The sequence below is a fragment of the Mytilus galloprovincialis genome, chromosome 4, assembly GCF_965363235.1.
Source record: "Mytilus galloprovincialis chromosome 4, xbMytGall1.hap1.1, whole genome shotgun sequence".
Lineage (NCBI taxonomy): Eukaryota > Metazoa > Mollusca > Bivalvia > Mytilida > Mytilidae > Mytilus > Mytilus galloprovincialis.
Window position 1 is genome coordinate 54,215,005 of NC_134841.1, and position 51,915 is coordinate 54,266,919.

The 51,915-nt window shown below is 30.1% G+C and overlaps 2 protein-coding genes across 2 annotated transcripts; one reads left to right on the top strand and one right to left on the bottom strand.

Moving 5' to 3' along the window:
- Nucleotides 1–4,666: 4,666 nt before the first annotated feature.
- Nucleotides 4,667–35,738, top strand: LOC143072445 (uncharacterized). Its single transcript, XM_076247370.1, has 10 exons — nt 4,667–5,017; nt 6,698–6,751; nt 8,259–8,352; nt 11,031–11,127; nt 12,431–12,562; nt 13,345–13,483; nt 14,719–14,811; nt 16,483–16,535; nt 30,566–30,649; nt 33,318–35,738. The coding sequence occupies exons 2-10, from the start codon at nt 6,745–6,747 to the stop codon at nt 33,327–33,329; spliced, it is 711 nt and encodes a 236-aa protein (XP_076103485.1). The 5' UTR covers nt 4,667–5,017; nt 6,698–6,744; the 3' UTR covers nt 33,330–35,738.
- A 7,389-nt stretch (nt 35,739–43,127) lies between these two features.
- Nucleotides 43,128–51,083, bottom strand: LOC143071047 (uncharacterized). The gene is made up of 12 exons (XM_076245128.1): nt 50,965–51,083; nt 50,505–50,549; nt 49,124–49,248; nt 48,219–48,357; nt 47,862–47,979; nt 47,258–47,437; nt 46,359–46,425; nt 45,904–45,933; nt 45,166–45,264; nt 44,281–44,385; nt 43,858–43,959; nt 43,128–43,236 (listed from the first exon to the last, which is right to left on the bottom strand). The coding sequence occupies exons 3-12, from the start codon at nt 49,168–49,170 to the stop codon at nt 43,128–43,130; spliced, it is 996 nt and encodes a 331-aa protein (XP_076101243.1). The 5' UTR covers nt 49,171–49,248; nt 50,505–50,549; nt 50,965–51,083.
- Between the last annotated feature and the right edge of the window lie 832 nt (nt 51,084–51,915).

Genomic DNA, 51,915 nt, shown 5'->3' on the forward strand with positions numbered 1-51,915 from the left:
TATAAGATATCTTATAAAGTATATAAGATATCTTATAAAGAAAATTATATGAGATATCTTATAAATTATATGAGATATCTTATAAATTATATGAGATATCTTATAAATTATATGAGATATCTTATAAAATATAAAAGATATCTTATAAAGTATATAAGATATCTTATAAAGTATATAAGATATTTTATAAAGTTTATAAGATATCTTACATAATTTATAAGATATCTCATATAATTTTCTTTATAAGATATCTTATATACTTTATAAGATATCTTCTAAAGTTTATAAGATATCTTATTAAGTATATAAGATATCTTATAAAGTTTATAAGATATCTTATAAAGTATATAAGATATCTTATAAAGTATATAAGATATCTTCTAAAGTTGATAAGATATCTTATATGAATATTTTATGAGATATCTTGAAGTTAAATCATAGTAAAACGGCTTGCCAAAGAGTTCGCTTCTCAGTCTTAGAATAATAAACTTTTGATTTCAAAACACTAGTTTATATTGATAGGGGATTAATAAAGGAATCCAAAGAGTTAAAAAAAAATATATAGGTCACCGTGCTTGTTTTTGAGATAATAGCCATTGAAATTTTGGCGGGAAAATATTCTCTCTTGACTTTTCATAGCTTTATTATTGACAAAAACAGAAAGTTGAAGTTCTCAAAACTCTTTAAAAATATTTTTTTTATTTTTTAAGACCTTATACATGTAAAAGATTTACAAAAAGAAATATAGGATATAGGGATAACCGGGCAATTTTTTTCACGGCATTCAAATAGATAAAACCAGAGGATTCGAAATTCTGACAAAAAATCCAAAACACATGTGACAAGCCAGCTTCTTTTAATACATGTATGATACTATACATCCTTAACGGGAGGGATTGTGCTTTCATATGATAAAGACATAATCTTTCAATCAGTTTAATTAAGGTCTGGAGCTGGCATGTCATTAACTGCTGTAGTAGTCCTTTGTAATGTGTGTAGGATTGTCATTTTACTTAGTTGTTTCTGTTACCTATTCTGACATGGGACTCAGACTTCTTTTAAACTGAGTTTTACTGTGTGTATTACTATGTGTGTGTTTATTCTATATTGGCTAGAGGTACAATGAAAGGGTTGATATCTCAGAAACATGTTTAACCCTGCCACACTTTTGCGCCTGTCCCAAATCAAGTGCCTCTGGTCTTTGTTAGTCTTATTATTACTATACTATATATAAAAATATTAATTTTCGCGAACCATTTAGGTCATGGAAATTCCAAAATATGGCATCAGTAAGGAGAGTTGTACAAACAATGTAAATACACAGAACCCCATCCAAACTTGCTTTAACTAATAGTATTCATCTTTTTCTATTTTATATGTACTAACAACATTCCATTTTTCTATAATTTCGATTAAAAAATTCCAAAATCTGATTTAAAATAGGTCGAATGCCCCAAATAAACGTTGTCTGATTGGTTGAAGTACTGTGGCGTCGATGATAAGCATAGAAAGCCTCGATGTAAAGCACACGCTTCACAGGAATAAGGAGAGTTTTACAAATAATGTGAATACACAGATCCTCCATCCTATTTATGTTTTGCTGAAAATGTTGCAGTGTTCATCATTTCTGTTTTGATTCTGCTAACAACATTCCATTTTTTCTATAATTCCGATTTAAAGATGTGGAAACCCGTAATAAAAATAGATGGCCTCAACCTCGAGTTCAACCGGGGTTATATAAACCGATTCACAAATAAAGATTCTTGCGCTCAAATGTAATTCTTAGTGAAGTATACGGGTAAATTCGTTTACGGAAATTTATACACACTTTATCATTAATATATTACCAGGCTTTTGCATATTCACGTTTTTTTATGCTCAACTTTAGTCAAATTCAATTCTATACATTTTTTTTACGTAAAGCAACAGGAGTAAGAATATTATTACGCGCCAATTTAACCAGCATCATCACCATCATCAAAATTATTTACCGTTATCTTTGTGAAATTTCAGTTATATAGTTTATTAATTATAGAAATTTTGGTAAGTTTTACTAATTAATGTTAAGGTTCTACTGATTATATGATGTGCTTCTCTAGACCTTTTTGACGGTCAGTTTTATCCAATTTATCTCAATATTATCCCCAATGACAGAAATGTCAACCCGACCTATTCGTGTCAAAAGTGAAAATCGCATCTATTTGATGAACTAATTTCTTCATAAACTGTACATGCATTATTTCTGTATTATTTGATAACCAATCACATTCACGTTGCATGTTTGCATGATAATGGGTTATGTATTAGTGGATTGTAAGGGCAATGCTACATGTGAGGTCTGCGCGATCACGTGACATAATAAAAGGGTTAGGGTGCAAATAAGAAGTACGCTTTAGAAGCGAAGCTCCTGCTAGAGGAGGGAGATAAAAGACTAGGTAACAGGTAACAGGTATAAAAAGAGGAGCCCTCAGGGCCTAAAACACGGAAGTGGAAAACGCGGAAAAAATTGGTATATCTCTGGAATATAAGATAAATTAATAATTAAAACGGATTTTGAAAGCTTATACAATAGACTATGAAGCGCTTCATTCTAAAAATGTACGCACGGTCAAGGCTTTTACAACCCTATAAAGTTACAAAAAGAAGCATAATACTTATAATTACATTTTTTAGCTAGGATCATGAAAACACGATTTTTATCAAGTTTTATTTCACCTGTGCACTTTATTGTGGGACCTCGTGTCATCATGAATGATAAATTTTATTGTCTAATACAATTGCTTACGGAATAACACGTGATGTGCAGTTAGCCAATCAGAATAACGTATTATAATGAAACATACATCTAATGTAATTATAAAAGCATATAACCTGATCAAAATCTGGAAAATGATTCTTAAAGATAATTTTATGTAAAATAATATGATATAAAGAAATATACAATGTATAATATGTATTTACATTACGTAAAAAGGGTTAAAAATTGACCGGGGGGAAATTGACTGGAAGTCTTCCTTGTTTAATATAAAGATGAAGTCAAATTTTCAACTTTGAATTAAAATTTACCAAAAAAAATAAAAAGCCCGGTAAAAATCGTGAACATGTTTTTTTTTAAAATAATTTAATTAAAAAATATAATCCGACATGAATGACATGAATAATCGATCTGATGCTTCTTAGTCGAGAATTAAAACTAACGACCATATATTGCATTCAGTTGAAATTTGATAAATGATACCAGGAACATATTTATATGATAGATATACAATGTATGGTTCCCAGATGTTACGTACACATATAAAATAAACAATACTTTAGATATTATTTGTATCCAATTTTTTTTTGAAATTTCTTCTCACCGAGTCAGTTGGTACAATCACAAGTGCTTTCATAGCAACGTCCAGAAACGATTTTATTTTTTCGATATATTCTCCTCAATAAAAAGAAACATCTGATTTTTAACACAAATTTAAAATTTTAAATATTTCTGTTCAAACATATGATGTGTTAATAACTAAATATTGCTTACAAATGGACTGTTTCATACCACCCGACTATTAAATGAAACAAATACAGTTAGGACGCATGTTGTGCACCCAGTGTGATGTGTTTTGCGCACTGTGTGATGCGTTTGATGATAAGACTAGCTTAGGGTCAATTAACATATTAGTTCTGTTAATATGTAACAAAAAAGGGCATGCATTTCCCATCGTTATTAAAATAATTATTAAGTAATAATTATGTCCTCATCTCCTTGTCAAAAACTTCAAACTTGACAAATCTGACAAATCAAATCCTTATCATCGAAGTAAAACTGTCCATACGGCATAACCAAACTTATGAATTTCATTTATACACATTACGTTGATGTTTTCCGTTGAATAAACGAATCAAAATCTGACTGGCTATATGACAGTAAAAGAGATATGAAATTTCTTTAATTGGTATAAAGAAACTTGAAGATGCAAGTCAAACATGCTCGTATAAGTGTCATGCATGCACGGATTAACCGACCGTGCAAGGGCTGTTTAGCCAGTCAAGGTCATTTAAAACTTCCATTTGTTTGCATGCACGATGGATGTATTATAAACAACACATTCTGGATCTTTTGTCTATATATATTCAAAAATAATTAATTTACTCACAAGTAATTAATGGTTTGGCCACAAGTAAATCATATTCATGAGTTTGTTACGATCATCTATTTCATAAAAAGACATATCTATAAATTATAGATAAGGTCACAACAATTTAAGTTATATTTAAGTTTGAGAGAGGGAGGAGATCTGTGAGAGAATGTGATTTCATAGTAAGGGTAGGATGTACTGGTCTAATGAAAGTGCAGTTTCTGTTTTCTTCATCAATCTAATAAGTCTAAATATTGAAATTGCTGCCGTCTAAAAGTTCACAGGTTAGCAGCCTTTCTTGTAACTGTCTATGTGGTGCTTATATATAAACATTGTATCACTTCTCAGTAGCTAGATAGAGTTGTAGCTTTTCATCAAATTGAGCAGCAGCTTCTCTACTTAAAACAAAAGAGGTGTGCCTGCTTGAAACGGAGGAATTTAACATAGAAAGCAATGGGACCATGAATTAGTCGTGTCCTTCCTATTGGCGAAAGACGCTCATTTTTTATTTTATCATTTAGCCAGGTATTAGAGCAAGGTGTATATCTTAGCGATCAGCCTTCGTTTGTTTCCATTACAAAACATTCAGAATGGTTGGGAAACTATTTTATTTTTATATTAATTAAACTGAAATACTATTTAAAATTAATTTAGTGTTATTTTTTTACTTTGAAATGAAAAAAATGACATTATTCTGTAAATCGGAATAAAAAAAATTGAGGGAGAAATTATTTCGAATAAGTTTTCAGTCAAACGCATGTGTGATCAAGACAATCTAATATTTTTGGGAAGCACGACTGCCTTCATACTGACACTGACACTTGAACATAGAAAACACTTTTAAGGATGAGACAACGACCATGCTTGTAGTGATTGGGTTTTTAGATTAAGTAATATATTATTGTGTTATTTTTTCAATACAGCAAATGAGTAAACTGACCACTGTACTATAAATTAACAAATTTAGACAAGACAGGTTGGAAATATTGTCTCCCAATTTCCAGGACTACATTGTATATTATGCAGTAAATGGTTGTGCTATACTTGTGTCACCTTTGGCAAGAGTACCTAAATACATGAAATAGGATTCAGATATACATGTACATTTCAACAAATATTTACCGTAATTTCAATTGTTCGTTTGTTCATTTCATCCATCTCGTAATAATAACAATTTGTAAATAAAGGCAACAGTAGTATACCGCTGTTCAAAACTCATAAATCCATGGACAAAAAACAAAACCGAGGGAAAAGCAATAAATATAAGAGGAGAACAACAACACAACATCAAAATGCAACACACACAGTAACGGACCAAGCACCAGACAAAATCCCACGAGAACAACGTCAACAAACATAACATCAAAACCAACCACATGAATTTGGGATAGACAAGTACTGTGACACGTCTTGCGTTAATGTGAACCCACACTCAATAATAAGAGGAAATGTAACACACATAGAAATGAACTGATACATAAACTCCCCATTTCCATTCTCAATTTTATAATATAACAATGGCCGTATTCCTGACTTGGTACAGGACATTTTTATGATATTTTAAATAAAACTTAAAATAAAGAATGTGATAAATGTTTTTTAAATTTAACCCATATGATCCAATAGACCTTATCGCTATTTGAACGCCTTTTAACATTTTAATGAATGGCTATTATTTATTTTGAATTTATTGAACCATAAAACTAATTTTTGACTTCTTCCACGAAGCGGATTATGTAAAATGTGAAGAGTCAAAAATTAGTTTTATAGTTCAATAAAATCAAAATAAATTATTGCCATTCATTATAAATAAATATCTATCAAAAATAAGGCTCAAAGAACTTTTTATATTTTTTATATTAAAAATAACAACCTACACACATGTTGGCGTATGAATACACAACATCAGAGTGGGCGTGTCGTCATAAAAATTGACAACATTGAAAATAAAACTAATAGTTTTAACCAATCAGAAGACAGTTAAAACACCAAATTTATTTATTACTGGATATCACACAATTTCCCGTAAAATTTTGACGTCATAAAACAAAACATTTGACTCTACAATGGAAAAGCGATTGTTCTATACGTCAAAAGTTCAAGCGGCCGGGTCAGCGGGATTAGCGACAAGGTATATAACATGTATGGTCTGGAACATATCTATAGACTATACTTAGCACCGGCCAGTGATCCTGAATTTTTTTCACCTAATTTCATTTTAGCTTCTTGGGACACTTAATTTTCCAACAAATCTGGAGGCCTGCGAGACGAATTTATTCGATTAAAATCGATATGGGCGATACTGTTACATGTAATGCAGTACCAGCTGATGTTGTTTTGTCACATACACACATGTCTCAGTGGCATATTTGTCCAATTTCTGTACTGTACCTTCTATTCTTTCACTTAGATACATGAAATTAACTGAAAGTCATAAATCATGACATTTTCTAAAAAATTCCATATTTATAGCTGTTCACACAATTTTTGTTTCTCATATGATTATGGCTAGATTCTTTTTGTTCATTTGCAACTTTATAAATTACATGATCTGTAATTTTCCATTTCAGATGAAACATTTACACGATTGACCTCTCTCTACATTTTATGCAATACAATGGCAGGTGAGTTTGAAGTTAAATGAGGTTATCAGGTGAGGATGCCATTTTATGTAGGCTGCCATCTTAGTTTTGTGAGTTGGTTTTTTTTTTTTTTTCTTTTACTATTTTGATGTTTCTTTTCCATATGGACTCCAAAACAGCTGCTTTTAGGGCCAGGTTGATCAGCTGGGCAGTTGGCTAACCAGAACAATGTGTTGATGTTAGATGAATCATTGAATCTGTAGTAGATGACTGCATGCTGCACTAAAGCTAAATACACATAGCCCTCAGACATCTGGGCAGCATATGACACTCACCCCTCCACAATGGGTTTCAGAGTGTTGCTAACATGGGTCTACTTGTAAGGGAGCCTCATAAACTAGTTTGTCGTTGAACCATCTCAGAATGTGTATTGCAGTCACATTCCAGTGATGTATTGTTTGACCTTATGAGAATTAATAATTACTTTGATAGGTTCTGTTTGTTTTCGAACGTTTCTTTAACGCTGCAAGAATTGCACAAATTTTCTGATAACATACACACATGAACAGCAGTCGTTTCTACGATGACAATTGCCGATTCAAAACTTGAATGTGTATGATTGTGTAACCAAATCACCATGTCAATTTCACCATGCATGTTTAGTGAATGTCAAGTCTGAAGGGTAGTACATTGTAGGACAACTCGTACATTTTTGTTTCAAATTGAACAATGTTTTGATATTTGTTTTTACTGTTGAATTTATAAATTGTTATGTAAAAATAGATATTTATTCACCTTGAGCAATGTATTATTGTTGACCATTCTATAATCCTTTTTTTTGGCAAAATCGTCTCCAGATGAATATGTGATTTTAATATTACTTCGCAGGCCTCAATGTATTTCAAATTGAAATTAAATGCAGAAAATGTTAGTTCTTTTGTCTTTCAAAACACAACCAATATACAGAATTAATTGCAGGATAAAGACAATAACTGTTTAGTGTCTTTTAATATTAGCTGTATTTTTTTACTTGCTCGAAACAGGAATAATAGCTTGCTAAAGCTTGCATTACACCTGTTTACTAGCTTCATACAAATACAGCTGATATTTAAAGACACTAAGCAGTTATTGTTTATGAATATGTTATCACAAAGATATAATGGTTGATCCCTTAACAAACCCTAAATTGTAATTAAAATAACATGATATTGTGATATGAAATCAACAGAGCATGAAATATCTCTTTGTAAATATATTTGGTAGCTAAGACAACATGAAGGGTTCTACATGTTCTAGCTGCAGTAGAAAAAGTGAAAAGAATATGAAATCAATGAGCTAAATACCAATCTTTGTTATTTGTCTCTTTTTGGAAGCACAAAATCACCAAGAACTAATTTTATTAATCTAAGTATTACAAAATTATATGCATTTGCTTAAACTAACAACATTATTTTGTCAAGTGCAGAGTTGGCAACATTTTAGCCCATTTGAATGTTAAAAACAGTATTTGGACACAAACTGAAGTGAAGGTTTTTTTACTTTTGTACAGATATTAGAAAGGTGAAATGTGTGCTCAATGGTGGATTGGAAAAAGAGGTTGTAGCTGACAAATCAAAAGGAAAAAGAAGATTGAAACGTGAAGGGTTTTTGTAAATTATTTATATGAAATGCCAAAAAACTATTTAAAGTAGATTTGGTGTCTTTTTCTCAGCATCCCATTTGGACATGTTCCAAAGGAAATTTCAATGATTAAAAAAAAACACACAACCAGTGTTTGTTTTATCAAATGATCAAGGCTGTTATGGTTTGAATTTATCCATTATTAACCCCACTACTGTTGTTTGTTCTATCAAGGCTGTTATGGTTGAAAATTATCCATTATCAACCTCACTATTATTGTTTGTTCTATCAAGGCTGTTATGGTTTGAAATTATCTATTATCAGCCTCACTATTATTGTTTGTTCTATCAAGGCTGTTATGGTTTAAAATTATCCATTATCAGCCCCACTATTATTGTTTGTTCTATCAAGGCTGTTATGGTTTAAAATTATCCATTATCAGCCTCACTATTATTGTTTGTTCTATCTAGGCTGTTATGGTTTAAAATTATCAATTATCAGCCTCACTACTGTTGTTTGTTCTATCAAGGCTGTTATGGTTTAAAATGATCCATTATCAGCCTCACTATTGTTGTTTGTTTTATCAAGGCTGTTATGGTTTGAAATTATCCATTATCAGCCTCACTACTGTTGTTTGTTCTATCAAGGCTGTTATGGTTTAAAATTATCCATTATCAGCCTCACTATTATTGTTTGTTCTATCAAGGCTGTTATGGTTTGAAATTATTCATTATCAGCCTCACTAATGTTGTTCTATCAAGGCTGTTATGGTTTGAAATTATTCATTATCAGCCTCACTAATGTTGTTTGTTCTATCAAGGCTGTTATGGTTTAAAATTATCCATTATCAGCCTCACTATTATTGTTTGTTCTATTAAGGCTGTTATGGTTTGAAATTATTCATTATCATATACTTAGACTAAATAACATATGATTTTTACTGTATGATAATAGCATTAAATTTACGTAAATTCCATATTTTTCGAATTGGTGCTTAGCGGGCTGATATGAAAAGTTTATCACACGCTTTGAGTGTTATCACATGCCTTTCCGTAACGTTATCGCATGGCATTCCGGTGATACTCGGCAAATTCCGGAAAATACACATCAATGCTACGTTTTCAGTAAAAAACATAACAAAATAGTGTACAAAACAATTATTTAGATACTGAAAAGTATATTGTGTAAAATAATAATAAAAAACAAAAAAGAAACAAATTATTAAATAAATGCATTTTTTATAAGTTTCAAACATTGTTATTTATTATTTAAAAGTTAATTTGAAAAGGTTGACTTTTCCTAACAGTCTTCATAATGTATATTGTTGATTTTTTTTTGTCGATTCGTCCATATTAAAAAGAAAATTCTCTGTTGGTAGAAAGATTTCATATCGAATGTAGTTAAATTTGGGGTCCGACGTCCGTGAACTTTTCACTCTTTGAACTTCTATTTGGGAACCACGTAAAAGGATCAATATATGAATCTGTTATTTGTCTCCATTGTTGAAGCATATGATAAAAAGATCATAACATGTCATTTTTCATATCGCATGTATTATCAGCCCTCTGTCAATATCAGCCCTCGAGCCATGCGGCTCTTGGGCTGATATTGAACCTAGGGCTGATAATACATGCGATATGAAAAATACCATGTAATAATCTGATATTATCAGCCTCACTAATGTTGTTTGTTCTATCAAGGCTGTTATGGTTTGAAATTATTCATTATCAACCTCATTATTTTTGTTTGTTGTATGAAGGCCAATAAAGGGCCAAAACAAGCATATATCTAGTTTCCAGATAATAACTTGTGTTTAAGTGTTCGGATCTCTCTGAAATTGTTCTACAAGTTTCCATACTACAAAGGAAAGACAGGGATCGAGTGTGGGGGTTATTGCTCCTAGGGGGGATTCAAAAAGTGTTGGGTAATTCTAATTTTTTTAAGGGGTTTCAAGAAGAAAGTATTGCACAATAGGTTTGTAAGATCTTGACATTTTTTTATTTTGGGTCAGAAACCTATATTATGTCAAAAATTTGATAACAATCAAAATTCAAACAGTATCAAGCTTAAATATTGTGTTCAAATTTGTCCCAACTGTTCAGGTTCTAACCTGTGTGGTTGTATCAGGCTGTACTCATTGAAGCATTTTATCTATAGTTTATTCCATCTTCCTGTTTGGATAGGCAATTGGAAACTTCCACATCTAGATTTACATAATAAAATTGATTACTGGTATATTATGACAATCATATAAGAGCTTTCCAATTTAATATTGATGGTTTTTAACATAAGCACTATGGAGTAGTATTAATTTCATTTAGGCAACTCTGCAAAAACTTGTCCGTCAGTTTCAACACAATACTTAAAATTACCCATTTAACCAGATATTTGGCATTTCATAGGTATGAAAAACAATTTTGAAATATACCATGTATTGCTTTCGCATCTTGTTCACAGATGTATTTTTAGGGCTTAAGAAATAAACCATTTCTAGCAAAAAATATACCAAGGTATTTATACTCAGTTACAAGTTCTAATTCTCTATTCTGTACAAAAAATCTTATATTTTTTGGATTGTTTCCCTTTAGAGAATATAAGAACTTTTGTCTTATGAATATTTATTTACAGTTGCTATTTTACACAACAGAAGTCTGACCTTATCATTCCTTTAAATCCATGCTTTCCTTTCAATTTCATCCAGAAAATCAGAGCAAGCAAGTTCGTGTAGTTATAAGCAGCCAAAAGACTCACAGCATGTTATACCTGAAGAATGTACTCCAAAAGTTTATGAGAAAACTGTATGTTTATTATTTGTAAATAACCCATAAGTATCGTTTTGATAAAAAATGTTGGTTGCTAAATTCACTCATTAAAATTATATGTCAGCATTGAAATCCTTGAAGAGAAAGGCCATAATATGACCAAAATTATATTTTTAAGGAGTAGGTGCAGTAATACACTGTTTTGGCCCAAAATATAAGTTTATCAAAATTGTTCAAATGTAAGTCATGCTAAATTACTGAAATCTTCGAAATGTTTGCATTTTGGTTAATTTGTGTTTATTCATAATATTTAATTGAAAGTCGTATTTGTAATTGATGATGATGACACATAATGTATAAAAGGTTAAGAATTGAACACCAATGCATCCACTTTTATTTTTGTAAAAAAATGAAAAGTTACATATTATGGCATATTTGATAGATTTTTCATCTATAAGATTGAAATTGAGTGCCTTCAAATGAATAAATAATTTCAAATCTTTCACATACTATGGAATCATTATTATTCATTGGACACCAATTTTTCGTGGGTTTCGTGGTTATAGTTGAACTATGAAATTAAGTGTTCAACAAATGACAAATTTTCTAAGGCTTGTATTGAGGCTTAAGCAAAACCAGGAAATTGAGGTCCATGAAAACATGCAACACGAAAACTGGTGCCCACAAAAAAATAAATGAATTCACAGTAAACTAATTGCATCTACTGAAAGTGTCCAAAATTTTCATCAGATGAACTTTGTAGGCTAAAATCAGCCTTTACTGGATCTGAACCTTTAAAGGATAAACTACAACAAAGATGATATATATATATAGTTAAATGTAGTGCAACAGACAAATTGGTTCTAAATTGCGCAGTTGAATTGTTGTCATAGAATCCTAAGATGTCTTATTAAAATCTGCATTACTACTGTGACACTTAAAGTAGTAAAAATATTTGTCGGATTTTTAAATAATCTAAGTTGACTGAAAATAACAGTGTAACTTCATTTATAAGAAAGTGATTACTAAAAACTCCAAATTCTAATGTCAATTCTATGAAGGGGAAAATCCTTTAAAATATGCCAAATTAAATGTTACACCATAGTTACAACAAACAATATATCATATTTCTTACTTAGTAAATGGTTTTTATGCTAACTCAACCTCCCCCTTATATGATAGTTATTTATAGTAAAAACTGTGGTAACCTACATCCCAAATATACAACACAATTGATTGAATTTTAATTTCAAGCTGCATTTTAAGTTTTCTTTAAATATCATTGTAAAATGAATTATAGCATTGAAAGAATAGTATTTATATTCCTTTGTTTTTTCAGGAAAATCTACCCTTTGATGGTCAAGAAATTTATACCAGTCTGTTAAAGTCAATGCATGCTATTGTTCCTGTTGACAACCAGTACAAAGCATTTTTAATGCAAGACTACAACATGTGTAAGAAGATGTTAAAGGTAAAGAAAATTGTAGCTTATCATAAATATTACTAACATTACCGGTTTTGTTTTCAGTTTTAGAATTAAAGTAGAGACAACTCGTTTACTTTCTTTGTTAACTAAATGTTAATAAATCCTCTGGTGATGGAAATATGACTTTTAACTAACCACTAACATAACACAGGTACATAAAAAGTCTTTATCTGAAGGAGAATACATTTATTGTAGGTTGGTTCAATCCTTCTCAGAGTAAAGTAGTGTACTATTTTCCTACATTTAAATAAAATATTGTTTTGATTGAAATTTTATGTTGAGTTGAAGGACAAAACATGAAGTATACTTTGCCTTCAGCGGAAGTCTATTTTTTATAGGGATTAACTTGCCTCTTTGTGGACAATTTAAATTTATGGTATTGACTAAGTCTGCATACAACCTGGTAGGAAATTGCTATTTCCTTGAATATTTCAATTCTTGGTTCACCTGTTCATGTGAAAGCAACGAAAATTGGAATCCTATGAATAATAATGAATCCACAGTATTACTTTTTAGTACAATTGTCATGATTGTATAAAAATTTTGTTGGTTTGGTCTATTTTCATGAAAATGTTCAAGATTAATTGCAATTCAAAAAGCAACATCTATCAGCAAGACAATATTTAAAAAAAGAATTGAATTGAAAATTTGTTTTTGACTTGGTTTTTTTTGTAACCTACTGTATAATGATGATATCTCCCCCCCCCCCCCCCCCCCCTAAAAAAAAGCGCACATTTGCTATTAAATTTTTATCGTCTATATTTCAGGATCAGTATGTTGTTATACAGAGGAGAGTTCTTATTATTGAAGGAATACACAGATGGATGTATTGTTGTTCCTGTAATGTTGCCCAAGAAAGACTCCTGCTAAGCATACCGGACAATCTTACAGGAAACATTGAAAAGGGTACAATTATAGAATTGAAAAAAATATACATTAAATGTTTCACATAAATTCTACACGAACCTCTCATTCAGTTTATTCAACATTATGCAGTGCACAGACAATTAAGAATATAGTATGAAAGTCAAACTGACATGTATTTTTTTGGATAAGTCTATCGTCAAATTCTTGATTGACAATAGGTTGAATGGCATTCCCTGCTTCCAAATAATTATAGTATAACATTTTTCAGATTTTACTATTGTGAATTTTTTTTGTCTCCTTTGTCACAGAAAGTGAAACATAATTATTGCTTTTTGGCGGCAGTGTCTTTGCAATTGTTAACTTATCTAATTACGTAAGTTTGATAAAAACTACTTGTGATACCTCAAATATATTTTGTATGAAGATGTATTACTATCAGTACATATTATTTTGACAAGTATTTTAAGGTTTTGTCCATAGGTCATGGCCCAATGCCTTTCAATTTGTTAGCAATTTAGAAGGCTAAGTTTGTCTTAAAGTTTGTTTTGTATGAAGTACTTGTGATATATACTTTAAAGTTGTATTACTATCAGTATTTATCCGTTGACAACTATTTTGAGGACCAGATCACTAGTTCATGGTCCGGCAATGTTGGACAGTCTTAAATGTTATGCCTACAGGTGAGACATATATGTTTATAGTTTGCAGATATAACAAAAAATGAGGAATTTTATGATTTCTCTAATAAATAAACATGAATATAAGGTAAACACATATCAGAACAAAATACTGTGTTAAATGATCATACAGTCTCTGACATATAATTTTGCATTCTGTATCAAAGTTATGTCAGCTTAATTTCTGCTGCAAAATAAAATTGATACAAAATAAAATAAAATGAATTTTTTTTCATTGGAAGGGCTTTTCAAAATGATGTTTTAAAAGTTTAATGTAAATATAGCAAAATAACAACTAATAACAACTACGGTAATTGTAATGTCAGTTTCTTATAACCTCTAAACAATGAAAATTTCAGAAGTGTGTGATAAATCATGTTAAGACAAAGCCTACTCAGTTGTTGATACTCTCTGTGGCTAACTTTTTACTAACATTGGCAGGTGGTGATTGCTGTTTTCTTTTTGGCATACTTGGTATTCTTATCCGTATCAAAATTTCATGTGATGTTCTTGTTCTGAATATTTTCAAGGTTAATTTCAATTTTGAAACCATTTGTAACTGTCAATGTGAAATATCAAATAATATTTTTATTTCAGATTTGGAAGAAAAATGCATACATGTTGCACCTGCAAAAAGAATAATAGAGGGTTTTCAGATGGAAATTTCTCCAGAGGCAGCCTATGTTAAAGGTTAAACTAAAATATAGAAAAATGCTTACTTAAAAATGAGAATATGAATGTGATACTGATGTGATAGTTGTTGATACAAAACATGGTATTTCATCATAAGGACTTTTTTGAATAAGTTCTTTCTCTAATAATTCTTTTACTTTCAGAAAAAGTGTCATGCACAGCAATGAAGGGAGATAACTCAGAATTTAAAGATATCGAGTATACATTTTTCCTTTCAGTTATAGTAAATAGTTCTTATTTTCTTGAGATTGAGTTATTTCCAACAGTATATGATTTCAAAAGTTAAAGATGACATAAAAGGTGTGAAAGTAGTTCCATTTACTGACACTATAGAAATATTATTAATTAATCTATAAGCACTAATTGCAAAATCAAACACACTAGGTATAGTACTTGAAATAATATATACAAATCCTCCCTAAACTCTACTACAGATGAATATACTATAGAATTATATTTAAAAAAACAACAATTTTGTGTAGTTGCATTTAATCCTTGAAGAGAGGTAATTCATATTATAACAAAAAGATTAACTAAAATAATAATGTTATAATCTGTCCCATGAAATTTCTGAAATGATACAAAATGTATGTGAAAATTCTATTGAATTTGTATTATATGGTACAAGAATTAAACTCAACCATGTGAAATTCATCATTAATTTTTCACATGGTTTAAGGTGAAATTTTTTATGTTAATTTCATGTGAAAATAAATAAATTTCAAGTCAGTTTAAAATTTTCAAAGAAAAAGATAAAACAAAAAATAACAGGTATTAGTTTTAAACATAAGTTTAAGTATTGGATTTTTTTTTTTTTTTTTAACTTGGACACCATTAATAATTTTGTATGCCCCTTCTGTAGTGGAGGGTGCATTAAGTTTTACCCTTGCCGTCAGTATATTTGTACTTTCTTTCCCAATTTGGTTTTGTGTTCTGTAACTTGAGTTTGCATCAACCAAATGTTATTAAACTTATTTCATGTTAATTTATTAAAAAAAAATTCAGTTGAACAGAAGTTCAGGTCAGATGCACATGAAATTGATGCGAGCCAAATTTGGCTGTTTTAAACAAACATGTAACACCAAAGAATTCATGATATTTTATGCTGATAAGATTTTGTGATTGCTGAACTTTCTTTTCACCAACTTACATTATAAGTTTTACATTTTAAGAATTGATCATTTTCCCAACAATTTGCATATTTATACTGAAAAATTACCATATGTGCAGTTAAAGACACTAAATAACTTATATGATTGGATTAATGATGTAATATGCTACCTTTTATATCCATTCTTTTAGATGTTTCCATTTTTTAATAAATTTGTATGCACTGCAAGAATATTATTTCTATTAAAAGTTTGAACTCCACATATATTAAATTATGAGTTAAAAATTATGCACTTTTGCTTTCAATCTTAAAAACTTTATATTTGCTTATATGACTGATCAAAAGTTACAGGTTTAACTATTATTTATTAAAAAGAATTAGTGTGTGTAACAGGCTTTACAGAACTAAACTATCTCTGCAGATACTCATACTCTAGACGTTTTAAAATCAATTAGTGTAAAAACTATTGGTTATCCCAATTATTAACGCTGATGTCCTCCATTTGGTAAGACACATTGAGTAAGTACCTAGTAAGTAACCTGATATTTGTTTTGTAGGCAAGCAAATTGAAAATGAAACAGATCACACATATGACAAGCAAAGGACAAATGTAAGTATTTTTTGGTTGACAATAGGTGTTTTGAAGATCCAGTTCATGAGAAATTGTATCATTTAAGAAAAAAATATCATTATGAAATTCCGTCTTTATTACAGTACAGTTAGTTGTTGATAAAGATAGAAAGGATAACTTAGTTTATGACTGATTTCAAGAACATATGATGTCTATGTTATTTCAGTAAATGTGAACCAGATTAATAAGTATATACGTGTAACAAAATGCTCCATCTGTTCTCATATGAATGGGTTTTTTTTTAACTGATTTTGAAATTGATGGAAAAAGATATATCCACAGTAGACAGACAAATCAGGGACAATTATTTTAAAACTTAGCTTTTACTTAAAAAAATAAGGTTGGTTACAATAACTTAAAAACGAGAAAAAAACAATTTACTTTAAAAAGTGGAATGTTCACAATTTAAAATTCAGGTAAGTGTTAGCATCTAATGATCAGCAAATAGAGGGTAACTAGATTTTAATTCTGAATCACAATTACTAGGTTTTTGTTGAAATCATTTTTGGTGTCAGATGGAACTATTATTTTTTAATAACAAGTACATGGGAGACAACTATTGTACTATTTTACTTGTTAACATTTTTCTTCTGTTATTTAATATTCTTTTGATGGAAATATGACTTAACTAACCACTAACAGGCAAATAAAAAAGTCTTCATCTGAAGGAGATTAATACATTTATTGTAGGTTAGTTCAATTCCAATGGGAGACAACTATTATACTATTTTACTTGTTAACATTTTCCTTACATTATTTAATCTTCTGGTGATGGAAATATGACTTTTAACTAACCACTAACAGGTACTAAAAAGTGTTCATCTGAAGTAGAATACATTTATTGTAGGTTGGTTCAATTCCAATGGGAGACAACTCTTGTACTATTTACTTATTAACATTTTTCTTTATCTTATTTAATCCTATGGTGATGGAAATATGACTTTTAACTAACCACTAACAGGTACATAAAAAGTCTTCATCTGAAGGAGAATACATTTATTGTAGGTTGGTTCAATTCCAATTGGAGACAACTCTTGTACTATTTTACTTATTAACATTTTCCTTTATCTTATTTAATCCTATGGTGATAGGAATATGAATTTTAACTAACCACTAACAGGTACATAAAAAGTCTTCATCTGAAGGAGAATACATTTATTGTAGGTTGGTTGGTTCAATTCCAATGGGAGACAACTCTTGTACTACTTTACTTATTAACATTTTCCTTTATCTTATTTAATCCTATGGTGATGGAAATATGAATTTTAACTAACCACTAACAGGTACATAAAAAAGTCTTCATCTGAAGAGAATACATTTATTGTAGGTTGGTTCAATTCCAATGGGAGACAACTCTTGTACTATTTTACTTATTAACATTTTCCTTTATCTTATTTAATCCTATGGTGATGGAAATTAACTAACCACTAACAGGTACCAAAAAAGTCTTCATCTGAAGGAGAATACATTTATTGTAGCTTAGTTCAATTCCAATGGGATACAACTATTTTTTTTTTTTTTTAACTCTTGTACTATTTCACTTATTTACATTTTCCTTTATCTTATTTCATACTACGGTGATGGAAATATTACCTCTACTTATAGGTACATTGGAGACATCTCTTGTACAATTTTTCTTATAACATTGACCTGTTGTTATTTAATCACCTGGTGATGGGAGTATCATCTTTTCCTTATAGATAGATCTATATGAAGTCTTTATTTGACTGAAAATACTGTGAATTTATTTATTTCTTTACGTTACGTTTTTTCACTGATATTTATTCATTTTGGTGCAGCCTTTTAAAAATGTAACGGTTTGTTTCTGCTTATATTAAATTTGTTTTGTAAACATAATTATAAATATATTCATTTATTTATTTATTAAGATTGAGGTCTTTGGTCTGGAAAATAACTCCAGTATTCTATGCGTAAGATGGCAGGATGCAAATGATACCACGTACAACATTGTGAGAGTACAATACAGTGGGCTTACACCACAATTGGCATGTCAATCCTGCCCGCATTCATCTGAAACCTGTAAACATATAAAAGGAATACTAAATACAGAAGAATCCTCTGACATTCCAGTCAATGTTAAAGAAGCCTTGAACCAGGAAATGAAATGGAGATCCAGATATGTGCCACAAAGCATCTCCCAACTTAAAATACCATTTGATTGTCCATCTGAGGAGCAGAAAAGGAATCGCCACACACAGGTGCCTAATACGATTGAAGATTTCATACTGAAACTGGTTCCACCAATTGACGGCTCATGTGACTGTGGATCAGGTTGGGGCATTGCCTCTGAAGAAGCAGACATGAAACTGTATACAACAAATGATGTAATACAAGTAAAGAGTGAGTTGTTAAAAAAATCTTATCTGACGAATAGGTTAAAGAAGTTTACTTTAATTCATCCCACGGGAACTAGTATAAAAAAAAAATTGTGTTTGATACAGTTTGAATAATATGACCATTTGAAAAGAATAACTATAATAATATTTCTCACAATGTCAGCCATAAAGTCACAGTAATAATACAAAAAATCAATAAAAAGTTATGTTTAACTAAAATCTTATAAAGAGGAATCCAGTTTGCTCATTCCAGTTGCATAAAATGAAAAACCAATAACAGCTGACATCATAATTTTATTCAATTTCATTCACAAGCTATTTTTTATAAGATATATCCTGTATTTGCAAAAATGCAATGGATATTTAGATTTTTTTTACACAAAATGGCTATTTAGGAAATATTTGTAGTAATTTTTCTCAGGAACTATGTTTTCAGATTCATCACTCAATAACTTCATGCTTCCTCTTTACCCATATTCTTCACTATCATGTTTATTCTTAAACATATTATCAATGAAGGAACTGTTGTGGCATTTTTCATAGGAACCCTGGTTTCTGAAAATATTACAGATAAAAAGGGTTTCTTGGAGATGAAATTAGACATTTCAATACTAAGAAAAAGTGTAGATTTGAGATATAGAAATATAGATAGAGTGACCTCAAATTTTAATGATTCTGTTAGTCCCACTGATTTATATTATTAGATATTATTATAATCCATCTATAAATTAAGTTGAGTTCATCTAATTAATTGTTCCTGTATGCATGTCTTGAACATTATTCTTCAAGCTGGAAATATAAGTATGATTTTTATTTGATTGTCAGTCATTTTTATAAGACTGCTAAAAAAAATTCTGGGATTGTTTAATAATGTCATGGTGTTGTTGTCTGGGTCGTCGTCAGAAGACACATTGGTTTCTAGACAATAATTTAGTTTAAGTTAGTGGATCTCTATGAAATTTTCGGAGAATTTTCAAACCAAAAAAGGAAGGTTGGGATTGATTATTGGATGATTGTCCCAATCGTTTAGGAATAATGGACCAAAAAGGGGCCCAAAACAAGCATTTTTCTAGGTTCAAGGTAAAAACTTTTGTAAACTCTTTAAGCATTTTAATTGCTCTGAAATTGTACCACAATGAATTATACCACAAGTAGAAGGTTTTTCATTTAAGGTGTTATGAGGCAAACAGTTTACGGATTAAGGGCCAAAAAATGGTAAAAAAAAAACTTTTTTCTACTTCCTTGTGTTTCAGTGTATGGACCTAAGAAATTGTCCTACAAGATTCCATATTATAAGGAAAGACTGGGATTGAGTTTTGGGGTTATTGCTTCAAGGGGTGTTTCAAGAAGTGTGAGGGTTTTTTTTCCAAATTTTTTTCATATTTCAAATTCAAGTAGAAATATTAAATTGCACAGTATTGGGTAATAGATTTGTAAGATCTTTGACCACATTTATTTTGTATCAGAATCTTATATCATGCCAAAAATTTGATCACAATCCAAATTCACACAATATTAAGCTTCAATATATTGTCCACATTTGCCCCAACTGTTTTTATTAGAAATGAGTCTAAAATTTAAAAAAAAGTATCTCAAACGTTGTTAAATTGTTCATGTTGTTCTATTAGAAAGAAAAATTAAAAACTATTTACGATATAGACTCCTTTAGTGATACAAGTTAAATAAATGTTTTTCTATCAATTTTTTTTTCAATTGCATTATTGGTCATTATTATCATATATGTATGTGTATGGAAAGGGAGTGTAGTAATAAATTCAGCTTTCAAATTATGAAGGTTCTTAAAGGGGTACTAGCTGCAAGATGTTTAAAAAATATAATAATTTTTTTAATTTGCTCAATCAATAATGAAATGCAAATAGTGAAATAGTGTTTAGCTTTCAGAAGCCAGTATGGTTCAATTTTGTCAAAATAAGCTAAAAAACATTGATTTTGAATTTTACACTTGCAAGCTACGTTTTTTCATGCTTGTGCTCTGTTTATTTTTTATTTCATACTTTTAATAGTTGGGATAAATGTTTTACATTGTAATAAATAAAATATGAGGTTTTGAATTAATTTGGTGAAGATTATTTTGACAGCTAGTTCCCCTTTCAATTGTGCTGAACTGCAAAGTAACATTTTTGTACATGACAGGCCATCAATTTCATCAATATCATTTGATACCATTTTCAACAGCTTATTACAGACAATGCCTGAATTCTGGAGAATGCCAAAATGTTAAGGAATATGATGGGTGTGAAGACCAGCTGCTAAATATGGGCACATATTTAGTGTCGCATAAGGTTTTAAGAAATTATCTTAAACAGTATGTAACTCAAGGGTAAGAAATTTCAACCATGAGTGCTTATAATGCACACAAATGGATAGTGTATACATTAGATAAAAATCATACAAGAAGTGGATATATTGTCAACACATTTTTTTCAATATTCAATATCATTACAACCAAGATCATTGAGTGTTAATAGTTTATTAAAAAAGAGTCATATAATTTATACACATAGTTAGTATAATTGTCAATGAGATGAAATGGTATGGATGTATGCAGCTATAGGTTAGCATACATATTATAACAACATAAGCAAACATTGATACAGTAGGTCCGAGACCACCATTGTCGTCCCTTGATTTTCGTTGTTCACAAATATAGTCCCTAGTGTTGACAGTGGGTTACTTGCCATTAATTTTTATACCCCTTCCAAATTTATTTCTCCATGTTCACTGCCTCAAATTGCAAGAAGGGGGTTGAAATTACACTGTAAAAAAATTTGGGTCCAGAATTTTAAAGGAAAGTAGTGATTTGGTCCAGCTGAAAAAGGTTGAAAATGAGCACTTCGGAAGCTGTCAAAAGATTTCAAGACGCCCTAAACATAAAATTGGCCATATTTTGAGTTAGAGGCGATGAAGTTTTCTATAAATTTGATATAATTTGTCCCAAAAGTAGTACAACACACTGTAAAAGTTTCTTTGAGAAAGCGCAGGTGGGATTTTTTTTATTTTCATTTATGTTCTAAAAGAAATGCACTACGAATTAATTGTGTTCTCGGACCAGTATAGTCCATTACGAAAGACCTAAACCTATTACATATTTCATAAGGGGAACCTCAATGTGGTCATTTTTTATAATGAAGAACATCACGAAATGACAACCATTTAATTGTAAATTACTGATATTTCAAAGGCACATACTTATTGCCAATTTTATCTACATGTATATTCCATTAATGTTATGCAAAAACTTCTCAATTCTACTGACAATATTAACATTTGTATTGAAGTGTTGAACACCTTTTTTTGTTTTGCTGTTATGTTTGTACAACTTCTCAAAAATTGGTTTTATACTGCAGCTGTAACACTTTAGAATAGATAAAGGAAGATGTGGTTTGAGTGGCAATGAGACAACTTATAAAAGTAAATCATTATAGGTCAAGGTATGGCCTTGAACACTCAGCTTCTGCTCACACCAAACAGCAAGCTGTAAAGAGCCCCAAAAAATACTGATGTTAAACCTTTACACAGGGAAACAAACAGTCTAATCTATATAAAAAACGAGAAACACAAATGTATCACTTAAACATTATATGTTATTCAGGTCTCAGACAGGGTATATACTGTGACATTCCCGGCTTAGAGTTTATATCCCCTGAGCCGAAGGCGAAGGTGATATAAGCCCTAAGCCGGGAATGTCACAGTATATACCCTTTCTGAGACCTGAATTACACATATATTACAGATTACCCCTGACTTAATGTTATTTTCCAGTGCAGGTATTAAATTTTGTTGACAACACATATATATTGAAAAACCCAACCTGATATGTTGGGCATACGTGAAGGATTTTCTAATTTGCTGTGAACATAATTTTATCGTGTATGTAATAATTTATAATAACACTTTTAACATCAAATTAAAGTATTAAAAGTGTTAATTGCGTGATTTTGTATCAAAAATGTATTATTGACTGAAGCACGTCATTATTTTCCCTCTGTGAACCTCTGACAGTCTGATTGCTTATGACTACCTCACATAGTAACCGGTGTTATGATGACGTTTTTGAGGTTCCAATTGGGGATAAAAATGTCGTATATACCCCGGCAGTTTCCTGAATATATACTGACATCTCTGTTGTTATCCAATCAGAAACCTCGACACATTTGTAATCCGTAATATAAGACAACCACTGAACATCAGACTCCTGACTAAGGACAATTGCTTATGTCTTCATTTCATGTTGCTGTAGGGAAAGAAAATAATTTGTTTCTGGTGTTATAATTTTCAGAAACATATTTGCCATTATTTTTAGTTGCATTTAAAATCAATAACTGGTAATTGTCTGAAAAACATCAAACATCCAGTTTTTTTTGTATTTGGCACAAAACTGTGGAAGAGCTCATTAAAACTTGGCCTTTCTCAGTTTCTAACGTCTCATGGAAAAAAAAAATTTCTGACATTGACCTTATATTGTGTATTAAATTTCTACAAAGGTGCACACTATCATCCTTTTACAAACAGTGGACTTGGGAGCAACTTGAAAGTGGGAATTTGAACTTTTCAGAGGAGTTCCAGTATAACAGGTAAGTAACAATAAGTAAACCCTGTTTCAGGAGAAAAACAAATATCATTCGTATCTGCAACGTTTGTGATGCTTTATCATATTAAAAGATATATTTTGGTTCAAATGAAAGACTATGTCAATGTTGCAATATGAAAGCTTTTGAAAATGAATATCATTTTGTAATGATTTGTCCAGCCTATAGACATTTGCGTTTAAGATTTTTGCCTAAATATTACTGTTTTTGCCCTAATATGTCAAAATGTTTATCACTTATTCAAACATGTTCAAGAACTTTTGTATTAAAACTTTGCTATCTAATTGAATTTGATAAAAGTTTGTATTCATATGGAGACATTTCAGCATGAGCATTCTTGTTGCATTCTTTCATGGATACCTCTTGGCTTAAAATATATAATTATGCTAAAAAAAATTTGTAAATAGGTTAAGATATGCATGGTACAGTTTCCTGGAGTTATTGGATTTGAATTATAACAATGGGTTTTCCTGTCCTGAATGTGGAGACTGTCCACACACTGTTGTTATGGATGGAGTTTCTTTGGGACTTAGAAAGACCTTCATGCCCTGGAAACAATATTTAAAGGAGACAACAGATAATGTTACATTTGATGGAAGGTATATTAGTTTTCTGTTTTAGAGACTTAATTTTACTTGAAGCTCAATAAATACATGTGAGTTTTTTAGAATGACAATGAGATGTACAAATATACAAAAAGGTCAAATAGCAAATATGTAAAAAATTGTTGTTCAACATAATTTCAACAATTATAATAAAAAAATACTATAAGAAAGTCTTCAAACGTATCTGCCTTAGTATGTGAAAAAAGTAAGTCAAGCATCTTAATTTCAGATAGAAAAATAGGTTAACAGATGCATTGATATTAATTTTCATAATGCAATTACTATCTGACAGACCTCAAATGAAATTAAAATGAATGAGACAGATAGCAGTCAAACAAAAATCCATATGTAAAGAATAAAGTCAGGTTTTAAACCAAATTGTGTGCACATCAAAATAACAATCATAATGAAAAGAACTTGAATTATCAGTGTTGAAATTTTCTTCAAGTCTAGAAGAGCTCTTTCTTAAATGGCCGTCATCATGGTTATATTTATATTTAGAGTTAATAATTTTTGAATATTTTTCAGATAAGTGTTCATATTTGAAAAGAAAGCTATACTTAGTTATTATATTAGGTATACTACCCTCCTTTGCATACTGGTCAGCTAGCAAGCTAACAAATATAATTCCTTTATGGCACACTCAAGGCGTTTTGCTGTAAAGTGTATTGGAAGAAAGATTTTAAAGTTATAACTGACCAGGGTTTTTCTGTTACACATATATTGTATTATTTCAGTTCTCACAATACACGAGTATTCATCAACAATGCTGAAACGAGAAAGCTGCTGTTGAAGTTTGTTAAGGAGGGGTTAGATGAAAAAGAATACTGCCAATTACAAAAACTAATTTCAACTTATCAACCTGCAATGACAGATTTATTGAATGACTTTTGGGAATCTGGTTTTGCCAAATGTCCTGGGATTTATTGTGATTTGTTATCGGTATTATCAAGCAATTACCCAGTTTGTGGTTTTTTGCATAATAACAATAGAATCTTTCAAATATTTTCTGATTGGAGATTTTTTTTTCAAAATGATGACAGTGTGCTTTTGGAGCAAGAAGTTCCTTTATTTTTCAAATTTTTAAAAAACCTGGAATGGAAAATTCCTGAATTTATGCATCCTATCATGAAGGAGTTAGTTGTAAGGGCACAGTCAACATTTGTTGGCAAAATACACAACACCTCAGACTGTGAACCAGGCTGTGCCTGTGGAGGGATTGGTTTTTTAATAGCATGAAGTTGTTTTCAGAAAAATCATGATTGTATGTTTGTTTAATTCCAATGGGAGATAATTCATGCACTATTAACCAATTAATTAACTAGTTAATTAATGCACTAGTGATGGAATTATATTTGTTATTTAATAGGTTCATTAATGACAACTTATCAACTTTTTTCTTCTTTAACATTCATCTGTTGTTATTTAATCCATGGGTGATTGGAACATGATTTTACTAAACAGGTACATGGGAGACAACTCTTAAACTATTTTGTTGATTAACATTTTCCTATGTAATCCTCTGGTGATGGGCATATTATTTTTACTAACAGGTACATAAAAAATCTTTACCTGAAGGAGAATACATTTTTGTAGGTTGGTTCAATTCCAATGGGAGACAACTCTTGTACTATTTTACTTATCAACATTTTCATTAATCTTATTTAATCCTTTGGTGATGGAAATATGACTTTTAACTAACCACTAACAGGTACATAAAAAGTCTTCATCTAAAGGAGAATACATTTATTGTAGGTTGGTTCAATTCCAATGGGAGACAACTCTTGTACTATTTTACTTATTAACATTTCCCTTTATCTTATTTAATCCTTTGGTGATGGAAATATGACTTTTAACTAACCACTAACAGGTACATAAAAAGTCTTCATCTAAAGGAGAATACATTTATTGAAGGTTGGTTCAATTCCAATGGGAGACAACTCTTGTACTATTTTACTTATTAACATTTTCCTTTATCTTATTTAATCCTTTGGTGATGGAAATATGACTTTTAACTAACCACTAACAGGTACATAAAAAGTCTTCATCTGCAGGAGAATACATTTATTGTAGGTTGGTTCAATTCAATGGGAGACAACTCTTGTACTATTTTACTTATTAACATTTTCCTTTATCTTATTTAATCCTTTGGTGATGGAAATATTACTTTTAACTAACCACTAACAGGTACTAAAAAGTCTTCATCTAAAGGAGAATACATTTATTGTAGGTTGGTTTGATTCCAATGGGAGACAACTCTTGTTTATCTTATTTAATCCTATGGTGATGGAATTATTATTTTTACTAACAGGTTCATGGGAGACAACTCATTAACCTTTACTTGCTGATATTTAATCACATGGTAATTTTTACATCAGAGGCCCCTGAGGGGCCTCGGGTGTATTGCCATCGCCTACTTTTCAAAGATCAAAGAGATGCATATATAATTAGTTTTGGAATAATAACCGACATTATAGACCCGCGGACCTATATAGTGCAGAATAAAATTCCGTATCGCTTCTTTTAAATTCATGTTTTCAATGGATACTCAGTTTTTTTAATTTTTCTTAATGCAAAATTTATAATATGAAAATGTTTTGTCGTTAGAAATATTTGTATATTAATAAAACGATCTTCAATATCAATGACGCATCGAAAATTGTTGTTGCGGATGAATACCACGAGTGTGCAAGAGGGCAAGAGCGAGCGTGTAGAAAATCGAGAGGAAATCAATTCACACATTTATACACAGAAAGGTAATTATATTTCAATTATTTGATTTGGAGTAACCTTTTTAAACCGTTTGTAGCATATTTGTCTATAATATTAACGTAGCAAAACCAGGAAAATTTAATCTGTCATAATATTAAAATAAATTATCAGGTCACGTCCCCGCAGCCATTTTGAAAATACCAGCAGATTGGGTAGGAGTAACAAGAACCTGCAAGGCCTTTAAAGATAAGGTTACTATTTGTGTATTTTTTATAACAACAATTTGTTTTTATAAAGATCTCAACAATTTTTGGAGTTAAATTTCTTTTCTTCGTAAATAACAAGTAGATTGATCACTTGGACACACACACGGAACTATTTTCTGTTTTTTAAGATACTGTTTCGGATTTTCGCTCCTTCTCCGACTTAGTTTGTTGCATTAGTATATGTGACCCTTGACGGGGGACTTTGACTATGTCTATGTAAGTAATTCTAATATATAATTATAATTGGTTGAATTTATTGTATTTATATAATATTCAGAGAATCTTCGACTTTTTCTTCTTCCAATAGAGTTGGACTCTTTTTGAGTGTATAAAGACTCTTGCTCGTAAAATCAAGAGTCTTACTTTACACTGAAATGTCAGAATTTGGGTTAATCACATTTACTGAATTACTATAGATATATTGGGAGAAACCTTGCAGTTTTGGAGATATAAATATAGATTAACTGTCCTGTTTTTTAAGTCTTCCTTAGCTTGTAGTATTGTATTATTTTGACCATACATGACATGTATCGCCAAAATTATATGATAATTTGATGACATACTTGTGCTTATCATACTCTACAGCATTATTTAATTTAAATGTGTAACCATATCCATGTCAAATTTTAGTAACTTATATTAGACATTTGTTCACACATACATGCATTTGAGAACTTGAATTGAGCAAATATGATTAGTTATATCTATGAGAAATACAATCAGTTAACTTTATCTATGAGCACCCATGAGATCTTAAATTGAGCAAATATGATCAGTTATATGTTGAGTAAAATTTGAGCTAGATCTACTCAATTGAGTTAGATATATATCAATATTGAGACTAATCTAAATGGTTATTTGAGCACACATGAGCCTATTTATACTATTGAGAGCAATATTGGGATACTGCATGAGCAAACTAAGCAAATCTTTATTGAGACAAACCTATGAGCGCTATATTTTTAAATTTGTTCTTGACAATTTTTTGTTTATTTTTAAAAAAAATATAGGGACAACAGAGTTGGTGTATGTGGGTTCGATTCCCACCCTAGGCATTCATTTATATTGGCTGGTGCAAAGCGGGTAGTTTAGCTTAGTGGCCCCACACTGACTCTGTTGTTCATATGTTACTTAAAAAAATTAGGCGGCATCGTTCAGGTCTTGCCATCTTTATTTTTCTATTCGAAAATCAGACACAACAAAACCATTGAATAATTGTGAAAATTATACCACAGATAACTATGGTAAAACTTTAATTGTTTTTGGCATAATTAAACTTGGCTGCCATCCAAGATCTAAAAAGTTTTTATATTGATGAATTATATATATCAGATTTGGATTCTTTTGGTTACAAAACATTTTGGATGGTACATGTAGGTAGCGGCCAAATCTTTATTCCTAAAGGCTTAAAGCTTTCAGGTCTGAAAATTGCCCGAAATCATCACATTTTGACAAATGTACTTTTATGAAAAGAACTGATTTATTGAGTGTTAAGACTTTTGAAATAGACCCAAATTACGAACCAAATTGAGAACTTTTTGGAGTTTTATAGTTAAGGCTATTTTGGGCAATAAGTGAAACTTGTCCTTTGAATCAGTGGTTTCACAATAACCATTATATACTAAGTATCTGTTAGAAGATAGTTCTTTCACAGTACATTGTTAAACTTAAAGATAAATATATACCAACAATGACCAATATTAATGATGGAATGCGATTATACATGTATATATACTGTTTTATATTGTTACATGTACATACATAAATGAAAATTAAAACCAAACTGTTGTCATTATTCATAAAAAAAGAAAAGGGAGGTATGATTGGTATAAATCAGACACCAGCTCTAGACAAAAATGATGAAAAAGAAATAAAGCTTATAACCATACAACATTTTTACAATCAGAAAAAAACTATACATAAATCAGTTAGAAATAGCCATTAAATGTCAAATGTTAAACAATATATACAAGAAAACTAATGTACAATCGGGAAATCAAGATATACACCAAAAAATTACAAGGCCTGTTTTACAGGTTTCTTACAAAGGACCGAAACATTCATATGGTAGTTGTGTTCTATATGTATAGTGCAAAATGTTCTCATTGCTATACCAGTGGTATCCATAGTATTACTATTAAATCCAAAACAAAGTAAAAAAAACCTAACAGTTGAAAAACTATCCAAATGTGATATTCAATTAACAAAAATACCATCATTAGCAAATGGCTATCTACATATAATACATTGTAATATTTACAATGAACCATTTAATAATTAGAAAACAGAACCTACAATGTACATGTATAGCTGCTGATTTAAAAAAAAGAATATAATGGATAAATGATTGACTGTGTTACAATAAAACCAAGATACAAATGTAACTCAGTGAAGCTATTTATGAACATTTAAAGAGTTTGTGTTGACTGCAACAAAAATCTAGAATAAGGGATAGTAATCTTGCTGTGTTAACATCCATTTAATTAGCAATTGATCCAAAAGCTAAATGTTTCAGAAAAAAGACCTGGATACTACATGTACAAACATTGTTAATAAATGCCATTTGTAGACAGTGGCGGATCCAGAACTTTTCCTAAGGGGGGGGGGGGCCCGCTGACTGACCTAAGAGGGGGCCCGCTCCAGTCATGCTTCAATGATTCCCTATATAATCAACCAAATTTTTCCCAGGAAAGGGGGGCCCGGGCCCCCAGGGCCCCCCCTGGATCCGCCTATGGTAGAGCAGGATCTGCTTACCCATACGGAGCACCTGAGATCACCTGTTTTGGTGGGGTTCGTGTTGCTCAGTCTTTAGTTTTCTATGTTGTTCCTAGTGTACTTTTATTTGTATGCATGTCTTTTTCAGTTTTAGTCATGGAATTGCAAGTTTATTTTCCATTTATGAGTTTGCTGTTCATCTGGTATCTTTAGCCCCAGGGTTTCCCCTGGGTCAATTATTTTTTTCGCCACCTCTTTCGCCAAAACAATATATTTTTCCCCACTTTATTTTTTAATTAGCCACAATATTACAATTTATCTGTTTTGATATGATTGTCTTGAATCTCTTTTTCATAGTTCAGTGAGTGACTATATAGCTACTCGAAGAATTGTTTGCTATGTTGATTCTCTATTATAAGTTATATGTTAGCGATTTTTGTATGTGTGCAACTATATGGTCATAATGCCAATCTAGCAGTCCTCATTTGACCAAGTAATCATTGATAATTCACAAAGTTAAGTTTCCTAGTTCATGTCAGTATCTCAGATATGATAGCAAACTATATTTAATATTTGTACTATATTGTATGGTGAACATATCTGTCTGGTAGGTATAATATAAACACCTGTCATTTTTCAATAATTCAACACAACTTGAGGTCCTCTGATGTTCAGTACTTCAGTACTTTGATTATACTTTTATTACATTACCATATACCAGTTTTACACATTTTCATTATATAGGCATTTGCTATGGCTATGAGATTATGGAAGATGCAGAGAGTCCCAACATACCTTTTACTGTTCTCTGTACTAGATTTCATACTGGTAATTTTTTTCTACATATATTTAATGATACTTAATAGATTTTTTTTATTCTGAGGCTAATTCAAATATTATAGAAAAAATATCTTTCCAGTTGCAATGCAATGTCATACTCTACATGCAAGATATAAACACAAAAGACAACTTATAATTTGCTTCAGCTTCTGTCATGAATTATTGAATAAATAGTCCTAACATCAACAACTAATCATTCAAGCCTACTTTTTATTTTTAAACTTGATTTACTTTTACTATTTTGCTGTCTTCAGCTATAACTATAATTATTATTATTTTTATTGCGTGTGCATATGCTTTTTACATTGCATGTGTTTTGTCTGTGTGTGATTTATATATTTATTTTGTTTAAGCTTATATGTTGCTCTGTCTTTAATCATATTTGCTACAATTTTCATCAATATCATTGACCTGATGAAATCTAGAAATGAATTAAAATAAGTAAAAGAAAGAGCCTAAAAATAGTTAGCAAACTATAGTTATAGATAAATAATATGAGGGCCGCATTACATGTGAAACGGGACAATTTTTTTTTAACTGAGACTTTTCAGATGGCATTATACATTTAATAATTTAATAATGAACTTGTCCTTTCATAATCTGCTAACATTACATCATTTTATAATTTTTTGTACTGTTATAAATTGTGCTATATATGAATATGTTGCCATCTAAAGATTGGTCGTTTTGTGTTATCATATATCAGTATGTTGCCATCTAAAGATTGGTCGTTTTGTGTTATCATATATCAGTATGTTTAACAGCTATACTTAAAAGCTTTGTTTAATTAAAGATATATACAAAAACCTTCCTTTGAAAACATTACTTTCTAACCATATAGCATATAATGACATATGCACACTCAATCTCCAAATAATGTACCAAAGTAAAACTTAAGAAACACAATTCACAGTAATCCCAAACAAGAAGGGAAAGATCTATCATTACTGAGCCACCTCAAAGTGTGTGTAATATGACTATCATTATATATACAGAAGGTTCATTTAACTTCATTTGAATTTGATTAGTAGTGATTGACATGTAATTTTTGAAAAAAAATAATTTTATATATAGGATTAACTTGACATAATATCAATATAGATGTTGGTGTTGATTTCATTATTTGGTTGATTTGCAGCTCCTAAGCTTATTATCTATGATAATGCATGCAACCTGCATCAGTACTGTCTGAACAGAGACCCTGTGTTTTTCCAAGATTCTTGGTTTTTGGTTGATCGTTTTCATTGGTGCAATCATGTTGGTAAGTATGTTTCAATACATAAGAATATTGTAAAAGCTGTCATTCATAAAAGCAATAAGGGGGAATGTATATTAAATGTTCAACACTAAATGTGTTTATCACAATGTCAGCAATAGAAGATAGAAAGATTTAATAATAGATTTTTGTAGGAAATAAGTAAATACTTAACAAATTTTCTTTCAACATCCAAACAAAAAAAGCAGGCAAATAAGTTCATCAAAGGTTTGCTTTGCATGCTTTTATAAAAGAGCTGTAATATTTGGTCAAATTTATCTATTATCACTTTTTTTATTCAATACTTTATAGTATGTTGATATACTTTCATACAAGATATTAGTCAAAGTCTGAAAAAATTAAATAGTTTAAGTGCAAAATATTGTTTTGGAAAGAAGAAATATTTAAATAAAATAAAAGACATACAGATATTATTAGTTACATAGTGTGCTAGTGACCTAATACGGTATATATGTGGTGAGAGCGAAGCTCAAATCCCCATATGAAATTTACTGACCCCATATATACCGTATGTAACGAATTTATCTTACCGACTATCTTAACATGTGAAATTAAGACTAGTGATTCTCAAAATGAGTAAGTCTTCAATACTGTTCGCACTAAGAACATACTTCCATTGATCCTACAAAAACAGATGCCAACAATAACGACTTGTAAGGTTTAAATGTGTTTTATGAATTTATTTCAATCTTAATCATCAATTTCTTCGTCTGTTGGAACTTTTAAGATTTTTTCTCAGTACCGTTTTGTTTTTTATAAAGGGACATAACACCATTACTAACCTTGTATGAAATAAGCCCCGCCCCCTTTTTACCTAATAAGGAATATAAAGGGACGTAACTCCACTACTAACCGTGTATGAGATAAGCCCCGCCTCCCTACTAACCTAATATCAAATATACACGGTTTGCACGCGGACGCTTTTAACCAATCATATTCCTGGAAATGTATAGGAGGTAAGATAAAGTATATTATTGCATAGCAATATGATATTCCCCACAGAAAGTAACCAAAAGTAAACATGCAATAAATTCCTTTATTGTACTAGTGCAATAAATCATCAAAATTTATGACGTCATCAACGACAAAATCTTAGTTTAAACCAAATTTTACTTTCAAATTTTATATTGCTATAGATAAAAGGGTTATTGCATGAATATTGGGAAATATTGTCCCTTGTAGAACATATATTGCACTTTCAAGCTCGTGCAATATAAAATTCTATTCGGGACAATATTTCCCAATATTCATGCAATAACCCTATAATATAATTCTAAGCACATATATTTCAAATGGAACCCATTCAATTTTTTGTCTTATTTACATTTAAAATGAATTAAATGCTCATGCAAATAACATATAATGCCATCTTTTTTTCAGGTTGTCATGTAGGATATAATCTAGATAACTACCTACAATATAAATGGATCAACTCACAGGTTGCAGAACAAAGAAATAGCACATTGAAAAAACTGAAGAGTATGCTCTCTTATATGAATTTAAAAAAATTTACAACTCATTGTAATTTTTTTTTATGGTTTCGTAACATGTTAACCCTAGCTCGTATGGACAATGATCTATTTGTAAACACTGATTTCAAGCTTTTTTGCCATCTGAGTAAAGTGTATACTACATGTAAATGAATCAGTTCAATTAACTTTTTGAAAACAGAATTCTCATTCTGTTAAGATAAAATTGTATTATCAAATTCATCAAAGTAACTAGGCTAATTTTTTTTTTACATCAGATATTTGTTTGTCGTAAAAAAGAGAAATTAATATGGCTGCTATCAAAATATGGTTTTTAATTACACACTCAAGTAACATTGTTTCCTATTCATCTTCTGTTATTTCAAGATATAATTTTGTTGAAATGCACTAGAAATTAGCTAACTAAAAAGTACTGTAGATATTTCCCAACTTACCAGGCATGAAGAAAAACGTGTGACTTATTAGTTCAGGATGAGGACAACTTAAAAAATGGTGGGTTAGGCCTGTGTGTTTTTTTCAACCATGTTTTAATAGATCCATGAAGTGAAAATTCAATATTGTAAGAATGGAAGTGACAGGTAGAGAGAAATTATTCCTAATTCACATGTCTGTCTCTGTTAAACTCGAGTACAAAGTTAAAAAGCATTGTGAACCTAAAATTCTGAAAAGTTTTGCCTTAATAGGCTTAGATAAGCATTCCACTTCATTGTTTTAGCTGTCTGGTACTATTATAATTGTTCTCTAGTCACAGTATCCATTCATGATGTTATAAAAGTAAGGAAATACACAATATGAAGTTAGTTATAAGACATCTTTTGTCAAAATAACTTATCTAATTAACATCTTGATACCAGATAAGACTTTGTAGTCTATAATCTATATATGACTTTATTCATGGTAAATTTTTTCAGAACTTCTGTTTGATATTCTCTTCTACATTTGACAGCATAAACAAAAAACATTGATGTTAAACACTTTCTAGGTTTCGAAATTGTATCAAAGTTATTCTTCACATAACATTGTTAAGTCAGGTATACTATTGCATAACATTATATTTTATAACAAAACTTGTATTTAATCATTAGCTTGAAATTTTAACATGTGATATTTCCAATTATATTTTTTATTGATTGAAGCATTTATGCTTTCTTTTAAATATACTATGACACATTTATATCTATATGTATACTAGGTAGATTCTATGACAATAAATCTTAAACCATTATTTGCCCTTGGTGCATGACATCCATGTGGTTTTGTCAACTTTCTCTCTTCTGATGCATGAAACATGCAAATTTAATAAAGAATGTTTATTGCAAGTTTTATAAAGAGATATTACACTAGAAATGAAAAGAACATTTTTTAGTAGAGTACATGTACATCATTTAAGGGTGTTGGTGGTGTTAACATAGATGTCTATTTGTAAAATGATATTTGTGAACTGTTTATTTTGCATAAATTTGATGTCAGAGTGGATCTCTTTTTTGATTGTTAGGATAGGGATTATTGTTAGTTAAACTTGCTTTCAGATATGAGCCACCTTTAAGACATTTGGTCTTAGATTGAGAGTTGTCTCCTTTAATTAAATGCAGTGTATTTCAATTGGAATTGGAAATTAAAATGGTATTTTTTTTTAAATGTTTGCCTATATTTCTTCAGTAATTAGAACAAGAGAGAGTGTGAGAGAAAGAAATAGAGAATGATGCAAGCAAGGTGGGTCTGTGTAAGTGAATGTAGGACAGAAAGTCGCAGGACAAAAAGTCATTCATTTTTTCTGAATATTTTCTTTGAATAAAACACGCTTATACAAAAATATTTTTGTATTTTTCTTGAACTATTGTATTTAAACCAACTTTGTGAACAAAATGTATCAAAAAAATATCAGAGATGATTAAATAATTGTTAAAAAAACAAAATGTCAAAGAGGCTTGGGTCTTAAATGACTTCATGGTGCCAAGAAATCTTTCTTTTGCACGATTAAAATTAAATAAATCTTTATTTTTCCAGTATAATGACACATTTCCTAAACTTTAATATGAATATATGTATTAAAAAGTAAATATTTCAAGACTTTTTCTCTTACATATTCAAACAATTGTCAACAGATTATTTGTGAATTTTTGTCCTGTGACTTTTTGTCCTACCAAATTTGTGACTTTATGTCCTGTGACTTTTTGTCCTGTGACTATCTGTCCATTTACCTGTGTAAGTTCATATCCCATTACTTATAATGTACTCATTTTATAATAATGATAATATTAAATATGATGTCGGATGCAATGAAAATATTGGAAATAAAAGTGATATTTTTTTCTCTAGGTTTTGTTATTTTAGTACCAAATGAAATCTGGTAAGAATAGGATGACACTATAACATATACTTTAAAAATAATGTAATGAAATAGAGATAAAATATTTCCTTTTTAAAATCAAAACAGTGCTGTTAGCTGAAAACAAAGAAAATGTGACACCTTATTTATTATAAAGAATTTGTGTAAAATATAATGATTATTTGAAGTATTAACAGGAACAACTATTTACCAGAAAAAGTTGACACTGAATGTTTGCAATTACTTATCCTTTTTGTGAGTTTACTTTAGAAACAATACACAGAATTTTCCAAAAATACTGCTGTAAAAAATGTACAATAAACAATCACAATTACTCTGCCCATCTGTAAAAAAAACTAGACATACCAAGAAAGCCAATGCTGAAACCATGCATACAATACATCTTCTTTTACAAACATGCACTTATTATACTATTATGCTGTCCAAATCCTGAGATACACACATTGGTATGCTGGTTCATTAGGAAAGTTACTTCAGCTTATATAAAGGAATAATACCATGGATATGTTGAAATCAATCAAATGATTTCTACACATATAAAGAGATAACAAAAATAAATTGCTATCCAAAATCAACTTTGCTAGGAAGTTTAAGATGAGAGTGCCAATCAAAAATTATCAACAGGCAAAAGTAACTTGTTTGTAGTTATAATTTGTGGTTGATATACTATGAAAGTGGTATATGCAAATGCATACTTCATTTCCCTAAAATAGTATGGTTGCTATGTAAAACACTCGTTGTTAAGTAGTTTCTAAGGAAAATACCAGTCTGAAACTACTGCATGGAAGAAACCAGCTTGTTCGTATTAAAAACTGATGCATCTTAAAAACTAGCATGCACATATAAATAGTTTTTTTACGTCATGTGTTGTATGTGCAATTACATACAAAAAGTATGGTTGCTAAGCAAAATCAATATTGCTAGGTAGTTTCTAAGCAAAGAACCACTATGAAAATGATGCATGGAACAAAATAGCTGGTATGTATTAATAAAATGTTGTTGGACATTAAATGGTATAGTTACTGGTGCAAAAACATGTGTTGAATGCCTGCAATAGCATGGTTGCTATGGAAAACATATGCTCCTTATAAGTTTTTATGTAAAATATCAATGTGTAAATGATGCATCGACAAATCTATTTAGGATGTTCGGATTATTCATTTGTGTCATTCAATTAAGGTTGTATACAATATATGTGCAAATGCATACTTTGAATACATAAAATAATTTGGTTGCTATGCAAAATCCATTTTGTAAGGTAGTTTCTAAGAAATGTACTAGTCTGAAAATGATGCATGGAACAAAATAGCTGGTATGTTTCAATGATATGGTGTTGCCAAACATTAAATGTAACGGTTAGTTGCGCAAAATACATGCATGAAACACCTGCAGAAGTATGGTTGCTAAGCACAGTATAATAATTTACGATGTTAAAGGAAAGAGAAAACCTTATTCAGATTAAAGATGTAATGTTATATAACATAATACACCTTAAAAAAGAAAGAGAGAAAAGTTTCTTTGACAGAAAGCAGACACAGCAAGTTTGAATTTATGAATAGCTTGCTATGCAACCATCGAGTAACGTGAACCGTATGCGTACTCATTCAAAATACTCATACGGTCTGGAGCATATATAAATACATATACGCGTACGGTCTGACTTATATTAAAAAGTTGGTCAAGTTCATTAAATACAAATGCATGTAGCTTAACTATCAAATTAGTTTTAAAAAGTTTAATTGTAATTGAAACAAAAACTTTATATTTTAACTTTTTTTTAATTCACGCTTATTAAATATGTTAATTTCTTGTATTTAAGCATGTCGATCAGTAATAAATTAATTTAATTTGTATTATGATCACTGAAACTGAAGATATCGGAAGTAAACAGAATGTGGGGGGGGGGGTCAATTGTTTCAGAATATTTAGTAACTTCACCAAAAAATGAAAATGCAAAAGAATATGCATGAACTGCATACATGAAAATGCTAAAAATATTACGTTACTTGAATTGTGTTACCTTTGGCGAGAGTACCAAAATAGGATTCAGATATACAATTAAACAAATACCTTTAATTGCAATTGTTCATTCGTTCATTTTATCTATCTAATTGTAATAAATTGTCAATAACAATTTGTAAAAATGAAAATAAAGATTGTTTCAATTTAACCCATATAATCAAATAACATGTTTGGTCAGCTCGTACTGGACCGTACGCGTATACGCATACGGTCCGACGCTGTTCTAATGTACAGCTCATGATTAGATATCCTTACCCTTTGCTAGATTGTCATTTCTTAAACACAGCTTACAACTCATATAAGGTCATGTAAATACAAAGGTATATAACTCAGTTGCTATATTTCTAATTTGTTTGATTTTTAAACTTGGTACTATGGATTCATTAATTGGGTACCAATTTTCGTGGATTGCAGAAAACTAGCTTTTTATGCGAAAAAGTTAAATATATACTTGACTGATACAAGTAAAGGCAAGTATATTGAAGTAATATATTCACATAGAATATCTTCCTGATATTCCAAAACATCGATTTCTTGGTGGTAAAACATTCTGCATGTTCTTTTTATTCCCATTTTACACAGGATCAGCTTTCATACAACAATCACTGTACGAAAGGCTGATAAATTCCATTTTATACAAGATCAACCTTCATAATAAACATTAACAAAGCACAGGCTGATAAATCCAATTTTATACAAGATCAACCTTCATAATAACCATTAACAAAGCACAGGCTGATAAATCCAATTTTATACAAGATCAGCCTTCATAACAACCATAAACAAGCACAGGCTGATAAATCCAATTTTATACAAGATCAGCCTTCATAACAACCATAAACAAGCACAGGCTGATAAATCCAATTTATACAAGATCAGCCTTCATAATAACCATTAACAAAGCACAGACTGATAAATCCAATTTTATACAAGATCAGCCTTCATAACAACCATAAACAAGCACAGGCTGATAAATCCAATTTATACAAGATCAGCCTTCATAATAACCATTAACAAAGCACAGGCTGATAAATCCAATTTTATACAAGATCAGCCTTCATAACAACCATAAACAAGCACAGGCTGATAAATCCAATTTTATACAAGATCAGCCTTCATAACAACCATAAACAAGCACAGGCTGATAAATCCAATTTATACAAGATCAGCCTTCATAATAACCATTAACAAAGCACAGGCTGATAAATCCAATTTTATACAAGATCAACCTTCATAATAACCATTAACAAAGCACAGGCTGATAAGTCCAATTTTATACAAGATCAGCCTTCATAACAACCATAAACAAGCACAGGCTGATAAATCCAATTTTATACAAGATCAGCCTTCATAATAACCATTAACAAAGCACTGGCTGATAAATCCAATTTTATACAAGATCAACCTTCATAATAACCATTAACAAAGCACAGGCTGATAAATCCAATTTTATACAAGATCAGCCTTCATTACAACCATAAACAAGCACAGGCTGATAAATCCAATTTTATACAAGATCAGCCTTCATAACAACCATAAACAAGCACAGGCTGATAAATCCAATTTTATACAAGATCAGCCATCATAACAACCATAAACAAGCACAGGCTGATAAATCCAATTTATACAAGATCAACCTTCATAATAACCATTAACAAAGCACAGGCTGATAAATCCAATTTTATACAAGATCAGCCTTCATAACAACCATAAACAAGCACAGGCTGATAAATCCAATTTTATACAAGATGAGCCATCATAACAACCATAAACAAGCACAGGCTGATAAATCCAATTTATACAAGATCAACCTTCATAATAACCATTAACAAAGCACAGGCTGATAAATCCAATTTTATACAAGATCAGCCTTCATAACAACCATAAACAAGCACAGGCTGATAAATATCATTTTATACAAGATCAGCCTTAATAGCAACCATTAACAAAGGAAGGGCTGATAGGTACCCAATTTGTTTTGGATCAATCTAAATAAAACTAATCAACATAGTAAGGCTGATAAACCACCATTCTATACCGGATTAACATTTATTCAACCGTCAAAATGAGTAAATCTTAATTAGTAAATTGTGTGAAGCAGACAAAAAAGCATTAAATTTTTAATGGAAAGATTATGACAATTACAAAACATATATTAGTATACAAAATACACAAATGATATAGTTTAAGCTGTATAGCTTATACACTTCAAAGCTTTAAACATATAGATTGTGAAAGTAGACAGCTATGTCTCCTTAAGTAAATTTGAATGACAGGAAAGTTCTAATATAAACAAGTTAGATAATGTTTATCTTGTGAAAGGAAGGAACAAAGTAGTGAATACTGATGGCAATACTATAATCTGAAGGTAAATTAAATATAATGAATGCGGAATATGTAGTAATGTTTAATTTCCTTCACCAAACTTATTAGACTGAAACCAAATTATACAAGTTATGGAATGGCAGTAAAAAAAATCTGATAGTGTGTATGGGCAGCTGTAACTAATTTATGACAATTACAAAATACAAATAAACATCTATCTAATGAACACACAAATAATACAAATCAAATTAATGTTTTTTTACTAAACAACCAACATGCCTATAAGGTCACTCCAAGGAAAAACATGAGAATAGAAGGCATCACATTATCTACTTAAAAAGTGTAACTGGTTTAATTAATATGAATTGTTATTAAGAAGAACAGGGAATCATCATTTAAGGTGAAAAAGGAATTTGAAAAACCATAGAAGCAAGACTTAAAAAAAAAGAAATTATAATGCTGTCTAAAATATTGAAGAACATATTAGTGAATACCTAAATTATGTTACAGTAAATGTAAAAATTAAAGTCCATGAAAAGACAAAAATACCATTTTATGCTACAATTGAAAGTTTCCTACTTCATATATAACATATGTAATACGTACTGTAAAATTGCCAGTTAATGATGATTCATTAAGATAATAATAATTAAGGCTTTTGAAAAATACACATCCATTAGTCATACCTTTCTGATTACCCATAACCAAGACACAAGATTCAAAGTTTTATTATCCTCAGACACAATAGTGTGCAAGAGGTCAATATACATACATACATAAATAGACGAAATATCTGTACAGTAATGACAATACAATTATGAAAAACATGTATATGCAACAACAGGAGCTAACACACAATAAACCAATGCTATGCTAACCCATAGCTAACCTAAATAGTTGACAAAATTGATCACTCATACAATTGTAGTGCACATAGTACCAATATTATATATTAAGAAATAAAAATCTTTGGGGAAAAGAATAATTATATATCTTAATAGATGTATTTTTAGATATAATAATATTCTGATAAGAATAAAGAGTATCCTAGTAGAATATATGTACTTTTGTTTCATCAGTTAACTGAATTAGCTAGTTTAAAGACTTCAATGAAAATAATGTCAGTTTTTTTTTACACGTAAGCTAACTGAAACCAAGTGAATTAAATTTTAAAGCAAACAGGAAGGAAATTTGAATAAGCATAATACATGACAAAAGTGTTAAGTATATTGCCAAAATCCATTGAAAAAGTACACAAATGAAATATTTTTATATATTTTAGGTATTATAAATAATACACTGTACTTATACAGGACTAAGTTCTTGTACATATTTTAACTAAGCTCACAATATCCTAGAGTTCTAAGTTTTATTGTGAACCAAATGGAAGTTTACCACAGAGTTAGCTATAAAAAGTTTATTTCTGAATTCTTTTTTTACTACAGTTTCAAAGAATTGGCATGCATGTTTTATTTTTGTTGTTCATCTATGAATACATCACGACATCAACTTTTATCTTTACATTGATAGTTCACAAAAGTTTAATACATTTTTTTAATTATTTTGAGAAGTTGTGATCTGCCTTTAACTTTCCAATCTTCAAGATTCCCATTCTGAAAAATAATATATGCTATCAAATAGAAATTAAGAAACATATTATTTTTGTGTCTATCTTTTCCTGAAAGACATCTATTTTCTACTGTTTTACTTAATGAGTATCTATTTCATTTGACCTTTTTACTTTGTAAAGTGATTCTATGAAGTTGTCAGTGTGAGCATGTGTAGTATTATTTCATTTCATTTATATTGCATGTGTTTGCCTGATAAATGCGGGATATTCAATAAAATTTATTGACGTCTTGGTGTAAATTAATGGCCATATGCTACTTGTAATTTTATTTTGTTGAAAAGTAGAAATTGTAGTTATTAGAACGAGTACGTTCGTGATGCACTTCAGTATGTGAGCAGTATGGATAATGTTATATATATATATATATATATATATATAAAAGAAAATTATTAAAAGATAATAACGGTTTCAATGCATCACTTTTTTACTAGTACTTTCACTGCTTCCGCAGATCTTCAGGTAATGTGACTTGTATAAAACAATTGATTGACGTTAACAATAGTATGACGTTAACAAATACAAGGGAGACTACTAATGTCATTTTAAGACTTTAAAATGTTACGTTAAAATTAGAATATCATTTATCATTTAATCCCGGGTTGAGAATGTTTATGAATAATTCTTCTTTCTTCCTCCGGAGAAAATCATTTTGACGATTGACCATATGCAATGGAAATATTTTAAATCGTCCATTAGAACAACGATGGAAATAGTCGTTTGCCCTAATGAGTGTTAAATCTTCATGGTTGGTTTGCTGTCTATGTAAAGTCATTCTAGTCCGCAGTTCATTTTTTGTCTCTCCAACATAGAATTCCTCACAATTTGAACATATGATAGAATAGATGACGTTTGAACTTTTACAAGACATATTTTGCTTAACAGTAAAATGTTTTCCATTTTTGAAATAAATTGAACTTCCTTCTATTAAATTTGGACAAGTCATACAACGTTTATCGGTACATTTTTTTACAATTGGTACAGTTTCATTAAAGTCAAATTTTGAAGATGTTAAATATCGTTTCAGACTTTTCGACTGTCTTTTGCTGTTGATAATCTTCTTTTTCTCCAAATTATACCAATGTAAATATAAGGTAAAAGTCTGAGTCAGCCTTTTCCTGTCATATTTTAAATCTCAAATATCTCGAAAAGGAACCAAAATCACCTAAGTACATTTACAATACCTACTATTGCTCTCATGCTTTGCTTCAATAAAAAGTGGATAACTCAGGACAACAAATTTGCTTTTACCCTTTATAACAAGCTAGCCAATAAGCATATCTGTAACTATTTATTTCTTACTCTGTGAAGTTTTATTTTGGGTATAATTTGTCAAAAGAATTTTGCTTTATATATACTGTACTAAAATGTACTAATTATTTAATTGCAGGAAATACATATAAAATAGACCAAACAAAACTCTTTACCTTTGCATGACTTATTTTAATTTCCTCAAAGGATTTTCCATACATTGCAGCAAAGTATCTGCAAAACAGAAAAGCAAAATAAAAATTGATCTTGATTAACATAGATTTGGATATTGTTAATAGTTGATCAGGGTTTATAATTAATTTGAACAGAATCACAGACTGGTACAAATCATAACTCTGGCAAATTAAAACTTAATAATTTGGCTCTGATTTTGATGAACACATACTTAAACTTAATATGTATTCCAACTGTTTGATTTTTATAAGTTCTTCTCCGTAATTTTTCATTTAAGTAAAAATTTAATATATGAAAATTCATCTGTTTTCAAGATGTGAAATTTTGTGAAAGGATTTACTCTTGCCAGATTATCATTCTATTATCTAATCATAAGCAAACCAAATAATACTTTGAAGATTGATATTCAAAATGCTTTTTTTATTGCATTTTTAAATAAATATTTTAGATTGATACGTAAAATTATCAAATGTGTAATAGTTAGGATTGTGTTGTTTATGCATAGCGGTATAGGTACATTTATGACAAGATGTTTATTCTATCTCTCTATGATTCAAATTCATAAGATGATTGACTGATTTGTTTCTATTCAAATTGATTTATGAGATTCAAATTGGTATAAAACTATTTCCTTAATGAAATTTTGTTATTTATTTTTACCTTCCAAGTGATTGTGCTGTTTTTCGATAAGAACCTCCCATTGAACACATCATGGTTACAGTGAAAGTCTTGGGGCAAAAGGAAGCCAGAATCCAGTGTGTACTGAAACATCAATCATATAATATTAACTCTTGGTATATCTAACTTAACTGGATGAACACTTTAAAATTTTCTGTTTGCCTAAATTTGAATTAATCAAATTCTAAAAATTTTGACCTTTTTTTACTATTTTAATTAAAGCATCAATTGAGGAGTCTTGTTATTAAGAAATGTGCACTTGTCATTCAAATGATAAACCTGATCTATTTAGTGATATTTACTTTTACAATATCCATTCAAAAGTTTCGATGAATAAGAAATTAAATAAGATAATACTTTTAAATATTGAGTTATGATATCAAGATGATACATCACTAAACTAACTTGTCACATATTGGGATCAGTATTAACCGCTTCTCTTCAAAAGCTATTCTTCTGCTATAGGCATTCACAAGATCTATATTGCAGGAATGTAGGATCAACCTAGAACTGAAACAGATTTATTAAATTATCCAAATGACAACATTATTTAAAAATAAAAGAAGAATGTGTCCATGATGCCCCAGCTTGTAATTATACCACAAATTCAGAAATTTTTCTATTTACATGGGTAAAATTTTACTTCTAAGAAAATTTAAAATTTAAGAATTGTCTTCAGTTACTTTAGTATTCAATTCATTGTCATTGAATTGTTGATTCAGTTTGATTGATCTGGACAAGAGGTTGACATTAAAAAAGATTGCCACCCTTTCAGACATATGATAGAGTAAATGATTACTCTGTTATTAGCTAATCATGATATGGCATTTTAATGTGAAGTTTGATAATTTGTTTCCCTATATTTTTAAATGCATTGCTTGTCATAAATTTAAGTATTACACATCATCAGGACAATTTTTTTTTGCTAACAGCTTCCTGCTGAAGACTGGATCAAATGTGTGAATACTATGATCTTCTGTTGCATAGTCTCTTGATGATGTCTTTAGAATACATTAATAAATATGTGTTAAAGCATATCAATTGTATATTTTGAAAAAAAGACTGTATTTTAATTTTTACAAGGGTATATTATATTTAATTATCAAAACCAACTGTAAGTGTAAAGTAATCTTCCCTGTTCAAATTTTTTTAACACAATTTATTTCTATATTCCTGTTTTTTTATTTTATTTATTCCAGTAACATATACTATTGAATAATGCTGATAACAAAATCCTTTCCTAATGATGAATGCTGCATATAAGCAGTACAAGTTGTGTACAGTAATCACCTTATTGAAACATAAACGATGCTGTCATCCAACCAATGACCTTTTGACAGTCTATTTAAGTCTCCCTGCCAGATTTCATGTCCATATCGCAGAAAAATCCTGTTCCAATAAAATATAATAATGACATTGTTGTTATAATAACTGAATGGATTAAGTATTTATGACTTTTATATGCACAAGATAGAAAATTTCTTTCATTTCAGAATTATGTAATATTACAATATCTTATACATTTGTATTCACTTTTAGCTCAGTTTATAATGAAATTGCATATCACAGCTTTGTGACGTCAAACACCCAGCCTTAATTACTTTTATTATGGCATATCAGCCACGTTACAATTTTTGAACTGACGTTTATTAGTTTGACCCTAACTTATCAGGTCAACAAAAAGAAAAGAAAAAAAAGCACTAAAAAAAAATCAATTATCAGGTTATCTGTATATTGAGACTGAGACTACTATATAGTAGTCTCATATTGAGATTGTAAAATATCAGCAAGGCTTTCTGATCTCGTTCACTAAGATCACTCAACAAAAAAGCTTCATATTGTGACTGTCATCTGAAATTTTACAATATCAATATGCAGACAACCTGCTCATTAATAGGTGATGGAAAATACGTTTAATAGCAATTAAACTACTTGATATATTATGAAATGCAGGTATTTTATTGATACACCAATGGATTTTTGTGGTATACATGGTACAAATCATATATTTATTTTTTGAAACCTTACACTGAATCTGATTCCATTCCTGGTAAGCATCTGAAATATAGAAAATGAGTGGAACAGTTTTAAAGTTGCATTTTTGATTGAATCATAATAAATGAAGTATTCTACTATGCAAAAATTGAAGTCCGCTATAACAGACCCAAAATAAAACAATAAAACAAACGACCTTAATTAGGCATATAAAAAGAGTCATCTAAAAATAAGGAAGAAATATAATAAACAGTAAAACTGGCTATCACTAAACTAATTCCAGGCTCCTGGCATCAGATGGGCATTTATATATATATTTACCTTCCTAAAAGATGCAATAAATTTACCACAGGAGCCATTCATAGATTTTTAAATATGATTGATTGATTTCAACTGACAGGATGGTTGGTTATATTTTATTTGAAGTACCGTAAGTGATTTACAGCCTAATAAAGATTCAATAAATAAAAAGATGCATAGTTAAGTACCCTTTATTATCCTCTTCCAATGTCTGGTAATTGTCTACGATTTTAGAACGGGTACTTGGGCCATCAGCTGTAGAATATACACAAACAAGTTGTTTATCAATCTGACAGATAATCATTTCGTGTATAATGTAGACAAAATAAAGAAAAGTCTACAGAAATGTTAATATGGAGAAATACTTGTCTTCTAATGAACGCCTAGGAATCAATCTTCTACCAGAACAATTTAAACTCTAATAAATAAAGATTAAAAGAAATGCCATAAATGTTAATAAGTAAAATAGTACAAGAGTTGTCTCCCATTAGAATTGAATAATAATAAATGTTTTCTCATTCAGATGAAGACTTTTTAGAACCTGTTAGTGGTTAGTTAAAAGTCATATTTCCATCACCAAAGGATTAAATAAGATAAAGGGAAATGTTAATAAGTAAAATAGTACAAGAGTTGTCTCCCATTGGAATTGAATCAACCTACAATAAATGTATTCTCATTCAGATGAAGACTTTTTAGTACCTGTTAGTGGTTAGTTAAAAGTCATATTTCCATCACCATAGGATTAAATAAGATAAAGGAATATGTTAATAAGTAAAATAGTACAAGAGTTGTCTCCCATTGGAATTAAACCAACCTACAATAAATGTATTCTCCTTCAGATGAAGACTTTCATGTTCCACTCCAGTTAGTCAAAATAATACTTCCATTACCAGGATTAAACAACAGCAAAAATATATATACAGCATTTATAACTGATCTCTTCATGTTAATTTTTGTTTAATTCTCCTGAAATCGATGAAAAGCTGAAAATGGCAAAAACACAGAATGAAGAATGTAACGTTTACTAAAAAAATGCATTTTGTCTATAACTGTTTAATAATATCGAAAAAAGACAGAATTTACATACCTCTCCATAGATCCTTATGGGATAAGGGGTATAAGTTGTCTCCTTTATCATGGTAGATGTGCTGCACTTCTACCCCTTCAGCACAAGGACAGGCACACAAGTAATCATTAACCCCCTCTTCGTGGTATATCACCAGCTCTTTCATTAGGTATCCTGCAGTAAACATTAATGCTGCAGGACCTATAAGGAAACAATAATTTCTTAAAATAATGACTTATGCAAATGTTATAGACAACTGCAAGGAGCACAAGTAATTCCTATTTAGTAATGAAAATCAATTGATTTACTGACAAACATTTTATTACATATATAGACTGCAGCCTTTTGTTGTCCTTTCCCCTAACCATAATAATAAATATATGTTAGTACTTTATTCTATGACCCTAGAGACTTCAACTCCATCTTTGCAAAATTTGTGTGAACCGCTCAACATTTGTATGCAGAACATATAAAAATGTTGAAATCATAAATAGTCTCACTTTATTTTCAAAAAATACAAATGTGCTATGTTTTGGATCAGATATATACTATACTTTTCCTTTGACATATTAAAATATTTTTGAATTAAAAAAAAACCAAATCATATTCTTGTAAAGTAAGATACCCATTTTTTCATCTGTTAACAGGTTTTTGGCCTCCTCAATTAACAGGTCTCTGACTGTCCTGCTTAGTCCTCTGTTGTTTAGGGCCTTTTTGATATTATCCATGTCAACTTTATGATACTACAACAATTCACAATTACTTTCATGGAGTAAAAAAGTTCTTTGAGCATTTTCAATAAGTTGCCATTTTATTTTGCCCCCAATTATGCATATGCAAATGATGATAAACTTAAAAAAAGAACCCAACTTTACAGGTTAATACCAATGTTATTTAGTTTTACAATCCTTACTGATTACTTCAGCTGATATAATGAGGAATTTATCTAACAAAAATAAAGAGCTCTAAAATTAAGACAAACCTGCTGTACATAATGGTCCAAGTGGGATTTTGCAAAAATGTAAACTGCAATTTTTGCAAAATCTGGAAATATATTGAGGAGGTCGAAAACACTCATCCCACCTTCTCCTGGCACCAAAATATCCGGTCCATTATATGTCCTTGCATTTTACAAGATAAGAAAATATTAGCTGTATAAGACAAGTGCATGAAACAGGTATATAAAATGCAAATTCTCCTTTGCAAATATATTTTAGAAATAACGTATTTTTGACAGACAGATGAAATTTGCTAACCTATTAACTGTTGTATATTTGACATATTTAGATACAGAAGTGTGTACTTTATCAAATTAAAGTCCTATGAAACAAGTGACTGGTGAAAAATAATGTTTATCCAATTATTGAACCAATGAATGTATATATCATAAACTTAGTCTTCTGTGCAAGATTTTGTCTTTTTTTTCAAAACTATATCGTATAATTGTATCGTTAAAGAATTTCTTCAGGAAAAAGTATATGTACATAAGTTTAATAATGAAAACTATCCATTTTGTTATATGCATATTTTTTTTTTAATTTGAGGTTTCATATGACTTGAAAAAATGTATTGTTGCAATTCTTTTGGAAAAATATAAAACACAATGTTTGTCATCTATTTATCAAATCAGATGTTGGTTTTCACTTTAAAGGGTATTTGCCGTCAATTGTTTTTATGACACAAGCATTTTTTATGAAATGCATCAATATGGATGTGCTAATTATAACCCCAAAAAATGATTATATAATATTGTGGTGTAAACTTCAGAACAAGCTTTGTTTAAAAAAGAAAAAAAGGAAAAATATATGCTTTTTTTGTTCATCATGAACCTTTTACATTATTCTGGTTTAGAAATTGAGGTAAATATTGAGGTAAAAAGGGCAATACCTCAATGGTCTTTTTCTAGGCTTGAACTGTATTTCACCGGCAAACATGCTGCAGCTCTCCAAACAGCTCAAATCTGTGTTGAAGTTTTGTGAAATGATGTGTTCAATGATATCTGCAGCATTTTTCTATACAAACGAATTTAAAATTTATTTTAATAATTCATTATGATATTATAATGTTGATTTTATATGGTAAATGCAGTGTCATACAAAAAACCTTTCCCCACTAGAAGAAAAATTATATGACACAAAATATATTCATGAAATGTAATAAGCAGTTTTCTCTAATTTTTGTTCTATTTTTTTACATTTCCTGACCGGTGTGAAAAAAATATTTCTCCTAATGAAAAATCTGTTCTCAGCAAATGATTGGTTAAAATTCAATTGTGACATTAAATTTTCTTGTTTTCTTCTGAATTTTCTTATTGTGATGTCATGTAAAAAGGCGACCATGCCTGATGACTTCACATCCAAAGTACACAACTTTCCTCGAAATCTTTGAAAAGGAAGGATAAAAATGATAAGAGAAACAATTTCCAACACTGCATCTCGAGTATTATGATATTTCTCCACTCTCAACAGTTAAATCTTAATTATCTAAAAAGCTCAGCAAGCGCTTTAAATATTAAAATTCAACTGTCTCGAGTGGAGAAATATCGTAATACACTTGTTGCAGTTGTGGAATCTATATGTTTGTATGACAATGTATTCATCATATAAACAATTAACACATTTTACAAATATATTTTACGTCCTATCATTTTTCTTCTAGAGGAGAAATGGTTTAATTTTGAAAAAAAAACATACTCCTGAGATGTTTTATTTTAAGATAACAAAAAACTTTATATACTCCTGACACCTTTTCAAATAATTACTTTATTGGATAACTGCTGGTGCCCTTAAAAAAAATCAAAAGGAATGAATTATACCATAATAAGTTTAAAAAATGCACTCTTATTAGGACAAGGACTGAAACAGACATCATAATAAAATTGAGAATGTAAATGGGGAATGTGTCAAAGACAACCCGACCATAAAAAAACCAACATCAGAAGGTCACCAACAGGTCTTCAATGTAGCGAGAAATTCCTGCACTTGGAGGCGTCCTACAGCTGACCCCTAAACAAATATATACTAGTTCAGTGATAAATTTCCAAATTGTACAAAAGAAACTAAAATTAAAATAATACAAGACTAACAAAGGCCAGAGGCTCCTGACTTGGGACAGGCGCAAAAATGCGGCGGGGTTAAACATGTTTATGAGATCTCCACCCTCCCCGTATATAAACATGCTTTATATTTTAAAGACCGCATATACAAGTTGTTATGTTTGTCGGACATATTTGTCTACATGCTGGCCACAGTGCATTAATATATTTAACCTTGTCAATTGCTTGAGCCAATGGAGAGATCTGTTTTTCTGCTGTCTACAAAACATAAGAAAAAGATATATGTGTCAATAATAATAGTTTATAATGTCAATAAAAAAGATTTTAATATTTAAGCTAGTTTTTTTTGTTCAAATTATCTTTTTTCAATTTTTCAAATGACAAAGATCATTTTCATCTACAGTTTTATTTTTGTATATTTGTATTGAATAATCATGGCTAATTGTCCATCATATCCAAAGTCAGTAATGAAATCAATTACAATGTGCTTAAGTCAGGTTTTTTCATCACCAACTGGATTATCAAGGAATTTAAAACTAAGTCTGATGTTCAATTTTTACGGTTGTGTAATGCTTCAAAACTAACCTTTTATACCTTAAATTAACGCAAATAGAAAGTTGAATCTGTTGATATATAATCAAATTAATTATTTTTTTCCTGAACAGATTCTTACATTACGCTGTACTTTTGATACACTCTCTGCCTGTACTACAGTCTCTGCCTGTACTACAGTCTCTGCCTGTACTACAGTCTCTGCCTGTACTACAGTCTCTGCCTGTACTACAGTCTCTGCCTCTACTAGTCTCTGCCTGTACTACAGTCTCTGCCTGTACTACAGTATCTGCCTGTACTACAGTCTCTGCCTGTACTACAGTCTGAGCCTCTACTACAGTCTCTGCCTCTATTACAGTCTCTGCCTCTACTACAGTCTCTGCCTGTACTACAGTCTCTGCCTCTACTACAGTATCTGCCTGTACTACAGTCTCTGCCTGTACTACAGTCTGAGCCTCTACTACAGTCTCTGCCTCTACTACAGTCTCTGCCTCTACTACAGTCTCTGCCTCTATTTCTTCATTTTCAACCTACAGATTTAATAAAAATAGTATCTTTTAGATTTCTTTGAAAAAGAATATATACAGAATAAATAGTATAAAATATGTGAAAGCTGGAACTGTCGACTGATGCTACCTGAAATGAACTACTTTTTTCCCCCAAAAAAAATCTACTGGTTGTTTGCTTAAAGGAAAAAAATAATCAATTGTACATTTTAAGTACTATCAATTTAAACAGTTTATTTTTAGTACTGTATAATTACTGTGTAGTACAATGAAATACACATAAAAGTAGATGTGTACACCACGCCTCCGCAGTGTAACTAGACTAACCAAATCTCACCAGTTTCCTAAGTTCTAATAGACTAAGAACTCTACACAAGTGAACTGATAAAAATTATCTTCTGCATATGCACATTTACATGGAATTCTGTTGTGTGGTTTCAAAGGAGTTGTGATGACAAGAACAGCACAGACAGACTGTCATATGGAGAGACAGATGGGTCTTAGAACTTTGTTGCATGGGGTAAATAATCATTATTAATCTCAATTTTTAAATGAAAGCTATGAAT

Excerpts from the sequence above, each read along its gene's own strand:
- LOC143072445 (XM_076247370.1), top strand. Across the intron at positions 12,563-13,344 it reads TGTGTAAGAAGATGTTAAAG|GATCAGTATGTTGTTATACA; the intron begins GTAAAGAAAATT and ends TCTATATTTCAG. Across the intron at positions 13,484-14,718 it reads TACAGGAAACATTGAAAAGG|ATTTGGAAGAAAAATGCATA; the intron begins GTACAATTATAG and ends TTTTTATTTCAG.
- LOC143071047 (XM_076245128.1), bottom strand. The coding sequence starts at position 49,170 with ATGTTTGCCGGTGAAATACAGTTCAAGCCTAGAAAAAGACCATTGAG. Across the intron at positions 47,980-48,218 it reads TGGACCATTATGTACAGCAG|TATCATAAAGTTGACATGGA; the intron begins GTTTGTCTTAAT and ends GAATTGTTGTAG. Across the intron at positions 46,426-47,257 it reads CCATAAGGATCTATGGAGAG|CTGATGGCCCAAGTACCCGT; the intron begins GTATGTAAATTC and ends TATATTCTACAG.